Source organism: Muntiacus reevesi, chromosome 18 (assembly GCF_963930625.1).
Source record: "Muntiacus reevesi chromosome 18, mMunRee1.1, whole genome shotgun sequence".
In the NCBI taxonomy this organism is placed as follows: Eukaryota; Metazoa; Chordata; class Mammalia; order Artiodactyla; family Cervidae; genus Muntiacus; species Muntiacus reevesi.
The window spans coordinates 21270683-21342230 of record NC_089266.1 but is presented as its reverse complement, the minus strand read 5'-3'; the positions used below and the strand labels follow the sequence as shown (position 1 = coordinate 21342230).

Below are 71548 nucleotides of genomic sequence, written 5' to 3'. Positions count from 1 at the left end.
AGCAAGTAGTCATTTGGTGCAGATCTTTGCTTTTAGTAGGTCAACCTCAAGTTTCTGAGCTTATTTTTAAACTATTTTTTAAAGAACTCAAGGGATAAAAGACTCAGTTGTGCTCTCAATACATGTCCTACATTTATTCATCCTTTTGGTCACTAAGGACTTCCCTTGTTGCTCAGATGGTAAAGCATCTGCCTACAATGTGGGAGACCCAGGTTCGATCCTTAGGGACCCTCTGGAGAAGGAAATGGCAACTCACTCCAGTACTCTTGCCTGGAAAATCCCATGGATGGAGGAACATGGTAGGCTACAGTCCATCGGGTCGCAAAGAGTCGGACACGACTGAGTGACTTCACTTGGTCACTAAGCCTTTCACCTGTAAAAGGTTTTCATGAATTTTGGGGGGGAGGGGTATTTCTATGGCGTTCAAATTGTTTAACATCTTAATTATTCTTCTTTGTATGACTTCCCAGGTAAAAGACTTGTAATTTTCACATTAAGTTCATCTTTCTGATAACCTGAAATATTGTCTTAAAAGGGAATGGATATTTTGCAGGAGAGGTTGGTGGTGAGTGGATGAATGGGATTGTCCGTGGGTGTATCAGGGATCAGAAGAGAGCCTTGTCAACAGTTACCTGTCATTAACTGGGAGCAGTGTGTTCGTGCCTTTCAAAGATAGCTATTCATCACTGAAGCATTCCCTGGGCACCATCTTCTTTATAGCGAGAGAAGAATGGTCAAAACGATCCCCAAATAGATCTTTACTATGCATCACATTTCAGAACAGATGAGTAGTAGATCTTCAGGCAAAATTGCTATGTCATTATCCTATGATTTAGAGGGTTACATAAAAAAGATAAAACATTTATAGAAATAAAACACAGCTTCTACAGTGATGCCAGAGCAGGGATTTTGTAAGTGCCTAAGTTTATCAAACTGTGGCCAAAAAATAAACTTTTCTTGTATTTTGATTTTTCCTGGAAGAGGGGCTGACAGCTAGAAGGTTTGATTACGAAGTATTCAATGTTGTATTTCAGACTAGGAGAGGAAAGCAAACTAACTTAAAGTTGCTTCCAAATATACCTGTCTAGATTGACTGACAAAACAGGAAAAATAATAAACACACACATAGACAAAAAGAGTTTTAAGATCATAGAAGGAAAGTTTCTCAAATGGAAGATAATGAGACAACTATGTTGGAAACCTTTCTTTCTAAAATTTTTATTTTCTATTTTGAGTATAGTTGATTAACAATGTTGTGTTACTTTCAGGTGTATCTCTAAGTGATTCAGTTGTACATATGTTTAATACATATGTACCTATTCCTTCTCATTCTTTTCCCATTTAGGCCATTACAGAGTCTTGAATAGAGTTTCCTATACTCTACAGTAGGTTCTTGTTGCTTATCTATTTTAAATATGCCCTTCTTAATTTGATTTTTCAAAGCAGGAGAGAATTAGGTAACGAACGATGCAGAGGTGGATAGAGCCTTGTAAGTGACTACAAATGAATAGTATCAGGGACTTTAAGAGAAGAGTTAGGGGGACGTCCCTGGTGCTCCAGTGGTTAAGAATCCACCTTCTAATGCAGGGGTTGTGTGTTCAATCCCTGGTTGGGGAACTAAGATCCCACATGCCTTGGGGCAATGAAGCCTGAGTGCCGCAACTAAGTCTTGACACAGACAAAAATAAATAAGTAAATATTAGAAAAAAGAGAGAAGAGTTAAAAAAAAGGGAAGAGTTAGGAGCTTTGAAGTAGATAAGATATTAGACTACAGAAATAGGAAGGGGATTTTAATTCAATAAGATCTGTATTGTTGGAAATAGAAGTAATTATTTATTTAAGTCCTAATCTTACTAGCATATTTCTGAGCAATTGCAAACACATAAAAAGGTGAAAGACATGTTTGCTGCATAAACTCTATGGTAAAGAATCTGCCTTCAGTGCAGGAGGTGTGGGTTTGATTCCTGGGTTGGGAAGATCCCCTGGAGAAGGGAATGACTCCCCACTCCAGTGTTCTTGCCTGGAGAATTCCATGGACAGAGGGGGCTGGTGGGTTACAGTTCATGGAGTTGCAAAGAATTGGACATGAATAAATGTACTCTTGCCTGGAAAATCCCATGGACAGAGGAGCCTGGTAGGCTGCAGTCCATCGGATCGCTAAGGGTCGGACACGACTGAGTGAATTCACTTTCACTTTTCACTTTCATGCACTGGAGAAGGAAATGGCAACCCACTCCAGTGTTCTTGCCTGGAGAATCCCAGGGACGGGGGAGCCTGGTGGGCTGACGTCTATGGGGTCCCTCAGAGTTGGACACGACTGAAGAGACTTAGCAGCAGCAGCAAGTGATTAATACACACACACTCTATGTCAAGCAACTGTCTAGTTATTCCAGCTCTTAATTTCTTAATCCTTCCAGTTTATAGAGGTTTGTGGCAGGCCATAATGTTTCTTAACTTTGGTCTTGGGAAGAATAGAAAGCAGTGGATTTTGTAGAATAGAGAGAGGGAGAAATGAGAGGAAAAGAAAAATGACTGTGCAGGTGTAGTTAAAAAAAATATAAGCTCTCCAATAGAATGAATATGTAAGGGACTCTCATATTTGGAAAGGAGGAGAAGGCCCCAGGTAATAGAGTCAGAAAGACTGAATGGAAAGGAAGATGAATCCTGTAGAGTTTCCCAAAGGCTGGATTTTGCTGATTGCATCCCTGTGTTTTATTTTTGGCAAAACCAATACAAAGTTGCAAAGTAAAATAAATAAATAATAAAAAAAATAAAGTTACTCTGCCCCCTGTTTTTCTTGTTAGGTGGTAGTTAGATGTAATGACTTTGTTAGATTCAAGTGTGGCATTTTTGGCATGAATAATACTTCATAGAGAGTGTTACATATTTCTATCACACCTAACGAAATGTCTTATAGTGACCTTACTTGACCTTGGATGTTTAAGCTCTTGAAGCATCTGTATGCATGGGGAAGATTTCCCAACTGAAAAACAAGACAGTGCTTCATTTTAAGCTGAGATTTTTAACTCGGAACTCAGTGGATAGACTTCAGGAAGTTAGTAAGGTCTCTAAAGTGATATGCAAGATTTTTTCCACGTGTTCTTATGCTTACATTTTTAAGGGGAGATTATAACTTCCATGAACTTTTCCAAGGAGCATATAAATAAAAAAAGTTAGGATCCAATGATGTAAAACTTTAAAAGCTCCTTCTTTCTGTTGGCCTCTAGTTACCAATAAAATGTTTAGGATTTTCATGTTCTATAGGAACATACTATTAGACTTCGAAATGAGTCCTATTTATCATCTGCCTCATGCCCATCATTTTACAGACAGGAAACTAAAGAAGGGAAGTACCTCTGGCGAGAGCCCATGGCTAGTTAATAAAAGCAAGGACTGGCAGCTGTATTCCATTATATTCTTTTAGATTTCCTTATTCTTTATGGCTTATTATATACAAGTGGCTAGCAGCAGCAGCAGCGGCTATGTTTAAATGTTACTATTCAGTTCAGTTCAGTCACTCTGTTGTGTCTGACTCTGCGACCCTGTGAACCGCAGCACGCCAGGCCTCCCTGTCTATCACCAACTCCCGGAGATTACTCAAACTCAAGTTCATCGAGTCGGTGATGCCGTCCAACCATCTCATCCTCTGTCGTCCCCTTCTCCTCCTGCCTTCAATCTTTCCCAGCATCAGGGTCTTCTCCACTGTGTCAGTTCTTTGTATCAAGAGTCCAAAGTATTGGAGGTTCAGCTTCAGCGTCAGTCCTTCCAATGAATATTCAGGATTGATTTCTTTTAGTATTGACTGGTTTGATCTCCTTGCGGTCCAAGGGCCTCTCAAGGGTCTTCCTCAACACCACAGTTCAAAAGCATCAATTCTTCGGCACTCAGCTTTCTTTATAGTCCAACTCTCACATCCATACACGACTAGTGGAAAAACTATAGCTTTGACTAGACGGACTTTTGTCGGCAAGGTAATGTCTCTGCTTTTTAGTATGCTGTCTATTACTAAGCCTTTTAATTTAATCACTTATTTACTTATTTAAAATTTTTTAATTAATTTTTTTTGTTGTAATTGCTTTACAATGTTGCATTGGTTTCTGCAGTACAGCAACATAAATCAGTCATAATTATATATATATACCCCTCCCTCTTGAGCCTCCCCCCTCCTCCCATCCCATCCCTCTAGGGTCATCACAGAGTGCCAGGCTGAGCTCCCTGTAATTCACCTAATTATTTCATTGGAAATTTACTTTATGTAACCACTTTTTGTTATTGATTTGACTGTGTTGGGCCTTCCTTGCAGCACGTGAGATACTTCGTCTATTCGCTGCAGCACTCAGGCCCTCTAGTTGCAGCTGTGGGCTCAGTAGTTTCGAGTTCGGGTTCAGTTGCCCTGTGGTATTTGGGACACGGCCCCATCACTTCATGGCAAATAGTTGAGGAAAGAATGGAGACAATGGCAGATTTATTTTCTTGGGCTCCAAAATCACTGTGGACAGTGACTGGAATCACAAAGTTAAAAGATGCTTGCTCCTTGTAAGAAAAGCTGTGACAAACCTAGAAAACATACTAAAGTGACGAGACATCACTTTGCCGACAGAAGTCTGTACAGTCAAAGCTGATTTTTCCAGCAGTCACAGATGGATGTGAGAGTTGCACCATGAAGAAGGCTGAGAGCCAAAGAATTGAAGTTTTTGAACTGTGTTGCTGAAGAAGGAAATCCTGAAAGTTGAATTTAGAACTGCTCTGATTCTGAGACTAAGACACAGTCCCTGCCTTCAAGGATCCTTCAGCCTATGGATGTGGGCTTTGTCTTGTTTTTCACAAATTCAGTTCCTCTGCCAAATAGCACAACCTGTTCCGTGAGGGTCTGCTCTGGGTGTTTAGGAACAGCTACTGATCTTTATCTATTTGTACCTTGGACTCAGTTTTAGTTTTCAGGGAGAAAATTTAGCATTATCACCAGCAGAGAAAGCCTCATCTTTCTGTTTGTCAGGATCTTTCTCCCTTTTATCGATGAAGTCATCATCATTGGAGTGACATGTTTGTCGTTAAGTACCTTAGTGTGAAGGCTGGGAAGAAGCAGTCAGCTTCTCCCACGATGCTGGGAGTTGAATCTCATTTATCACCATCAATTTCAAAAAAGGAGGCCCATCTCTGCCCCTTTATTAGCTTCCTTTTTCCAGCTGACATCAAACCTATCAGAGAAGGTAAATGATGTGTCAGCCAGATAACTTCTTTGAAGGGAGTGCTGGGACAATCTGGTTTAAACATGACTTTAGAAAGATCCTTCAGTCCTTTTGAACTCACTTTGGCATGTCACCAGGCCTGTTGGGTGATTTTGTGTGTTTAAGGCTACAGAAGAAAAACAGATCCTCGCTGGTGGGTGGGGAGTGATAGCACAAGACTAAAATGATTTCACTCTTCTTGTTTTCTCCTTATTATCATCTTAATCCAAAGAATAGGATAGATAATCAAATAAATCCCTTGTACAGTGGCTGTTGTCACTGATAATCCTTGAATTAAACCACACATTAGCTTTGGTGCCACTTAGGTATGATTTTCTTTTGCCATTTAAGGAGGCATTTTGAGTAACTGTGGTGTTGGTTTGCTGAGACATCATCTCATGCAATTTGCTGAAATCTTTTTTTTTTTAATTGATGTGTAGCTGACTTATAATATGATATTAGTTTCAGGTGTACAACACAGTGATTGGATATTTTTATAGATTATGCACCACACGAAGTTATTACAACATTGACTATATTGCCTGTGCTCTACATTACATCTCCATGACTTGTTTATGTCTGGTAGTTTGTGTCTCTTATTCCCCTTCAGATATTCTGCCCATTCTCTGATTCCCCACCCCTCTGGCAACCACTAGTTTGTTCTCTGTATCTATGAGTTTGTTTCTGTTTGTTATGCTTGTTTTTTAAGATTCTGCATAGAAGTGAAATATAGAGCATTTATCTTTCTCTAACTTCTCTCACTTTGCATAATATTGTCTGGGTCCATCCATGCTGTAGCAAATAGCAATGTTTCATTTTTTATGGCTGAGTAATCCAACCAGTCCATCCTAAAGGAGATCAGTCCTGGGTGTTCATTGGAAGGACTGATGCTGAAGCTGAAGCTGAAGCTCCAATACTTTGGCCACCTCATGTGAAGAGTTGACTCATTGGAAAAGGCCCTGATGCTGGGAGGGATTGGGGGCAGGAGGAGAAGGGGACAACAGAGGATGAGATGGCTGGATGGCATCACCGACTCGATGGACATGAGTTTGAGTAAACTCCGGGAGTTGGTGATGGACAGGGAGGCCTGGCGTGCTGCGATTCATGGGGTCGCAAAGAGTCGGACACGACTGAGTGACTGAACTGAACTGAACTGAATATTCCATTGTATATTGGGTTGGCCAAAAAGTTTGTTTGAATTTTTCTGTACTATCTTTTGGAAAAACTCAAATGAACTTTTTGGCCAACCCAGTATATACTATATGGCACATCTTATCCATTCTCCTGTGGTGGGCACTTCAGTTTCTTCTATATCTTGGCTATTATAAATAATTCTACAATAAATATTAGGGTTCATATATCTTATCAAATTAGTGTTTTCATTTTCTTTGGATAAATACCCAGGAAAAGAATTGCTAGATCATATGGTGACTCAATTTTTAACTTTTTGGGGAAACTCCATACTCTTACTAGTGGCTGAACCAATTCACATTTCCACAAACAGTGTATGAGGATGCCCTTTTCTCTACATCCTCTCCAACACTTGTTATTTCTTGTCCTTTTCATAATAGCCATCTGAAAAGTCGGAGGTGATATTTCATTGTGGTTTTGATTTGTATTAGTGATGTTGAACATCTTTTCATGTATCCTTTGATCATCTGTATTGTCTTCTTTGGAGAAATGTCTATTCAGGTCCTCTGCTCATTTAATTGGATTCTTTGTTTTCTGATATTGAGTGGCATGAGTTCTTTACATATTTTGGATATTAACCCCTTATCAGACATGTCATTTGCAAATATCTTCTCCCATTCAGTGAGTTGACTTTCTGTTTTGTTGATTGTTTCCTTCACTGTGCAAAAGCTTTTTAGTTTAATGTCTCTTTCTATATTTCTGCTTTTGTTGCTCTTACCCAAGGAGACAGATCCAAAAAAATTGCTTCTTAGACCAATGTTAAAGTGAGTACTGCATATGTTTTCTTCCAAGTGTTTTCAGGTCTTACATTTAAGTCTTTAGTCCATTTTGAGTTTATTTTTGTATGTGGTGTGAGAAAATGTTCTAGTTTCATTGTTTTACATGTAACTGTCCAGTTTTCCCAATATCACTTATTGAAAAGATTTCCCCTCCCCCCATAGCATATTCTTGGCTCCTTTGTTGTAGAATAACTAATCAGAAGTGCATGGGTTTGTTTCTGGGTTCTCTATCCTGGATCTATGCATCTGTTTTTGTGCCAGAACCATGCTGTTTTGTTTATTGTAGCTTTGTAGTAATAGTTTGAAGTCAAGGAGTATGATACCTCCTGCTTTGTTCTTTCTCGAGATTATTTTGGCTGTTTGGGGTCTTTTGTGTTTCCATACAAATTTTGGGATTATTTATTAGAATCTTGTTTAGATAGCTTTTACTTTTAGTTCAGTGTGGTTCATGTTGTAGCAGAATCAGTGCATGGAAGACTATGGGAAAGTCCTTACATGCCAGGATTCTTCCCTGCTTGGCAGTTGTCAGTGCCTGAAATTCAACCATTTGTTGTGCTTGGTTCACCAAAATATTGTTTCTTATTAAAAAAAACCTTAATGTATTGTTTGCTTTTTTATTCACTCACCCACTCATTGAACAAATATTTATTTAATCTAAATGACTGGAGCACAAAAAGCAAGGGAGAAAGTAGAATGAGATGAGTACATATGGGTGCTGGGTTGTTCTGGGATTTCTCAACTCTGCTATTTTGATCTTCAGCATGAGAGTCATGGAAAATGACAGGAAAATTTTAATCAGGGGAGTGCCATGTAGTGGTCATATCTGTGTTTTAAAAAGATAACCCCTTCCTTGTAGAGAATGAATGAGAACAAAAGTAAATTATGGGGATCAGCTGGTAGGCTGTTATAATTGTGCAGAAGAGAGAAACTGGTAGGTTATTATTTATTTTTTGTGGAAGAATGATTTAGAGAAATGTACAGAGATATTAGAGCAGTAGCATAGCATTTGTTAGTTTTCTACCCCGAAGAGGATATTGCAATAAAATTCAGCTTATTACAGACTCTTATGGCATCTATTGTATGTGTAGGCTGTATTCATCTATTCTATAGGATTATATAATAAACAATATTTATTGTGCTATCTTAAACTCTACATGCTCGATAATATTCTAATCAGTATGCTTTTAGATAGGAAGTAGTCATATATCCAAAGAGCTGACTCATTGGAAAAGGCACTGATGCTGGAAAAGATTGAAGGCAAAAGGAGAAGAGGGTGACAGAAGATGAGATGGCTAGATAGAATCACCGACCCAATGGACATGAACTTGAGCAAACTCTCGGAGATGGTGGAGGACAGGGAAGCCTGGAATGCTTCAGTCCATGGGGTTTCAAAGAGTCGGACATGACTTAGTGACTTAACAGCAACAATCACAGTCATATATTTTGGTGAAGTGTTTTTTGTTCAAGGCTCTTGTTTCATGGACAGATTACTATGATGAACTAAATGAAAGAATCAAAGCAGTGAAAAGAGAAAGACCTGCCTAAAGTTGTCCTGTGAGTCAGTGGCGGAGGTGCCATGGAGCCCAATGCCCCGCGTAACCACTGGCTTCATACTTCAGCTGTGTGTTTACAGTCACTTCTGGTGCGTTTATAGTATCTTTGCAGATTTACTTCTAGGTAACTCCTTTCTACATTTGTGGATGATGTTCTCCTTACCTATTTTCCTGCCTATTAGTACGTTCCATGATTTGACTTTTGACAAAATTAAACTTATTATTTTCCCTTTCTCTCTGTTTTTTTTTTTTTTTTTTTTGGTTACAGAGGATTGCTTTTTCTATGCTTCTAGCTTCAAAGATCTCTCCATGGCCTTTAAAAAGTCTTGATGATACTGTACCTCTTCTATATCTCTGTTACAGTGTGGGTTAGTGGAAAAGGCTTTGGGCTGGGGGTTAAGTCTCTGCTCTACTATTAGGTTAAAAGCGCTGGGTGATCTTAACTTCTCTACTCCCAGCTTTTTCTTATCATTAAAATAGTACTAATAATTTCCCTTGTAATTAATAGGGCTGTTATAAGGAGTGAATGTATATGAGGTCTGTGATAAATGTATAAGGTATATACATGAGCCTTGTAATCTGTAAACTGCAGTGTGCAGATGAGGACAGAAGATGGTGATAATTGTAAAATCTTTTGTCTGGCCTGCAGCCATGACCCCACAGGTCTGGGAAGAGGGGTCAATTTTGCCAGGCAGTACAAGAGCCAGATAAAAACTCTAATATGAAAGGCATGGCTAATTCACTTTGCTATAGAGCAAAAACTAACACAACATTGTTAAGCGACTACACCCTGATTTACAAAAGGCATACTTCTGTCTCCAGGTGAATTAAAAATGAAATGTTAGTTGCAAGAGTTTATATTTTATCAATAAAGTTCATGTTAAGGTCAGCCTAAGTTTATGCTAATGTTCTGGTTACCAGCTTTAAGTTTAAACTCTGACTTTGCTATTTGCTACCCAACCCCTTCAGACCTCAGTATCCACAAACGTGAACTTAGATTAATACTCACCTCTGGTTGATGAGGTTATTTTGGAAATTAAATTAGATAATCCATTGCATATAAAAATGCCTAGTGGTCCTGTTTTGTAATATTTGTTCATTTGTTTTGTTTTTTAGATTCCACATATAAGTGGAAACACAGAGTATGTGTCCTTCTTTGACTTATCTCATTAAGTGGGATACTTTCCAGGTCTATCCATGTTGTGGCAAATGGCAAGATTTCATTCTTTTTTATGGCTAAGTAATATTCCATGATATACCACATCTTCTTTAGCCATTCATCAGTTGGTGGGCACTAAGAGATACAAATGACCAGTTATAAAATGAATAAATTGCATGAATGTACAGCATAAAGAATATAATCAATAACTTTGTATAGAGTATACTCTATAAAGTATTGAGTTACTATGTTGTACACCTGAAACTAATACAATATTGTAAGTCAACTATTCTTAAATTTAAAAAAAAGAAAGAAAAGAAAAATATGGACAGAGTAAAAAAGGCTCCATGGTTCTATTATTAAAACACATTTGTAGCGCATGTGTGTGTATGTTTGTGTGTAATAGCATACTCTATTTTGCACAACTCAACAACATAAAAACAAACATCCTGATTAAAAAGAAAGCAGAGGAACTGACTTGAAACTTTTCCAAAGAAGACATACAGTTGGCCAACAACCCCATGAAAAGATGCTCAGGTTTACTAATTATCAGGGAAGTGTAAATCAAAATCACATTGAGATTATCACCTCCCCCCTGTTAGAATGGCAATTATCAAAAAGATAAGAAATAACAAGTGTTGAAGAGTATGTGGAGAAAAGGGAAGCCTCATACATTGTGGGTGGGGATAGAAAATTAAATGGAGATTCCTCAAAAAGCTAAGACTACAGCTGCCATGGGCTCAGTTGCTCAGCTGTGGCCGACTTTTTGCGACCCCATCGATTGTAGTCCTCCAGGCTCCTCTGTCGATTGAATTTTCCAGGCAAGAATACTGGAGTGGGTCAGCATTTCCTTCTCCAGGGGACAGCTGCCATATGATCCAGCTATTCCACTTCTGGGTATTTCTCCAAAGGAAATGATAACACTGATTTGAAAAAGATATACAAGCCCCAATATTCATTCACTACAGTATTGTTTACAACAGTCGAGATGTGGAAAAACAACTTGTGTCTATCAATGGATGAATCAATAAAGATGATGTGATACACACACACACACACAAACAGTAGAATACTGCTCAGCTGCATAAAAAAGAATTCTTGATGCATGTGACAACATGGATGGACCTTGAGTGTATTATGCTAATTGAAATAAGTCAGGTGGAGAAAGACAAATATTGTATGGTTTCACTTATTTGTGAAATCTAAAAAACAAAATGAACAAATGAAATGGAAACAAACTCACAGAGAATAGATTCATGGTTACTGGGAGAAAGCAAGTTGCAGGGAGGACGAAATGGGTGAAGAGGACCAGTTGCATGATGATGAATGGTAAATAGACTTGTGGTGCTAATCACTTTGTAGTGCATACAAACATCCAAATTAGTTATGACGTTGTACACATGAAATTTATATAATATTATGCGTCAATTTTGCCTCCATAGAATATTAAACTACCACATACCAATTTTATCCAAATTTTAGATGTGGTTTTGACAAACATGAATTTGAAGCATAAAAGTAATAATTTCACAACTTGAAGGCAATTTGGAGACTATTGCAGATATTGCTCACTATTTACCAAAATCCAATATTTCTTCAGCCATAGAAATGGAATTTTGGCCAAGCACATGCCTATCTAACCATACTAGTTTTCTTCAGCTCAGTTCAGTTCAGTTATACAGTTGTGTCTGACTCTTTGCGACCCCATGAATCTCAGCACACCAGGCCTCCCTGTCCATCACCAACTCCCGGAGTTCACCCAAACTCACGTGCATCGAGTCGGTGATGCCATCAAGCCGTCTCATCCTCTGTCGTCCCCTTCTTCTCCTGCCCCCAATCCCTCCCAGCATCAGGGTCTTTTCCAATGAGTCAACTCTTCGCATGAGGTGGCCAAAGTATTGGAGTTTCAGCTTCAGCATCAGTCCTCCAATGAACACCCAGGACCGATCTCCTTTAGGATGGACTGATTGGATCTCCTTGCAGTCCAAGGGACTCTCAAGAGTCTTCTCCAACACCACAGTTCAAAAGCATCAATTCTTCAACGCTCAGCTTTCTTTATAGTCCAACTCTCACATCCATCCATACATGACCACTGGAAAAAGCATAGCCTTGACTAGATGGACTTTTGTTGGCAAAGTAACGTCTCTGCTTTTTAATATGCTATCCAGGTTGGTCATGGCTTTCCTTCCAAGGAGTAAGCGTCTTTTAATCTCATGGCTGCTTTGTTTAAATTCAGCCACGGCGGCTTATCTAAGTTCTCTCCAGTGGGGTGCAGTCAGAAGGATGGGCGCCAGCTTGCAGCCTGTGGCTTTGTTCCTGACGGTGTGCCTCCTCCATGTTCTCTTTCTTCTTCCCACCAGCTGGAATCCAAGCGAGCATCTGTGATTTATGCAGACTACATCAATGCCTAGCGCTGGAGTTATGATACAGAAGGATACACGTGGGTCCTTCAATCAACAAGGTAGAGCGGATGTGTCTGCCAACATGGAATGCTCACCTTGGACTATTACAAAGGGAACAATAAACTTCTGTGATTTTGTCTCTTAAAAAAAAATACTCTATTTTGGTCAGGTAAAATGAGTCTAAATCACACTATGTTCTGGCTTTGGATCCAGTTTGCTGGGAAATTACATATTTTTTTAATAGAATGCTCTAAATGTATGGACTTTACTTCGATATTCTGGGTGCCTTTATTTTTTTGGCTGTACCTTGCACCATGCAGGATCTTAGTTCCCCAACCAGAGACCAAACCCATGCTACCTGCAGTGGAAGCACAAAATCTTAACCACTGGACCACCAGGGAAGTCCCAGTCTGAGTGAATTTTAAAGTTTCACTTTTTTTTTTTTTTTTACATAGATTATATCCTAAATATAATTCCCAGTTTCTTTATTTGGTATATTTTATTCTTACTCCTACTGTGTTATCTTTTTAAAATTATTTATACTTTAGGATGGATGCTATTTCCATTCTCATGTTTCCAGAGCATTCCATATGTCACAATGTGTTATAATAACTGGGGTTTAAAAGGTAGGGTGGAGTAGTGTGCCAGTCTTTGCTAGGGAGGCATTGCCTGTGTCCTATTTCTTTGGAGCAGGTGAAAGTCATCCCCAAATGCCTCTTGTGATATCCCACTCCCATTCTTTCCTTACCCTCTCTCTGTCTTCCTCATTTCTTGCATGAACTATGACTCTTTCTCTCCTGCTTTTTCTTTCATTTCTCTCCTAGAATTAGAGGAGAGATCAGGGGAGAGTGGTCAAGTTGGCCAGAGGGACAGAATCTTTCCAGTTAGTTGTCCTTTTTCTTTAATATCGAGATCATAACAAGTCGGGCTTCCCTGGGAGCTCAGCTGGTAAACAATCCACCTGCAATGCTGGAGACCCTGGTTTGATTTCTGGGTTGGGAAGATCCTCTGGAGAAGGGATAGGCTACTGACCCCAACACTCTTGGGCTTCCTTGGTGGCTCAACTGGTAAAGAATCTGCTTTCAACGTGGGAGATTTGGGTTCGATCCCTGGGTTGGGAAGATCCCCTGGAAAGGGGAAAGGCTACCCCCTTCAGTACATGGGATCGCAAAGAGTCAGACATGACTGAGCAACTTTCACTTTCTTTTCACAATAAGTCGATTAGGGAATAAATTCTTGCAAAGTGTATATTTCTTTAGAAAGGAAGAGGTGGTTTTGCATAATGGTTTAAAGTGCAGGATCTGGAATCATGCAGTCCTGGGTTTGAATCCCAACTCTGATACTAGCTATGCATGTGACCCTGCTAAGCGTTGAATGATTCATGCCCCAGGCTCCTCATTTGTAAAGTGAACAGTGTAGTAAAAGCACCTGGAGAAACACTAAACACTTTGTCTCTCACATAGGAAGTTCTCAGTAAATGTTACTTGTTATTATTGTTGCTATAAAAAGATGACCCATAGAAGGTTATGGAGCATGTTTACATCTTCAAATTATTAGTTAAGGTAGAAATCTAAATATATACTATCATTACATCAATTGTGTTCCCTGAGGCTCAAGTACAACAGGGAAACATGATTTCATGTTGAAATGATTTAAACACTCATGACTTTATATGCACCAATCTCCAGTTTTGGCTTTGGTGTTCTTTGGAGATAATACATGAGACTCCCCTCTCCAGGTTTACCTTTGATTCAGTTGTTAGGTAAGTGTAGCAGACAGTAATGCCCCTCTAAAGATGTCCATTAATACCTAGAAGCTGTGAACATGTATGCTGCATGGCAAAGTGGAATTAAGGATGCAGACGGAATTAAGGATGCAGACAGAATTAAGGTTGCAAACAAGACGGCCTTAAAATAGGGAGGTTTTCTAGAATTATTCAGTTTGACTTGATGTAGTCTCATGTGTCTGTAAAAATGGAAGAGGGAGGTAGAAGAGTGAGTCAGAGAAGGGTTCAGAGTGTTGAGATAGCTGACTTTGAAGATGGAAGGGACACACAAGTCAAGGAATGTGGGAAACTGGAAAAGGCAAGGGAACAGATTCTCCTCTGGGACTTCCAGGAAGGAAAATGGTCCTGCCAACACCTTTTTTTTTTTTTTTTTTTTTTTAGCCCAGTGAGATCCATGTCAGACATCAGACTTCTGAAATAGAGAACTGTGAGACAAGCTTATGTTGTTATGAGCCACTAGGTTTGTGGTAATTTGTTACAGAGGCAATAGAATATTAATACAGCATGTGTGTATGTGTATATGATAATACAAACAGGTATTCTAGCAATTGATTTTGGCTGAAGATTAAATTAAGACCAATAGACTATTTTTCCAAGTCACTTATAAAACATATATTTTCAATACACATATATAATATGGATTTTAAAATTATTACCGTGGCAGCAAAGATGATTGCAGTGACTGCTTCATAAACTCTATATTATTCAAATTATAGGCAAAATTTACAAATTAATTTATGTACTATACCTCACAAAATTAGGATTTAAATCACGTTAATTAATGAACATTTCACAAGTGAGTTTATTGAAAAGTATTAACTTGATAAAAATCGAGGTTTTTCTTGAAGATGCGAGGTATACGTGGGTACCGTGATTAGGGTAGATGCAAATATTTTTTTCTTTACACCCAAGTCCATCTCCCTCCTGATCTCATTCTCTGTCGACAGTTTTTTAACTCCTCTGTGGACTTTGCTCTCAGACAAACCTGAACTGTGGGTTTCTTGGTCACTAATTACTGTTTACTGCATAAGCTTCATATCATTAGTATGAAGAGAGGGTTCCCTAACTGGGGCAGTGGACGTAATACCTGCATTCTACTCCCATTGAATATTCAGTTCTGTTTGGGTGCGCTCCAAATGATCTCTTGAATTATCTCACTCTGTGGCCACCAGACCATACATTATTCTTCCTTCTTATTTTTTTCTGTTTCTCCCGATTTCTCTCCTGAAGTCACAAACATAGCATCTTCTACTTTTACTGTCTGAGCCCAATATTACACTTGATTTCTTTTCTGATAACTAATGCCCCCAAATTTGTAGCCTTCATTAAACATGATTTTGGGGATGGATTTTCGATATCCTATCCTATCTCCCCTTTCCCTGTTAATCTTAGGATGGATCAGAACCAGAAAGCCCCCTAGAGCTTCAGCGGCCCCTGATTGCTGATGAAGCCACAGTTATCTGTTGGAAACATGAGTATCTTGTAGCCATTGTTTCAACCCTGTGTTTGTCATGAATATGAAAAGGATTAGAGTGAGATTTAGTTTTGATATGCACTTCTCTAATAATTAGTGATGTTGAGCATCTTTTCATGTGCCTCTCGGCGATCTGTCTACTTTGAAATGTCTATTTAGATCTTCGACTCATTTTTTGATTGAGTTTTTTTTTTTTCTCTTGATATTGGGTTGCATGAGCTGTTTGTATGTTTTGAGATTAATCCCTCATTCGTTGCAAATAGTTTCCTCTTATTCTGAGGGTTGTCTTTTCATCTTGTTTATGGTTGTCTTTGCTGTGCAAAAGCTTTTAAGTTTAATTAGGTCCCATTTGTTTATTTTTGTTTTTATTTTCATTACTCTAGCAGGTGAGTCAAAAAAGATCTTGCAGCTTGGTGCTCTGTGGTCCCCTAGATGGGTGGGATGGAGGAGGGTGGAGGGGGGTCCAAGAGGGAGGAAATATATGTATAATACAAACAGCTGATTCACTTTGTTGCACAGCCGAAACCAGAACAACATTGTAAAGCAACTATACCCCAATTAAAAAAAAAAAAGAAATGAGATTTTCCTGATATTTCTCCAATCGAGACCTCTTGGTTTATGTCTGGTGGAGTTGAACCACTGCATGCCAATCTTCAAACAATAAACTTCACATGAACCCAGCAAACTTAACTGCTGTGACTAGAATGAGATGAGATGAAGATGCTGTTTAGAAAGGCTGTCTGATTACCAAGGCAAAGCATTTCCATGGAGACACTCCTCTGAGCAGTCACAGGGGCCCATCTCTGTTCTCAAGCTGGTGGGTCCAGAAGCATCATTATTATTAGTGTACCAGAACCAGAGGGATGCTTGAGAGCTGATTTGTAGTAACCTAACTATTAAGTGACAGTTGAATGAGCTAGAATGCAAATGTAATTAATTTACCATTGAGAGATGATCCATTCTGCAGCCAGAAAATTCCCATCTACACCTTCTTTATTGTATCTGAGTATTGGAGAAACCAAATTGTGGTATGGAGGTTGTTCAGCAAAATGGACGCAGATGAGAGATGTTGGGTTTTCATAATGAAGCCTCGGGAACCCTCCGACTCTCCATGTGCTGTGATTGTGTTCAGTGTTGGTCTTTTATGGATTGGCCTGGTTGTGAACACCATTGATTTGCTTTTAGGGGTCCCCTTCTTCAGACCTCTATGACACACACACATTATTTCTTTAAACATTTATGCCTTTGATTGGGTCACAGATACTGTATTGTCAAACTTGAGTGATTAAGTTCAGGTCTTTTGGCATATATTAATGGAATACTTGAATTTATTCCAATTTTAACTTGAGTGATTATAACCGTATGATACTGAGTGAGTTGACTTCTGTAAGCCTTGGTTCACTTATCAGTAAGGTGACAATGATAATAATGATAATAGTATTACAGGTTTGTTTTGAGATTGAGAGACAAAATTCATGTAAAGCTCTTAGCACAGTTATGCTAGGTGAATGGTCACCAGTCCTATCTGAACTGCTCTGTCATATCCATTTTCCACAACAATAATCCTATTTACAGGGCTGGCTTCAAACTATTTTCCATCCTCCTCCTGGGCCATCTTCCTCCTATTGACTGCCAAAGACTGTGAAGGCTGACATATTAAGGAGAGGTCCTTTCCATCTGAGTTCCATAACATTCTGGAAAATGAAAGAGTTAGACTTATATGTGGCAATCATTCACTATGTGTGTGTAATATGTCAAAACAACTTAAGTGTATGTAATGTTCATTAAAAAAAATAAAAATTTCATCTTAAGTCTAGAACTTTCATTAGTTATCAGGATGGCTTTCCATGTCTGTACCATTGTCAGATTGACTGAAATACTTCATTAGCTCAAATGTGGGTATTTTGCCCATTGAGTGTACACTTCTCAAAGCAACGCAGTGAAGTCATACTCACAGTGTTACCAGGTACTAGGCATGCTTTCAGAGCTTTGCATGCATTAATTAGTTTCATCATCTCAACCCTATGATGTCGAAGCTATTAATAGGCAGTGGAGATAGAGAAGTTAGGTTAAGTTGCCCAAGATCTCATGGTAGGTGGCAGGGCAGGGCTGGGAATCAGACCTAGCTAGTCTAACTTCAAGTATCTGTTCTTAATCGGCATGTGACTCTGCTTCTTAGCTAGAGATGGCCAGTGTTCCCTTCTGGCTTTTTCTGATGCTTTGGTAGGGGTAATGGGTTCTGAATTTTCATTCTAGTCTCTTTTTCACGATCAAGTTACAGAGTCTTCCTGAATGCTGTAATTTTTATTTGCCTTCTACTGTGAGACTTTACTCTGCACCCACAAAGCTATGCTGAGGGATGGGGAGGGGTGGTCTCTTGGACTGTGGTGGTGAAGGAGGAAGGCATAGTTAGTTTTTTCAGATGGGTCAGTAGAAAATGAGTTGACAAACATTTATTCTGCACCGAGATGCAGAGAGAAGACCTTTCTATTGTTACATACAAGTTAGGAACAGGCAGTTCTCTATAACCAAATTCATGGCTTTGGAGAAATTCAGTCCCAAGTGGGTCTTCTGGGCCTAGAGAGTTAAGTTGCTTCTCCAAGGGCTACACATGTCAAGTTAGTAGGTATAATCCTCTCCAGTGTAACTCACAAGCACCTGCTAGTTCCACTGGGCCACCACGAGGAGGTGTAATACCAGAGATCTTTGCCCCTGGCTTAGAATAAAGGCCTTCTTATTTTTTTCAGGGTACCAGTAGTATGTCCAAGTTGATTGCTAGCATTGTTCTAGGTAGAGAGGGAAGAGAGAGAGAGAAAAAGAGGAAGAAGTGGAAAGGAGAGAAGGAGAAGAAGACAGGTGGAGAGGAAGAGAAGGGGCAAGAGAAGAAGAGGTGGAGGAACAGGAGGAGGAGGAGAATATGAAGAAGAGAACAGTGGGAGGGCCAAGAAAATACGTTCAGAAACTTGGCTATTGGTGACATCACTGTAATTAGAATATTTAGGAACATTGGCATATTACGTATTTTCTTATGTGCATGTAATTGGTGGTGTATGTCTTAAATGCATCACTGAAGAAAGAACTACATATATGATGTCCAGTCCAAAATGATAATTTAATCAAATAAACCTTTTCAATGTTGCCAAATAAGGCTGTTCCCATTTGAACTGGGTGCGTGGGTTGTTCCCATGAAGCTTGTGAATCATGCGTGAACACACTGGCCAGGTATTTCTAGCCAGCCAAATAGCCAAAGGATTTGTTTCCTACAAAGTCATTTGATCACAGTGTCAAAACAATGTATCCCAGACTTGCTTGACTGATACTAACCCATGGCACTGTCTCATGGATGCTGGTTGCCTTGGCCTAGGAACTCTTCCTAGCATGGATGGCATACCCCCTTTCTCTTCTGGGACACTTACCTTTTCTCCTGAATTTTAGTCTCTTTCTCCCTTCCTCTCATTTGGAAAGGGCATTTGCTTTTAAAATGCCATTTATTATCAAAACTTGAATTTAATTTTTTCTTTATTTTATTTTTGTTTTTTTTAAGCTGTTTATTTTGTATTCAGTTATAGCCGATTAACAATATTGTGATAGTTTTATGGGAACAGAGAAAGGACTTAGCCGTACACATACATGTATCCATTCTCCCCCAAACTCCCCTCCCATCCAGGCTGCCACATAACATGGAGCAGAGTTTCATGTGCCAAACAGTAGGTCCTTGTTGATTATCCATTTTAAATATAGCAGTGTGTACATGTCCATCCCAAATTCCCTAACTACCATTTCCCCTTATCGTTCCCCTGGGCAACCATAAGTTTGTTCTTTGAAAACTTCAATTTTAAATCAAAACAAACAGAATTAGAATAAACCTACTCAAGCAATGAGTAAGAGATTTTCCTCCATTGTTTGAGAGATGGAAATTAAGGGAATTAATAATAATAACAACATACAATTATTAGCTTATAAAGAAATTAAAGAGCTTATTGTTAGCATCAAATCGCTTTTATTATTTATTTATTTATTTATTTTCAGTGGGTTTTGTCATACATTGATATGAATTAGCCATTAGTTACACGTATTCCCCATCCCGCAGAGAGAGGAGTTGGAGGACGTTTTTTCAAGTGTCATTTCCTATGTACATATGCAGAGGACTAGATACAAAGAGTAACCTCAGGAATTGTAAGGGAAACTGGAGATGTTAGATCAAGAAGACTCCTGGTGAGGATCCGGAGCACAGGGAAGTCAAATGATGCTCCTAACAACTGGATTCTCTTATTGACTGTGTAGTGATGGGCCAGTCACCTTTCTCTCTGAGTTGTAGTTTCTCCATCCCTAATATGAAAAAGAAACTATTAGATGCCACAGAAATACTTTCCTAATTTTCAAAAGGATATGAGCACTCTCATGTTCATTGTGGCACTATTCTCAATAGCCAAGAGAAAGAAAACCGTCTCTGTTCATTGATGGATCAGTGTGGATGAATGTAAAAAAAAAAAAAAAAATCACACACTCAAACACTCACACTGAGCCTTAAAAAAGGAAATTCTTCAATATGTGGCAACATGCCTGAACATTACACTAAATGAAATAAGCCAAGCACAGAAGGACTACTAATGCGTGATTCTATTTATATGAACCATTTAAAATAAAGTCATCGAAACAAAGGATAGAAGTTGCCAGGGGCTTGGATGAGGGGAAAGGGGGAGGTTACTAAGCAACAAGTATAAAATTTCAGCTATACAAGATAAATAAGTTCTAGAAATCTACTGTACAGTATTGTGTCTAACAAAACTGTATTGTTCACTTAAAAAATCTGTTAAGAGGGTCGATCTCATGTTAAGTGTTCTTAACGCAGCAAAGTAAAATTTAAAATAAACACATTTAGTCTATGAATTTTTGGACAAAAAGAACTATCAGTGCTAATGACATAAAGACTCCTGGGATGGTTTCTCACTAGAAGCAATGACAAGAAAGCTGGAGAAAGGTGCTTTGAATGGTTGAAAAATAATCTCTTGCTGCTGTGAATCATTTCTATTCTTGGATACTAATTATATAAAGTATCAGGTGCCATATTGACTTTCCTAAGGAAAGTACTTAAAATTCAGTCTTATTATTGTGTGCTGGCATTGAGTGAGTCACTTAACTTCTCTATCTGTTGGTTTCTTTATTTTTTTGTATTTTATTTTTTATTTTCTATACAAGTTTGAAAGATTATTTTCCTATTGACAGTTATTACAAAATGCTGGTTTCTTTATCTTTTACATGGGAATGTTAATAGTAAGTGCTTTATGGTAGTGTTTTGATGATTAAATGAGTTAATAACACTTATTAACAGATTTATTATTGATGAACCCCATTGTATAAAAAGGTGGATGGATATGTGGAGAAGGAGCTGTCTACAAGTATGGTCATCTAGCAAGCTCATATCAGAACCTAAAAGAAAGCCCCTGCCAAAGGTACCATGTCATTCAGAACTTTAAACCAAAACGCACTTGTCAGATAGAAAGCAGTGGCTTTTAGTTCAGTGTACATGCTTCAGCTGAGGATATTTGTTTAAATTTGCATTTTTGGGTCCCACACCTGGAGATGCTAATTCACTAGGTCTGGGATAGGGCCCCCAAATTTGAATTTTACAAGCTCTCCCGGGGATCTAGATGTAGATATTTTCTGGGTCAACTAGAGAATTCCTGGTGGAAAGTAATGCAAGAGCTTACCACTAACCCAGTTCTTGGGGAAATTATTTTAGGCTGCTTCTTCTAATTAGAAATTTCTGTTAGTAATGGCAGTGTTGATAATAATACCAACTAACATTTACTGAATACATGCTATTCATCAGCTACTCCTCTAAGCACTTTACATGCTCTAGTTTATTTAATGCTCAGAATGATCTGGTGGTAGGTACTGCTAACACCCCCATTTCGCAGATAGGAAAAGTGAGGTACAGGGTCAATAAACAGTCTGAGGTCTCCCAGTGAGGAATCAGAGGTGGGATTTGAACTCAGACTCCAGAGAACATGCTGTTTCCTGATTTATGATTGACTTTTGAGCTGTGCTAAAGTTATACTTTAAAAATTTTTTATTTAGTTGAAGGATAGTTGGTTTAAAATGTTGTGTCAGTTTCAGGTGTGCAGCAAAGTGATTCAGTTATGCATAGATACCTATTTATTTTTTTCAGATTATTTTTCCTTATAGGTTGTTACAAAATACTGACTGTAGCTCCCTGTGCTATACAGTAGGTCCTTGTTGGTTATTCTATATATAGTAGTATGTATCTAGTAATTAAAAACTCCTAGTTTATCCATCCTCCCTTCTCCTCCTTTGGTAGCCACAAGTTTTTGTTTTTTTTTTTTAATGGAATCCCTCCTTTTCTTCTCCTTTAGACCCTTATATACGGTACTCCTGGCCTACACCTAATAACAAACCCTTTAACTCCCTCCTGTGGCTGTATAGGATATTAATTTAGCTTCCTGGGAAAAGTCCAGACCCGCTTATCACCTTTAAAAGGTTTGGCCACTCATATCCAAAGTCCAGTAGATAGTTTTATCTTCCCTTATATAGAGAAACTCTTAAGAAACCCATTAGCTGTTGAGTGGTCAAACCCCCTCTTCACCACACAGTTTATAATAATTTACTTCGATCATGGAAGGCATGTGGGAGACTTTGCTCTGAGCAGAAGGAAGATGTCCTATTTCTGGGAAAAGTTGACAATGGCATTGCCGTATCAGCCCAAGGTTTCTCTGAATCCAGCAAGGCTCCTAAACCCTGAGTCTTGTTGGAATCGAACCTCAGAGCAGACCGTGCAGCTCTGATCTTTCCTTAGTTGGTTTCCCAGTTAGTGTTGATGTTGTGTACAGGGTTCACTGGGGACTCTCTCTGAACCAGACACAGAGGAAGAAGGTATAGAAGGAAATGACATACGCCTAGATTTCAGTATAAGGAATAAAAGCTCCCTTCTGCACAGCATTTTACAGCTTACAAGACCCTTTCCCCATCATTATCTCCTTTTTAAAAAATTTATGGCACATTTTATTGAATATCAATGTTGCCACTATTTGCATAAGACATAAGTCCCCGTCACCATGGAGTATTTAGTGAGGTCAGAGAGGAGGTAGCTTCCCCTGGATTCTTATAAGATTTCAATTTTAATAAATGTTGGAAAAATCACTGATTATAAGGGTCATAGATCACTTGCATGGACTAAAGTTATGTTGATCACAAGATTGTTAAGGTGATTTTCATTAAAAGGTGATTTTCATCATTATCTCCATTAATCTTCCCAGCTGTGCAACAGACGGGGCCCAACTTATTATGTCCTTTTTGTTCAAGGGCACACACACACACACAAGCCGATTTAAAACTCTGTCCTGGAGTTTTTGAGTCTAAACTGTATGCTCTTCCCATTTCCATCCTTAAGTCTGAGATAGAATGCAAGGAAGTGATGATCAGGGGTAATTTGGGCATTCAGAGTTAAAAGAGTTTATTGATAGAAAAGAGATCCCTCTGGGAGTTCTGCAATCCATTTGCTTAGTGTAATTTGCTACTTGCTTGGAGGAAGTGTAGGGCTAAGCTGTGAGCTAAACCATGCTTTCTTCTTTGATGTGGCCACAGCCATCAACCGATACCTGATACGTGGGCTAAGACTTCAAAAATGTTTTATTGAGTAGAACTGTGGGCTTGATCACAGGAGATCTTATTTTATTCTTTTTATCCTTCAAAGCCAAACACTATTAAAACTTCAAAATCATGACTGGAGAACTAAATTCATTGAGAAAGAATTTTAACATGAGAAAAGAATGATAAATTAGTTCTAGGGCTTATATAAAAATAACACTTGTATAGTACTTATCAGCACACAGAGCAGCATCGCATAGAAACTTCATCTGATCACCACAACACTGTGAAGTAGGCATGAATCTCATTTAACAAACAAGGAAATTAAATTTGATGACGGCTTAAGATTTGCCAGAGTCATGGTTAGGAAGTGGCAAGTACAGGACTTCAGGATTTTTGACTTAACATTCTGTGTGTGGTTGGAATTATTTACTGAAACCTCTGGAAAGGTAAAAAAAAATTTTGTACAGACTGATTTAAACACTCTGAGACCCTACTGTAAGAAGCTCTGATAATGGCTGGTACCTAAATGGTGCTTTCTCACATTGGGACTGCTTGCAAGCAGGAATTATTCTTGATTACTTCTCTGCGAAGTTGGTTGCTATTGAGTCCATTTCTCTATTCTGATAGATTGAAGTAGGCATCTAAGTTATTTTTTCACGGCACCTGTCACAGGGAGATAGAGGAGCAGGGTAATGTCTTGAGATTTCCAGCTACATGTCCTTTGTCAAACAATCAGAACTAAAGCCCATTCCCTAAAGAATAGAAAGAGAAATAGCAAACATTTAATGAAAGGATCCAAGATATTTCTTCAAAATGCTCTGGATTCACTCCTCACAATGATTCCCGATTCTTGATGAAAATATTTGGAGAGCCTGATGATTTACAAAGTTTTGGAGAATGTGTACATCTTTAAAAGTATTTTTGTGCATGGTACTTCCCTGGCAGTCTGGTAGTGAAGACTCGGTGCTTCCAATGCAGAGGGAGTGGGTCCTAGCCTTAGTCCGGGGACTAAGATATTGCATGCCGTGCAGACAGACAAAATACATACAACAAAATACAAACAAAATACAAAATACAAACAAAAATAAAAACGAGGAAAAGCTCCAGTCTTCATATAGAAGGGGTGCAGAGAGAGAACAGAGAAAGGGAGATAAAGGACTTGAATTTCCTCAAACCCATGAGTTGTAAAACTTAAGATTCAAGAAGTCCAAAAAATCTTGAGCATAATAAATAAAATAAGTAAAAAATTAAAAAAAAAATACTTGAGAGCAGGCAGAGTGTGTACGTGTGGATAAACAGTCATTGAGACAACAGAGGTAAATAGGATTCAGACTCATGACTATTCAAGGAAACTAAGTATTAAAGACTTTTCTCTGTTCATGCCATCCCCACATAAGCTTCTTTCTATATACAAGGAAGGAGTTTAGAAGGGAAGATTTTAACTTTTCACCTTCATGTTCTGTGGCCAAAAACAACCCTCAAACTTGTCAGACTGGCTCTGGAGAGGAACGTAAGTAAACAAGGCCTGAATAAACACAGAAGAACCTGCCTATCACCTGTGGAGTCAGGTAATGTAGGTCACCTTGTCACACCTACACATCAGTGCCTGACCTTCAGATCCATGGGAAGTGTGCTTCCAGAGAAATGTCATTTATTGTCGTGTTGGAGGCAATGACTTAGAGCAGAATAAAAGATCTTATATCTAGCAATGGGGACCTGTGTAATAGCAAGAAACCAAGTACCTCAAGGGACTGGGGGTTCTGGCAGAAACAAGGATTGGCCTCTCTTTCGTGAATGAGGGTCATTTTTATCACCTTGGGATGTCAGGCTTTGGCAGTTCTGGTGATGAAGCAAGGCTGCACGTGCTCGTGAGAAGAAATGACTTTCCCATCCTTGATCTCCTCAGTGATGGTGCAAATTTTAACCAGAATTCTGGGCAGGATGCTGCAGGCACTGCGGGACTCATGTATTCCACAGGGGCCCAAGGATGACGTGTGAACTGGGGCTGTGCATTCCATGGTCCTGGCCTTGCTGGATATGCAAGCAGAAGACTCATGCTTGATGGCACACGGGTGACAGGGAAGCCTAGGAAAAAACAGAATTTTGCTTGTGGTGGAGGGAAGGCAGTGGTGGCTATGGAGAAACATCACAGTGGTTGATTTTTCAATATGTGTCGCCCAAAACAAGTACTTCCTAATACTTGTTTATTCATTTTGCACAAGCCCCGGTGGAAGAAAAAGCATCAGACCAGATCCATGGGAAAGCAGCATCCTAGGTTTAGACACGCTAGATTATGTAAGGTGCCATTACAGCCAATGCCACAGTGTTGGATGAACAGGCCAGGCGTCCACCCCCAGGTCTGTCATTTGCCAGCTGGTGACCTCAGATAAGTCAGTTAACCCTCCTGAGCTTTAGTTTTTCATCTGTAGAATGGATATAGCGGGAACTCAACAGTGAGAAGGGACAAGTCAGAGGGCTTACTATCAGAAGAAAGGAAGTTAATCTGGTATTTTTCCTAATGAGAGTGTTAGTCACAGTACTTTTGGTGACCGATCTCCATCTATGGAAGAGTTCTCAATGCTTCATCCAAGATCTCTGAAGTACCTTCTGGGTGTCTATAAGTGACTAATCTTTAGAGAATTAGAGTTAGGAGGAGTTACAAGTGAGAACTCTTTAAGAAAACATCATGTTTCTTTGATGGATGATTCAAGGTACTTTGGTATATTACAGCTCCTAAGAGTGATCACATAGGTGAACATTGTGCTAATATAATGTTGACATGCCAGTGAAAAGATTGCTGTGAACAGAGTTCACTGATTGTTTTGGGGAAGGAAGTCTCCTTAGCAGTTGTAAACTAAGTCTGCATTTGGGGCATTAGTTTGGACGGAGTTGATTCAAAGAGCTCATACTCCTTATCAGTTCTTTATGAGTTGGTTAGCTTCTTCTCATTAACAAAATTACAACTTCTATAAAAGATGCTGATACACACATGTGTACATGCTGCTCTTGGCCATCAAGGGCAAGTGACTGGACAAGGCTAGGAGTTTCATCCTGAGCAGAATGTTTTTCTTCAGGGAACATGGTTGTCCTATTTGATCTCATGACAGTCAGATTTTCATCTCAGTAGGGGAAGAATCTGTAAATCACCAGGAATGTTCATCTTTGGGGAAACTATTTTTTTCCCCTAGTAATTTTTAAGACTTTAAGAAGCTAGCCAGCCTGCAGGGAATCAGTCTGGAGCACTGGCTCTTCAAAAACAATGCAGTTCAGCTCACACCTCAAATTTGGACTAGGTTACGATTGTAGGCCTCCAAATGGCACAGCTTGAGAGAGAGTGGGTGGACTGTTTCAGCTGAAGCTCCCCATCACTGACAAGAAGACCAAGGCAATTGTTCCCCGTTGCTGGTGGCAGCACACACATGTGTGTGTTTGAAACTTTTGCTTGCAAAAACTGCTTTTATTTTACATACTTGCCATCTGAGCTCTCCAGAAGGCTGTGGTATGTGGCAATCTCACACTCCAGTCGGGACTTGACATCTAGCAGAATCTTGTATTCTTGGTTCTGTCTTTCCAGGGCCCCCCGGATCTCTGCCAGCTGAGCCTCTAGGTTATCGATCAGACACTGGATCTGGGCCAGCAAGGCTGCGTAGCGGGCTTCCGTTTCTGTCAGGGCACATTCCTGGGAATCTCTCTATCATAGAGGAGGAAAGGAGAATTTCTAATGATGACTCCTTTAAACCCAAGTCATTTGTGATCAGCATCATTTTAAACAGTAGTTTTTTTTTTTTTAATGACAGGTACTAATGACTCTCCAAGCCCTCTTATTACTTCCTAACCAAACAAATCTAAAAATAAAATTATCAACTATGTTAAAGCTCACTTTTCTTTGTCTTTTTTCTTTGGGCATCTCTTTAAATAATTATCTTCCTCTTCCTTAATCACCTGACAATCTCCTACCACATTCTCCTACCTAAAACAGAAAAAAATTCCAACATATTTTACACTTAGGTGTTAAAAACGCATTACCATGGCACCTCATTTTATGAGGATTTGTACCTTAAAAAGGAGAAAAAGGAAGTGAGCAGCAGTTAGCCATAAACAATTCCTTCACTGGAGCAATTCCTTTGCATGTAAAATATGAGAGTTGAACCTTTGGTAATTAAAGTTCTTTCCTGATCTATCATTCTGTATGACTATATACAATGGGATTTTCATTTTCAATAACATATGACTTGCATGATTGTTCCAATTTTTACAGATGAGAAAACCAAGGCTCAGGAATTTAAATGAGTTGACTAGCTGGTGACAAAACCAGCTTTGGGGCAAGGTCTTCCTAATGCCTTTCATACTAAAGCATTTAAATAATTTCCTACTTCACAGAGGTTGTAGAATGAGGAAGAAGTGGTTCCAGCTTTGGAACCTGCATTCTGGCTCAGACTTGAATTTCTTTTGTGACTTTTGACAAGTTACTTAATGCCTCAGGAGCTCATATCTCCATCTACAAAATGAGTGAGATGAAACTTACCTTGGATTTGACTTGGTAAAGCCACCTTAGCTCTCTGAGCCTCATCTGTAAAATTGGCCACTTCCTTCATAAGATTATTTTAATAAATTTGAAAGTTTGTAAGGGTGTTTTGCATATAATAAAATGCTCTTATAGAGCTTACCAAAGTGTTCTGTTGTACCAAAGAACTTCCCAAAGTTCTTCCAAAAGAACTTCTTCCCAAAGAACTTCCCAAAGAAGCTTCCCAAAGCTTCCAGGGATTATCATTGCTGTGAGATGCTCTTTAAAAAAAAGGAGTCCATGATCAAATGAGTTCTAAAATGCTGAATATTATACATCCCTTTCTTGTTGATTCATGGTGAACATCAGCTTACTGAAGGCCTGTAGGAAGGTACCCTGTTTTACCTTTGTTTAATCCAGGATTTCTCTGGCTTATTTGATCACAAAGTGTTTTTTTTTAGCACGGACCCTTTAGGAAACAGAGGAACTATTGTTCTAAGGGACACACTTTGGGAAACACAGCACCACTCAGATGTCAGGGACTATTGCTATCACTGCTGTGCTAGGTTTGGTCAATGTTTCGGGTACCATTCGGTGCTGGGCCTGCAGTTCAATCTCCAGAGCATTCATGGTGCGTCTCAGTTCAATGATCTCCTTCTGGTAGCACTGCTGTTGCTGAGTGCTGGTCACCACCTGCTGGTTCAGCTCCTCCATCTGAAACACAGTCAAAGGCCATCAAATGATATCATGAAGGGAAAACTTGACTGTGTTTCAAGGGCCCCTGGAAATAGGGTCAACTTTTTGTTTTTGAATTTTCTACCCTCCCTACCTGTGTGTTGAACCACTCTTCCACATCTTTGCGGTTTGTCTCCATGATGGACTCATATTGACATCTCATTTCTTGGAGAACCCAGTTTAGGTCAACAGAAGGGGCACTGGTCACTTCAATGTTGAGTCTGTCCCCAAGCTGGCTCTGTAAGGAACTGATTTCCTATGGAAAGAAAAGAATGTGAAGTCACTTGATGAAGAGATGCCCCTCTTGTGTTCTTGTTTCAGTCTAACAGTGATAATTTAGCTTAATTGCATCTGAAAGAAAGTCCACAATAAAGGAATACATGATACAGGTGCTATTGTATAGCAAAAACCTCTACAATATTGTAATTAGCCTCCAAGTAAAATAAATAAATTAAAAAAACATGTTATGACTTAAGGCTATTTCAGATATGACTGTGTGTTCCAGTATGTGCAATGTTATAAGGAATTAATTAGCAAGATCAGGATTTAAAAGAATTTAGATCATTTCCATGAGTAACAGGTGAAGTGGCATAGAGGTAGAATTTATAATGAGAGATCATAGTCTTTATGATGCCAATATGTCCTTATGCCAATATTGACTTATACCAATTGTGGCAGAAGTCTGTGCAGAGATGCCTATAAAGATGGGAAACCTGTGAGTACAGGAAAATTGGGTTGCTTCCTTTTCCTGGAAAAATTGGAGAGGACAGTGGAGGCTTCAGATATTGTGTTATAGACAACAGATTAGAAACACATTGAAACAATGGAAGTAGTAGCAGGTATAATCAAGGTAGAACAGAGGAGTGGCTAGTGGGGACAACTTTTGTCAAATTCAACTCAAAAAAATTGATGCTATTTTTAAGCCAGGACATGGAAGCAACCTAGATGCCCATCAGCAGACGAATGGATAAGAAAGCTGTGGTACATATACACCATGGAATATTACTCAGCCATTAAAAAGAATTCATTTGAATCAGTTCTAATGAGATGGATGAAACTGGAGCCCATTATACAGAGTGAAGTAAGCCAGAAAGATAAAGACCAATACAGTATACTAACACATATATATGGAATTTAGAAAGATGGTAACGATAACTGTATATGCAAAACAGAAAAAGAGACACAGATGAACAGAACAGACTTTTGGACTCTGTGGGAGAAGGCAAGGGTGGGATGATCTGAGAGAACAGCATTGAAACATGTATATTATCTAGGGTGAAAGAGATCACCAGCCCAGGTTGGATGCATGAGACAAGTGCTTGGGCCTGGTGCGCTGGGAAGACCCAGAGGGATCGGGTGGAGAGGGAGGTGGGAGGGGGGATTGGGATGGGGAATACATGTAAATCCATGGCTGATTCATGTCAGTGTATGACAAAAACCACTGCAATATTGTAAAGTAATTAGCCTCCAACTAATAAAAATAAATGGGGAAAAAATTTATGCCTCTTTTAGAGGCTTAGTTTGTAATAACTCTCTTGGTCTTTCTCTAACCTGTTCATGGTCGTTTTTGAGGCAAAGGAGCTCCTCTTTCAGAGACTGGACTTGTGCCTCCAGGTCAGCCTTGCCCAGCGTCAGTGCATTCAAGATCTGCTGTAGGCCATTGGCATCTGCCTCCACTAGCTGGCGTAGGGACACCTCAGCTTCGTACCTATCAAAATGAGACATGAAAAGATAGGCATTAAAATGTAGATGGTATAAATCAAGCCAAGTTAACTTTCTTCTACATTTTTCACTAGGCTTCTCATTTCTTATGTTTCTATCAGAGGTTTTATTCTCTTTAGAGGTGGAATCATTTGAAAACATTGCTACTTGATTATGCAATCCATGGGTTTGCAAATTATACAGTTATGCAATTATGCAATCCGTGGGGTCGCAAAGAGTTGCAAACAGTTGGACATGACTGAGCAACTGAACTGAACTGAACTGAACTGAACTTAATTATGATTCCTTAGTTGGCCAGTTATGCTCCCTTATTATTTAAGATGAATGACTTTATCGTCCTTCTCCTTCCACTAGAGGTAGTGTAGTGTAAGTGCAAAGAACAAAATTAAGATTTAGTAAGCTTGGGTCCAAGTTTTCACTTTGCCTTGTTCTAGTTGCATGCCTTGGACCCTGTTAAACCTCAGTTTTCTCACCTTAAATAGGGTAGTAATACATTAGCTCTATCTATCTTACTGACTATTGTGCAGGTAATCAGATGTGTTCATATGTTATAAACTGCAGTTACTGGATGCATATGAGTGGTTGTGAATCTCAGTCATTTATATTGAGTTTGGAGGTCTTCTTTGGGCTGGTGCTGACATGGTAAGGGCAGGAGAGTTAGCAGACGTGGAGATATCTTATTGGGACTATGCGGCATCAGACGCAGGGTGAACTCTGTCATAAACGACAGAGTTGGGTGGGCTTACTTGGCTCTCAAGTCATCAGCAGTCAGTTTGGTGTTGTCGATTTGTGAAACCAGTCTGGAATTCTCAGCCTTGGTACACAAGACCTAGAATTAAGAAGTTGCACACACAAATGAGACAAACACCAAGATATCCTCCTTTAAAAGCCTCCAAGGGGCTTATGTGTGTTTCAGGTAACAGGGCGAGGCTTAGTTAGGCTTTTCATAGCTATGCTTAGTATGCTGGGGAACTTTGGGAAGTCAGAGTTTTTTGTTATTTTCCTGAAAGATCAGCAAAAAATTACTTCAACAAAAACTTCTGTAGATGTTTTACTGCTAAAATATAAAGTTCATCCTACATTTGCATAACATACCATGGTCCACTAGAATGTTCATGCTATGAGAGTGAGACATTTAGTTCACCAATATGTTCCCAGAGCCTAGAATAATGTCTGGTACATTGTTGCTGGTGCCCAATAAATATTTTTTGAAAAAATGTAACAGAAAAAAAATCCATGATGTGTAGCAGCAGCATATCATTCGGAATGGGAAATTTAAGCTTGGCATGGGAAGAAACTAGACAATATGGAGATGAAGAAATGAGCATAAAAGGAGAAAATAGTGATGATGATTGAAAAAAAAATGGATAAAAGTTAAATTGTTTAGGAACTTGTTTAAACAAAATTCATTTTCTCAGATCCCTGTTTTCTAATTTTTGTTAAAGAAATGGCAGCAGATATTAATATATTTTGGTCATGTGTTATCTGGTTTTAATAGCAGAGTGTAACTCTGGAAAATGAAAAGCTGTAAAACTAAATATTGCCTCAACAATTTCAGTCAAGAAATTTCCTTATTCTACAAAATATTTTTGAGTATAAAATGAACGAAAATATTCAAGTTTAGCAAATGACTATTGCTTTGAGAACATCAACTCACAATGTGATTATACAAGTTCCTAAGATTCTTACCTTTTGCTGGAGCTCCTCAATGATTGCATAGTAGGATAGGTAGTCAGGACATATGACCGGGAGTTCCTTGTTACCTTCTTCCTGGATTTTACACTCCAGTGTGGCGTTCTCTCGTTCCAGCATTCGTACCTTTTCCAGGTAGTTAGCAAGGCGATCGTTCAAGGTTTTCATGGTCTCTTTCTCATTACTGTTGATGCCACCATCACACCAGCCACAGTCCTCCAGAAAGGGACAGGTGTTGAAGCTGCTGATTAAGCAGAGAGGTGTGAGCGAAAAGCAAGGAGCGGGTTTGTAGTCTTGGGGCTGAAGAGTTCTCAGGACATGGCCGGTTGGTTGACAGCTATTGGCTTTAAGACCACCATGCTGGCAGCTGGTGTTAGGAAGGATGGTTGTTACATTTGTAATCCCAGGACAACTTTGGCATGGTGTTGCAGAAGACATCGTTCCTGTACCGCCCTTGGTATCCAGAATGTGTGCCCAGCTTCGGTTGATTTCAGTTTATGGTCTCCGGGATTCAAAGCTCAAGGCAACCACGACTGAGTCTAAATTCCAAGCCTCTTGGCTTTTTGCTCTTTGAAGTACTTATATAGCCTTTGCTCTAGGTGGTGTCACAGTAGGCAGGAAGTTTTCCTTTCTAATGTTTATATATCAAATCCCACAGGAACATCTCATTAGTCTCCTTTTTACTTGCCTGAGAAGAGCTACTTGTCTCATAAAAATGTGTATTTAGGCTGTTACTAAGTTATTACCCATCACAACTACTACTTATCATTGGATTCAGAGCTTCACCTTATGTCTTCAAAAGGATCTGTCGTCATGGTTCTAACAGCATCCATTATTAAGCAAGTGTGAGTATGTTAAGTTCATTAAGTCCTTGTTGACCTCTTCCCATGGCATTAAGCTTGGTTAGGAATGAGTCCATCCTTCTTTTCCTTTCTTCTCTAAAAAGGGGAAGCTATTGATATCTAATAATTATTGGTGAACATAGAAATCAGTATTTTATTTTGGTATGTCCAACAGAATTTCCCATTTTCATTGTTCAGACATGTTGGTCTTAAGACTCTAAGTAATTGCAGGATTTCTGTTTTAGATTTCCAGGTTGGGTTTGATTGCTAATAAGAAATTCCTTGGAAAACAGGCTGGTTACCTTTTGAGTTTCCAAAACTCACACTTTTAGTACTCAGAGTTTGTTGTATTACATTAGCTAAAAATTTGCCATCATGTTGGTTTATGTTTGCTGTTTAAACATGATCTGCTGTAAGATAAGTGTGCTCCTTTTCAGGAATACTTAGCATTATTCTTAAGAAATACTTTATTAGGATTTCATTCTTGATTCTTTCTGGAGGACCTAGGAGAGAATAGTTTCCTTACCTATTCCAGCTTCTAGAGGCTATCCATGCTCCTTGACTTGCTGGCCCTTCCATCCTCAGACAGCAATAGCCAGTCGCGTTTTTCTCATATCGCATCACTCTAACGCTGACTCTTCTGCTCCCATCTTCCACATTTAAGGAAGAACCCTTGTGATTACATTGGACTGATGTAATCTAGGATAATCTTCCTATTTTAAGGTCAGCTGATTAGTAACCTTTCTTCTCCTTTGTCACGTAGCCTAACATATTTGAAGTATCTGGGATTAGGACATGAACATCCTTAGGGGCTCATTATTCTGCCTAACACACATTGGAAGGAAAAAAATGCAATTTACAGTAGTACCATAAAATGTGAAATATGGAAGAATAAATTTAGACAGGTATAACCACCAGCCCAGGTGGGAGGCATGAGTTCGGGCCTGTTGGGCTGGGAAGATCCAGAGGAATCGGGTGGAGAGGGAGGTGGGATGGGAGACCGGGATGGGGAATTCGTGTAACTCTATGGCTGATTCATATCAATGTATGACAAAACCCACTGTAAAATTAAAAAAAAAAAAAAAAAAAAAGATGATGCTGTTGAAGTGTTGCACTCTTTATACCAGCAAATTTGGAAAACTCATCAGTGGCCACAGAACTGGAAAGGGCCAGTTTTCATTTTAATCCCCAAGAAAAGCAATGCCAAAGAATGTTCAAATTACAGTACAGTTGCACTCATTTCACACGCCAGCAAGATTATGCTCAAAATCCTTCAAGCTAGGTTTCAGCAGTACATGAACCGAGAACTTCCAAATGTACAAGCTGGATTTAGAAAAGGCATAGGAGAAGCACATTCGGTGTTGGAAGAGCTGTGTGGGCTTCTGAGAGGCAGGTCAGAAGAGTGGAGGCTGTGTCCCACAGACACTAGCATCATGAAGATATTTGATTGGAAGATCAATTTTGATGCACTCTTTACATTTTCCCACATACCCCCATGACACAGCAGCACCTGAGGAAGGTCTATGCCCGTTTTGCCCTCTGTATGCTTGTGGTGGCTGCAGGGGCTTATGTCCATGTGGTCACCCATTCCATTCAGGCTGGCCTGCTCTCTTCCTTGGGCTCTCTGCTGTGGTGATTTGGCTGATGGCAACACCTCACAGCCATGAAACTAAGCGAAAAAGACTGGGACTTCTGGCTGGATTTGCTTTCCTTACAGAAGTTGGCCTGGGCCCTGCTCTGGGCTTGTGCGTTGCCATCAACCCCAGCATCCTTCCCACTGCTCTCATGGGCACAGCAATGATCTCTTGCTTCACCCTGAGTACACTCTATGCCAGGCACTGTAGCCACATCTTTCTAGGAAGTATCTTGATGTCAGTCATGAGCCTGATGCTCTTGTCTTCCCTGGGGAACCTTTTCTTTGGATCTATTTGGCTTTTCCAGGCAAACCTGAATGTGGGGCTGGTGGTCATGTGTGGTTTTGTCCTTTCTGATACTCAACTCATTATTGAAAAGGCTGAAAATGGAGATAAATATTAAATCTGGCATTGTGTTGACCTCTTCTTAGATTTCCTCTCTTCAGAAAGCTCATGGTGATCCTGGCTATGAATGGGAAGAATAAGAAAAAGAAGTGAAGCAGCCATCCAGCCTTCCCCAATTTGACTTCCTTTCCCTCCGCCCCTCATTTCCTCTTTGCACACATTACAGTTGGCATGTTCTGTGATAATGTAAAGCATCAGGAAAAAAAAGAAAAGAAAAAGCAGAGGAATCAAAGATCAAATTGTCAATATATGCTGGATCATAGATAAAGCAAGGGAATTCCAAAAAAAATCTACTTCTGCTTCATTGACTATGCTAAAGCCTTTGATTGTGTGGATTACAACAAACTGTGGAAAATTCTTAATGAGATAAGAATACCAGACAACATGACCTACCTCCTGAGAAACCTATATGTAGGATAAAAAGCAGCGTTTAGAACTGGACATGGAACAACAAACTGGTTCAAAATTGGGAAAGGAGTACATCAAGGCTGTATATTTTCACCTTGCTTATCTATCTTATATGCAGAATACATCATGCAAAATGCTGGACTGGATGAAGCACAAGCTGGAATCAAGATTGCCGGGAGAAACATTAACAAACTGAGATATGCAGATGACACCACTTTAATGGCAGAAATTGAAGAGGAACTAAAGAGCCTCTTGATGAAGGTGAAAGAGGAGAGTGAAAAAGCTGGCTTAAAACTCAGCAATCAAAAAATGAAGATCTGGCATCTGGTCCCATCACTTCATGGCAAATAGAAGGGGAAAATGTAAACAGTGTTAGATTTCATTTTCTTGGACTCCAAAATCAGTGCTGATGGTGACTGCTGCCATGAAATTAAAAGATGCTTGCTCCTTGGAAGAATAGCTATGACAAAACTGTACAGTGTATTAAAAAGCAGAGACATCACTTTCATCACTTTGTCAACAAAGGTCTGGATAGTCAAAGCTATGATTTTTCCCATAGTCATGTTTGAATGGAGAGTTGGACCATAAAGAAGGCTGAGTGCTGAAGAATTGATGCTTTTGAACTGTGGTGCTGGAGAAGACTCTTGAGAGTCCCTTGGACAGTGAGGAGATCAAACCAGTCCATCCTAAAGGAGATCAACCCTTAATATTCATTAGAAGGGCTGGTGCTGAAGCTGAAGCACCAATACTTTGGCCACCTGGTGTGAAGAGGTGACTCATCAGAAAATACCTTAATGCTAGGAAAGCTTGAGGGCAAGAGAAGGGAGGTTGAGATGGTTGGATGGCATCACAGACTCAATGGACATGAGTCTGAGCAAACTCAGGGAGACTGTGCAGGACAGGGAAGCCTGCATGCTGCAGTTCATGGGGTTGCAGAGTCAGACACAGCTTAGTGACTGCACAACAACAACAAAGACTTTCAATTAATACCACATAAATACAAGGAATCATAGTGATTACTATGAACAATTACACACCAATAAAATGGACAACTTAGAAGGAATGGATATGCTCCAAGAAATGTACAGTCGTCCAATACTTAATCAGGGAGAAAGAGAAAATATGAACAGATGATTACCAATAATGAAACTGAATCAATAATACAAAAAACTCACAACAAACAAAAGTCCAGGACAAGATGACTTCGTGGGTGAGTTTTACTGTTCTCCTTTTCAAACTTTTCGAAAAATTTGCATAGAAAAGAATGCTTCTGAATTCATTCTACATGGCCAGCATCACTATGATACAAAAACGAGATAAGACACCATAAGAAAAGGAAAATGAAAGGACAATATCACTGATGAACACAGATGTAAAAACTCTCAATGAAATATTAGCAAACTGAATTCAACAATACATGAAAAGGATGATATACTACAATCAAATGGGATCGATCTCAGGCATGCAATCGTTCAATATTTATGGGTTAATCAATGTGACATACCACATTAAGAAATTGAAGAATAAAAACTATATGATCACCCCAATAGACAGAGAAAAAGGTTTTGAAAGAATTCATCATCCATTTATTTAAAAACTCTCAACAAAGTGGGTATAGAGGAAACATACCTCTGCAAAAAAACAGATCATATGTGACAAGCCCACAGTTAACATTATACTTAATGATGAACATTGAGAATATCTCTTTTAAGATCAGGAATAAGATAAAGCCCATTCTCACTACTTTTATTCAACATAGTATTGGAAGTCTTAGCTACAATAATTGGAAAAGGAAAAGAAGGAAAAGGAATCCAAATTGGAAAGGAAGAAGTAAAACTGTCACTGTTTGCAGCTGACATGCTTATATATATATATGTAAGTATGTATGTATGTATAATATCCTAAAGATGCATTCCAAAGCTATTAGAACTATTGAATGAATTCAGTAAAGTTGCAGATACAAAATTAATATGCAGACATCTGTAGCATTTTTATATACTAATAGCAAACTATCAGAAGGCAAAATTAGGAAAACAATCCTTTGAAATTACATCAGAAATAATAGAATACCTGGGAATAAATCAGAAAGTGAAAGAACTGTACTCTGAAAACTATAAAACATTGATGAAAGAGCTGAAGACTATGCAAACAAATGGAAATATATACTGTGCTCAAGGATTGGAAGACATAAAATTATTAAATTAACTGTACTACCCAAGACAAAGTAGAGATTTGATGCAATTGCTGTATAAATACCAAAGAAATTTTTCATAGAGCTGAGCAAGTAGTCGTAAATTTTGTATGGAACCACAAAAGACCCCAAATCCTGAATGCAACCTTGAGAAAGAAGAACAAAGCAGTATCACATTCCCTGATTTTAAACCATACTACAAAGCTACAGCAATCAAAACAGTATGTGAAAGTGAAAGTCGCTCAGTCATGTCCAACTCTTTGTGACCCCATGGACTGTATAGTCCATGGACTTCCAGGTCAGAGTACTGGAGAGGGTAGCCCCTTCCTTCTCCAGGAAAACAGTATAGTACTGAGCTCTCTATTTTGTCCCATGATGTATATGTCTTTTTTTTTTAAACAGTATAGTACTGGCATAAAAGCAGACACATAGATTATGGGACAAAATAGAAAGTTCAGAAATAAACCCACACAGATATGGTCAATTAACTTATGGTAAAGAATATAAGAATGAGGAAAAGAATTTCTTCAATTAGTGGTGTTGGGATAACTGGATAGAGCTATGTAAAAGAATGAAAAGAGACCATTTTTCACCCCATATACAAAAATCAACTCAAAATGGATTAAAGACTTAAATGTAAGACTGCAAATCATAAGATTTCTAGAAGAAAACATAGGTAGTATTCTCTCTTTGAAATTGGTCTTATCAATATTTTTTTGTATGTATCTCCTCAGGCAAGGGAAACAAAATCAAAAATAAGCAAATGAGAACACATCAAACTAAAATCTTTTGTGCAGCAAAGTAAACCATCAGCAAACTGTAAAGGCTGCCTAATGAGTTGGAGAAAAAATTAACAAAAGATATATTTTTAAGAGGTTAATATTCAAAATATAAAAATACTCAGACAAATTGACATTAAAAAACCCAATTAAAAATGGGCAAAGAACCTGAATTGACATTTTTCCAAAGAAGACATACAGATGGTTGACAGACACATGAAAAAAATATTCAACAAAACTAGTCATCAGGGAAATGCAAATCAAAATCATAATCAGATACCATCTTGCACCTATCAGAATGCCTATCATCAAAAAGACACCAAATAATGAGTTTTGGGGAAGATATGGAGAAAAAGGATGTGGACAAGCAATAAACTGGTTCAGCTATTATGGAAAACAGTAGGGAGGTTCCTAAAAAGATTAAAAATAGAATGCCCTGTGATCCAGAAATTTCTTTTCTGCATATTTACCTGAAGGAAACAAAAACAGTAACTCAAAAAGATATAGAGGCACCCACCTTTTCAGTGCAGCATTATTTACAATAACCAAGATAATGGAAGCAACCTAAATGTCCATTGATAGATGAATAGATAAAGAAGATGCATTATTACTCTGCCATAAAAAATGAAATCTTGTCATTTGGAATGACATTACAATGGATGTAATTCAGAAGGCATTATGCTCAGTGAAATGTCTGAGAAAGACAAATACCATATGATCTCACTTTTATGGTGAGTATAAAAAAACAAAAAAGTGCAAAATGAAAATAAACTTACAGATTCAGAGAACAAATAAACTTACCTTAGTTTATGTTGAGTATTTTCATTATTTTTTTGTTATTGTTAAATCAAGAGGATGCTATATAAAACATCTAGTATAAAATTGTAGGTCTCAAACTTGATTTTTCTTTCAATCTGTGTTAACTATTATTATTATTACTGTTATGTGCTTTATTTCTGGGTTTCTAAAAAGGTAGAAATAGAAAATTGAGAAGAACTCTCCAGCTTTCTACTGTGTTTTTTTTTTAAACTCTTAAATTTTGAAACATTAAGAGTCACAAGGATTTGCAAAGATAGTACAAGAGATCCCATATACTCTGGATTTCTGCAATGGTTATATCTTATTCAACTGTAGTACAGTTGCAAAATCAGGAAACTGACATTGATATAATGTTTGTGTTTCTCACTATATAATTTTTTTTCACACATGTAGATTCAGGTAACTACCACTGCAATTAACATATGCAACAATTCAACCAACAAAAATCTCCTTCATGCTACACCTATTTGTTCTCCATCTCTATAATTTTGTCATTTCAAGAATGTCTTGTAAATAGAATCATACAGTATCTGACCCTTCAAGATAACCTTTTTTTCACTCAACATAATGACCTTAAGATTTTGAGAATATTTTGGTTGTTTGCAGTTGTATCAATAAAGCTTCTATGAACAATTGTGTATTTTGTTTTGTTTTCAATCCCATTACTTACAATTTACCTATACTATTGTATTTGAAGTGAACTTCTTGTTGAAAGCATAGAATTGTGTCAGGCTTTTTCTAATCCATTCTGCCAATATCTGTCCTTTAATTGATGTATTTAGACCTTTTCTATTTGTTGTAATTATTGATATGGTAGGCTTAAGTCCACACTTCATTTTTTGTTTTCTGTTTGTTCTCTCTGGGTTTTTTCATTTTTCTTTTCCCTGCCTTCCTTGAACACATTTTAGAATTCCACTTTGATTTACCTACAATGTTTTTAAGTATATTTTTTTGTATAGCTTTTAAAGTAATGCTCTAGGTATTACATTATATATGCATATCATGGTCTACTGGACTTGACATTTTATCAGTTCAAGTGAAGTTTAGAAACCTTACCTCCTTTTACTTCCCTTTATTCTCCTCTTCTTGGAGCTTTTTTTTTGTTTGTTTGTTTGTACCAACTGGTGTTACTGGGTTCTTGGTTTCTCCAGCTACATGAGGCAAAACGAAACCCCAGGGAATTCACCACTCTGTTGTTCCCTGAATAGCAAGGAATTTAGATGGCTTGGCTTCTTCCAACTTTTCAGAGTCTGCTTTTGTTTTATATATGACTTCCAGGGTTTTTAGCCATATTAGGAAGAGAAATAGGAGAAGGCAATGGCAACCCACTTCAGTACTCTTGCCTGGAAAATCCCATGGACGGAGGAGCCTGGTAGGCTGCAGTCCATGGAGTCGCTAAGAGTCGGACGTGACTGAGTGGCTTCACTTTCATGCGTTGGAGAAGGAAATGGCAACCCACTCCAGTGTTCTTGCCTGGAGAATCCCAGGGATGGGGGAGCCTGGTGGGCTGCTGTCTATGGGGTTGCATAGAGTCGGACACAACTGAAGTGATTTAGCAGCAGCAGCAGCAGGGAGAGAAATGGGGAAATATATGTCTACTTTCTTTCTGGAAGTTCTCTACTTTTCCATTTAAGTATGTGAAAATATTCATTCTTATACCCTACATGTCCAATAACAGACCAATGTACCTTAAGGTATTTTATGAAACCACAAAATAATGATCATGAAACAATCTTATATTTTTATTAGGAAAGAAAATGCTTAGATAACATGGTGAAAAAATAGGTTAAAACTATATGCATATGCAACTATGATTACTACCATTATAGGAAAGAAAACTGGAAGTTCCCCAAATACAAACAATGGATATTTGGGGTATGGAATTATGAGTGATTTTTCCCTTTCCTGTGCCAAATTGAAAAAAAGGGAATCTAGTATTTTTATAATTAATATTCTCAAGTGTTTCTTCTCAGAATGATATATACACCTATCTTCTATGTTATATGACATTTTACATGAATTAGCTAATCTATTTGTATTCAAGGAGTTAAAAAATATCTTCCTTCTGGATTTAGGCAAAATCAAACTACTGGAATGGGTTTAGACAATTACATTGGCATCAAATGGTTTTATATTAACAGTAATGAGCTACAAGGCTTTATTTACCATGCTAAGGATGAAAACATTTTATTGGAGAGCAGCAAGAAAGCTTTATAGACTCCTAGAATATCACAAATAAGCAAGCAGGAGAGGAAATGACAAGATAGAGATACTTTGTGCATGCTTAGAGGACAATTTTAGAATACAAAAGCCTTCTTGACTTGAATTTCAAGTTTGGATGTCCCTGATCGAAGCACCATCTCCTTTCAAGGATTCTGCTGGCTTCCCTTCCTCCATCTGCTGTGCTGGGTGTTTAACCTTCAGGGACAGCTGTTTTCCACTGTGCAAATTATATACGCCGAGCATGGCTCACAAGTGTTGTTTGACGTGCTTGTTGCAGAACATGGGTTACAGGGAAGCCTGTGAAAAATCCATTTTTAACTAATCTCAACATGGAGAAGCTGGATAAAATGTCAACTCAGAAAAAAATCATGTCAAAATTTGCCCTTCAAATTATATTTTGAAGAACACTATTTGCAGAATAACATTTGAATGAAGCCTGTTTTATCCCTGGACCCAGAATTGTCACTTCATGTTCACTGTAGCAGAGACAGTTGGAAAAACTTTTATGTATTTTCTTTAGCTGGCAAATGCCATCTTATGTGTGTTACTGAATTTCATTTTTTTCTTCTTCCAGTTTTATTGAGATATACTTGACATACAGTACTGTATAAATTTAAGGTGTACAGCATAATGATTTGATTTATATATGACATGAAATGATTACCACAATAAGTTTATTGAGCATCCATCAGCTCATACAGATTCAAAGTAAAAGAAAAGGAAAAATATTTTTTCCTTGTGATGAGAACTTTTAGGATTTTCTCTGTTAACAGCTTTCATGTTAACATATCACATACAGCAGTGTTATTAATTCCATTGCTTTCTAATGCCTATTTAGGTTCCATTAGCCAAAAGTTATGCCTATCTTGTCATTTGTCTAGTAGTTAAATCATTCAGTACCCTGGAATATTTCTTCTGCGTTTCCTTTAACAGAAGTCAGGAGCAAAGCGAAACTCCCAGCTTGAAATGTTACGTATTATATTTTTTCTGCCTTTGAAATTTAGAACATTTTGAACATTTCTATTGTCATGTGACTAGCCTTGCTGCTTTTCATCACTCTTTAAGAATATCCTTTAACACCTTTAAGGAGGTTTGAACATGGCCGGATCTTTGGGAAACAGGATGGTCCTTCAAGAGCCTCTCTGTGACTCTGGGGGATTTTAAGAGTGATTGTGTGGAACTTGCCTGCCGTCCTCGCTGTCCAGCAGCCCCTGGTACGTGTTGATCTCACACTCCAGCCGGGCCTTGGTGTCCAGCAGCACCTGGTACTCCTCGTTCTGCCGCTCCAGGTCGCAGCGGATCTCGGCCAGCTGGTTCTCCACGTTATCGATCAGACACTGTATCTGGGCCAGCTCCGAGCTGTACTGGGCCTCGGTCTCCGCCACGGTGCATTCCAGAGATTCTGTCTGCAGAAGGAAAGAGAGTGTAAATAAGGTGGTTGTAGAACAACCTCTGGGGCCAGATTGCCCATTTTCCAACCCTGCTCTACTCTTATCTTTCCAGCTATGTGACTTTGGAAAATTACTTAGCTTCTCTGAGCCTCAGTTTCTTTTCTTTTTTTTCAGTTTGGGCATTATTTATTTAGTACAAATACATTTTAAAAGCCCCAAATCTCCTACTATTTTACCACCCTGGAAGCATCATGGTGTCAAAAGTCCTGTTAAGATTGAAGATTAACACCTGCTAGAACCATCAGTCTGAACTCAGTTTTATTGTATAAAAAATGAAGAATGCAAAGTACCAATCTCATAGGATGGTTGGACGGTTAAATGAGTAAATATACATAAAGTGTCTAAAATAGTGCCTGGAAAATTTTAAAGGTCGTAAGAGTTATCATTACCACTATGACCTCTGCGACCTATAACATATTAGTGTAGCCTAAGGAGGATCAAAAGCATTTGAGAGAAAATGTTGTAATGGGCTCCTGGCTCCTGGTGTGGTTAAGAGAAAAGATTCTGAGATTGAACCACTTGGATTCAGCTTCCACTTTTGCCTCTTAAAACTTGCATGAACTCTTGTTACTTAATCTGAGCCTCAGTTTTCCTCATCTATATAATGGGGTCAGTGGAGGGATTTACCCCACAAGGTAACTGTGAGAATTAAATTAGCATTGTGCCTCTCATAAGATGAATGCTCAGCTATTATTCGCTTATATATTCTCTATAGGACCTAATGTGGCTCACACAGTAATGGAAATGCCTAGTGTAGTCTTGAATATATGGTATTCTTGCTGCTTGGGTGAAGTGTGGTACAGAGAAGGGTCCAGCTGAGGTGTGGATCCTGGGAAAGTTTAGGAGAGTTATAAAATGTAAAGTCTGAGTATCTTCATTTTAAATGTGATGGTGAGCTTGGAAAATTGGCCCAAATCAAAAAAAGTTAGTGGGAGAAAATATTTGTGAACCATGAAAAGAACATCTCCAAAATTTGCAAGCAACAATTTAAAAAAAACCAACAACCAAATCAAAAAATGGGCAGAGGACCTAAACAGACATTTCTTCAAAGGAGAGCCTTTGGTTTGTAAGTTCCTCTCTCATTCTTCTCCTTCCTGTTCCCCCTCTCTCTTTGTCTCTGGAGGATGCTGCAGGATCATGCCCAAGCCAAGAAAGGAAGGTCAGGACATCCTAGTGGTTCATTACAAACTGTTGACCTATCACTTCTGCTTCTAGCTGGGTAAACAGCATTCTTGAAAAAGGGAAGGAAATTCAGACCTTCTCCTGCATGAACTGTGGGTTTGTCCTTTGGGTTACAGAATAGGGGATAGTAAGTATCTTAAGCATGATTCTTCAGTGACAAAACAGAGTGGTCTTTCCCTTACACACCAGGCTCTGCTGTGCTTGAAGCTCAATTTCCAGAGTGTTGGCTGTGCGCTTCAGTTCCAAGATCTCCGTCTGGCAACCCTGCAGCTGCTCTGCGCTGGATAGCTGCTGCTGATTCAGTTCCTCTGTCTGAAATACAGGCATGATTAGAATATGCAAATTAGGAAGAAGTCTGGATGCCTGTCATTTTATTGCTCCAAGTGCCAACCTGAACAGCGAACCATTCTTCCACGTCTCTGCGGTTGTTGGCCAGCACAGTTTCATACTGACAACGCATCTCATCCAAGACCCTGTTGAGATCCGTGGTGGGGGCAGTGTTTAGTTCCACACTGAGTCGGTCACCCAGCTGTCCACGAAGCACGTTGACCTCCTAAGTTGGAAATGGAGTAAAGAATGTCCGACTGGTGGGGAAAAAATTCAACGCGACATATCAACAGCACCCCATTTCTGTTTTTTGCAGTAGTGAGTAAAAGTGTGAGATTTAGATTCAGATTGCCTAGCTTGAGTCTCCTTTCATCACTCAGTTTTTCATCTGTGAAATAGGTATGATTTTACCTTTATAAGAGAGTTATTATGAGACATATGAGAGTTCATATTCATAGAAAACACTTAAACAAGTCCTAAGTGCTTCATAAGGTCTCAATGTTAGTTACTATTATCATAAACAAGTGTTCAAAGGGAAGATATGCTCTGTAACATCATTCAGCTTTTCATTTTTCAGCTTCATAAATATAGGATAATTATATAATTCAAAGTTAATGATTTTAAAAAGTTTATAAATGCAGAATATTAAAAAAATTAGTCTAAATATTGCATGAGTCTTTTCTCCTTTATGAAACAATCTTCATACTCTGCAATTATCAGCTTGATTTTCATACTTAATGGGTTACAGATAAGAGTGGCATAAAACACCCAGGAAAGCTATTTGTGGCGCTACCTCCTCCCCCAAAATAATGGCAGGTGAAGTTCCTCCATTTGGCACTGGCCAGTGGTCATTTCATGTTTACATTCAGAGATACACCAGAATGATCAGGCTGAATAGTAACAGTGCCTAGAGTGATTTTCTTCCACATCAATTGACATCTACTCAAGTTCTAGGTATATATACAACATGAGCTTAACTTTGTCACTTTGAGAGCCCTTCAGTGATTTTACCATTTTCCTCACCTCTTCATGGTTTTTCTTCAGGCAAAGGAGATCATCCTTCAGAGACTCCACATGGGCCTCCAGATCAGATCTGCACACAGTCAGCTCACCCAGAATCCCACGCAGGCCACTAATGTCAGTCTCTACCAGCTGGCGAAGAGAGAGTTCAGACTCGTACCTTTTACAGCAAAAGAGATACAGCCAATGCTTACTCTGCTGGACACTGTGAAAAGTACTGAGGCATACAGATGATGGACACATGACATCAAGGAACTCACATGCCATAATTTCTTCTACACCCCAAATCATGAAAAATTCAAGCTTTGTGAGCATTCTTAGCTTGAAAAGATATTACAAAGGGGATACTTGTGATGTGTGCATGTAGGTATGTGAGAGAAGAAGAGAAAGAGCCTATCATCTATTAAGCTCAAATTCAGATCTGATCTTACTCGAGCTTGTACTTGCTGCTAAGTACAAGCAGCAAGTATATATATAAGCAACTCATACAGCTCAATATCAGAGAAACAAACAGTCCAGTCAAAAAAATGGGCAGACCTAAATGGACATTTTTCCAAATAAGAGATACAAATGGCCAATAAACACATGAAAAGATGCTCTACATCTCTCATTACTGGAGACATGTAAATCAAAACTACAGTGAGGTACCACTTCACACCAATCAGAATGGCCATCATCAAAAAAAACTATAAACAATAAATGCTGGAGAGGATGTAGAGAAAAGGGAACCTATTGCACTGTTGGTGGTATGGCTGCTATGGAGAACAGTATGGAGATTTCTTAACAAACGAGGAATAAAACTACCATATGACCCAGCAATCCCACTACTGGGTATATACCCTGAGAAAACCACAATTCAAAAAGACACATGCACTCCAGTGTTCATGCCAGCACTATTTACTGTAACTAGGACACAGAAGCAACCTAGATTTCCATTGACAGATGAATGGATAAAGAAGTTGTTATGATACAAACAATGGAATATTACCCAGCCATAAAAAGGAAAAAAATTGAGTCAGTTATAGTGAGATGGATAAACCAATAGCCTGTTATACAGAGGGAATCATTAATAAGTCAGAAAGAGAAAAACAAATATTGTATATTAATGTATATATATATATATATACATATATATATGGAATCTAAAAAAATAGTACTGATGAGCCTATTTACAGAGAAGAAATGGAGATGCAGATGTAGAGAATGGTCTGGTGGACACAGCAAGGGGAAGGAAAGGGTAGGACAAACTGAGAAAGTAACACTGACATATATACACTCTCAGGGGTAAAATAAATAGCTAATGTGAAGCTGTATAACACAGGGAGCCCAGCCTTGTGCTCTGTGGTGACCTGAAGGGGTGGAGTTGTGGAGCGGGAGGCTCAAGAGAAAATGGATATATATATGCTGCTGCTGCTAAGTCGCTTCAGTCGTGTCCGTCTCTGTGCAACCCCACCAGGCTCCCCCGTCCCTGGGATTCTGCATATAATTATGATTGGTTTATGTTGATATATGGCAGATATTACCACAACATTGTAAAGCAATTTCCTCCAAGAAAAAAAGTTCAAATGAAACTTACTTTGACCTAAAGTCATCAGCAGCCAGTTTGCAGTTGTCAAGCTGTACGGCAAGTCTACAATTCTCTGCCTTCGTACACAAGATCTGGGAAGTAAGTTACTATGTCATGAACGGTTCTTTGAGAGAAACCCACATATCTACTCATTTAATAACCATGCCAGGGTTTATCTTTTAAAAGTCTTTATAAGAAAATATAAAATAGCTTCCAGCATGCTTTTATTGACCATATCATTTCATGAAGGAAAAAGGAAGGCCAATTTATAAACAAAAATAGAGAAATAAAAAGGTTTATTTTTTTAATGACCTAAAACATTTTGCAGTGTTCCTTGGCCACTGAATTTATGTAGATTTCTCTCTAGGAGTTTATATTATGACTACATCCCCAACCATGATAATAAAAATTTATCAGTAAGAAAAGGACATAATTACTAGGTAAAATTATTTGATTAAAAATATGACATTTCCATATCTATGTTAAATAATGTACATGTACAGTGTTACACACAGAAATAATTTTAGATATAGCAGTGCTTTTCCTCATTCTGTAGCTGATAAAGGTAGATTTCGAGATAAGGGAGTTTATTAGGGTCACTTAGTATTTAGTGGCAGCATAGAGGCTAGCGCTGATGTTAACTGACTCCCCCCCACCCTCTTTTCTTTTTGGCCATGCCACATGGCATGTGGGGTCTTAGTCCCCCACCCGGGATGGAACCTGAGCCCTCTGCAGTGGAAGAACAGTGTCTTAACCATCGGACCATCAGTCACCCTGTTTGCTGACTTTTGGTCCTCTGCCCTTTCCTCTGCATCACATTACCTCTGGGGAGTCCCTCCCCTTTCCCTGGTTCCCCTCCATAGAACAGACTCTTGTAATAGGAACATAAAGCACATCACAGGCTGGGAAGGTGGAACATTAGGGCCATGAGATACTAGACCTTTTGTTGGAGATCTTCAATGGTGTCAAAGTAACACTGATAATCAGGGCACACCAACGGGACATCCTCTTCACACTGTTCTCGGATCCTGCTTTCCAACTCGGCATTCAACTCCTCCAGCCCGCGCACCTTCTCCAGATAGCTGGCGAGCCTGTCATTCAGGAATTGCATTGTCTCCTTCTCGTTGCTGTTGAACACACCATCCTCACACCAGGCACAGTTCCCCACCAAGCACGGGATATTACAACTCCCAGCAAAGCAGGACGGCGGGAGGCACCCAGCTGGCAAGCGAGACCCGGATAGAAAGCTGGGGGTCTGGCAGCTGGACGTGGCACAGGCGCTGGGGAGACTAGTGGTTTCAACGGAACAGGTTGAAGTAAGCGCACAATCAGAAGTCCTGGCACTCGATTCAGAAGAGCAGCCCGTGGGGGAGCAGTCAGAAGCCATTCTATCAGAAGTGAAGGACAGAGACTAGCTGCAAACTCCAATGGCCCGCCTCCAAAACTCTCATTCCCTCCCGAGACTTTTATATATACCCCACTTCAGATGGGTATTTACAGACTACACAGGATGTTTTCCGGTGCCAGTTTTCATATGAACATTCATTAGTGTTGTTTATTTGCTGAAGAAGAGTTTTATGCTTCGTAAAAGAGGCATAACTTCAGGTTACTAAATAAGGACACCATCTCCATGTGCCAATAGGATAAAGCACTGGCTTCAGAAAATCTTCATAGGAAGCATTATCCTTTTGACAGAATAAGGAAAGAAAGAGAAAATTTGGCACTCAGTAATTGTAGATACAACTGATTACACATAAGGGAAATAATATTCCTACAGATTTTGATCCTGTGCATTGAAAACTGCTCATGTCTTCTTTTGAAATTAATATTACAACTCATTGAAATGCCATTTGTTTGTGCCACCACCATAAAAGTGTTCTGTGTGATTAGCAATCTTCAATGTTTTTTTGTGGTCTTGCGGTGCTCACATGGTGGAGGAGTGAGTGTGTACTGAGTTCGAAGTGTGTGTGTGTGAGAACCATACATGCCGGTGTGCAAACTGAAAAGTCACTTTACATAACTGATGGGCATCACTTTTGCCCTACATGCCAAAATAGAAATTGGTTATCAAAACATGGAGTTGTGATCTTTGATTTCCTGAAACTTGCCTTCTCCACTATTCCTATGCCTCACTTTTATATCAGAGATACTGATTTTTATCTGTATCTCTAATAAGAATGAAATACAAATTCTGTTATAATTTTTTAGTCTTAGGAAGCTAAACCTTTGTTAACTACACTTCAGTATAGAAGGAAGAAAGTTACAAAAGGCATTTCTTCTGGGACAAGGAAGCTGTTTTCTCTTATTTACTTATTTATTTAATTTTTAAGGCCTCAATTTCATGAAAATTAAAAGTGCTGGAACTTGGAAATAAAATTCTATTGTATGGGTTCCAGCAATTCCATTGGATGAAATCCCTGGGGCAGTACTGAATGGATAAGAATCTGATATGTAAATTTTCTGGGATCTTTCTTAAGTTTTACCTCCAATTTTCAGTTTTCTTGCCTTTGATTGTGGTATTTATTTCATTTTAAAAAGTGTACAGAGCAAATTGTCTGCAGAATGTTCAAGATCTTTATGGGGTGGGCATAGCCCATTACTCTGACAAAGTTAAAATTTTCATGATTCAGAATAATCAATTTTTTTCGAACTCTGAACACTTCTTCATTAAATAGCTGATAATGGAAAAACAACCAATCAACCAAAACCAAACCTGGAGACTTTAGATAGAGGATTAAAACAGTCTCTTAGGATTTATTATTCATTGAGCAAAGTTGGTTTTGATTTTAGTAATTCTCCTTATATTTCAACACTATGCTAAAAGTTCTTAACTGTATAGAAATTAGACATCTTTTTCCTCTTTGATACCCTCTTTTTAATGTAGGTTTCCCCCTCATTTTAAAAAATATATTCTATTGATCTTTGTTAATTCAGCAGTTTGACTATGATATATCTAGATGGTGTGTGTGTGTGTGTTTAGGTTTTATTTACCTGCTTGAGATTCTTGAACTTGTGAGTTACTGAAATATATCACTAAATTTGGGAAATTTTCAGCTTCCCCTCTCCCAGTTTTTCTGCCCAATTTTCACTCGCCTATCATTCTGGAACTCCAATTTCATGCATATTGGACTACTTGATACTGGCCCAGAAGATTTAGTTGGCATTTTCTATTCTGATATTAACGGCAACTATTGACTTTTTTTATTACAATCTTTTGTTCTAGAATTTTTATTTGCCTCTTTTTTAATTTAAATAAATTTAATTTGTTATTAATTTGTCAAGTAGAATTTAAAATTTTTACTTTTTCTGGTGAGATTCCTCATCTTGTCTATTCTTTTCCTTTTACCTCTTGTTCATCCTTCCCTTTAAATCCATGAAAATATTGACAATATCTGTTTTAAGATATTGTCTGCTAATCCTAACATCTATATATCTATGGATCTATTTCTATTGGCAGCTTCTTCTCTTGTTTATATGTGATATTTTCTTGCTTCTTCACGTGTCTGGAAATTTTAAATTATATGCTGTCCATTTTCGATAATACATTTTAGGAAATTTCAATAATGTTGCAGAGTTTTGTGTGTCGGGCTTTGTTCTGACAAGAAGTCAAATCTCTGGAAGATCCTCTTGCTCCTCTCAGGCTAGGTTTTAGATTTTTTTCAGGGCAGGTATAATTTCATGTGTTCTCTTCCCAAGGTTGCCATTCTTACTCTTTTGGTGTGTTCTTCTGGAATATCGTTAGAATCCCCAAGGTACACAAAGAGCTTTGGCCCTCTGGATAGGTTGGGAATTCAAAGTCCATTGGTACAGAATGACTTCTGGTATTTCCAGTCAGCTCTTTATCCCTCAAAAGCCATTCTATGCCAACCTCATAGAATTTCATTCAGTGCGCATGCAAAACAGCCTTCTGTTGACATCATCTTTTACATAGACTTCCTCACCTTCCCTTCTAGAACACAATTACAAATTCCAGTTGCCTAACCTTCATTTCCTTCCCTGGTGGCACAGATGATAAAGAATCCACTGGCAATGCAGGAGACCTGGGTTTGATCCCAGAGTTGGGAAGATCCCCTGGAGGAGGGCATGGCAACCCACTCCAGTATTCTTGCCTGGACAATCCCATGGACAGAGGAGCCTGGTGGGAAGTCCATGGGGTCACAAAGAGTCGGACACAACTGAGCGACTAAGCACAGCACAGCACAAACTTCATTTAAATATGTCACTTGTGTTTTGACATTTCTAGAGCAGAACACAGCATTCCTTTTTATTTATTTATTTATTTTTTATTATTTGGAGGCTAATTACTTCACAACATTTCAGTGGGTTTTGTCATACATTGATATGAATCAGCCATAGAGTTACACGTATTCCCCATCCTGATCCCCCCTCCCACCTCCCTCTCTACCCGATTCCTCTGGGTCCTCCCAGTGCACCAGGCCCGAGCACTTGTCTCATGCATCCCACCTGGGCTGGTGATCTGTTTCACTATAGATAATATTCATGCTGTTCTTTCGAAACATCCCACCCCCACCTTCTCCCACAGAGTTCAAAAGTCTGTTCTGTACATCTGTGTCTCTTTTTCTGTTTTGCATATAGGGTTATCATTACCATCTTTCTAAATTCCATATATATGTGCTAGTATGCTGTAATGGTCTTTATCTTTCTGGCTTACTTCACTCTGTGTAATGGGCTCCAGTTTCATCCATCTCATTAGAACTGATTCAAATGCATTCTTTTTAACAGCTGAGTAATATTCCATGGTGTATATGTATCACAGCATTCCTTTTTAAATTGGTGACCTCACACTACTGCCTAGTATCTCTTGACATCTTTTCCATACTCTTTGGATCTCCAGCTTCAGTCAATTTTTCTTTGGCTGTGTCTTTTCTCCTTTTTATCACTTAAATCTTTAATTTCTTAATTGTTCTCAATTTTTCCATACCACAGCACTTCTCTAATGCACCTTTTTGACTCACATTTTTTTTTAATTGAAGTATAGTTAGTTTACAATGTTGTGTTAATTTCAAGTTTATGGCAGTGATACATACATATATGTGTGTGCGGTAAGTTGCTTCAGTTGTGTTCCTTTCTTTGTGACCCCAGGGATTGTAGCCTGTCAGCTCCCCTGTCCATGAGATTCTCCAGGCAGAATACTGGAGTGGATTGCCATGCCCTTCTCCAGGGGATCTTTCTGACCCAGGGATTGAACCTGTGTCTCCTATGTCTCCTGCATTAGCAGGCAAGTTCTTTACCACTAGCACCACCTGGGAAGCCCCTGCGTATAAACACATTCTTTTTCAAATTCTTTTCCATTATAGCTTATTACAAGATTCTGAGTATAGATCCCTATGCTATACAGCATAATTCATTTATTTTTTATCATAATACAATGCTAGCATTCAATAAGTAATTGTTAACTGTATGAGGGATTGAGTGGATATTGTATATATATCTGCCTTACTTTCCAGACAATCAGTTCATTTTTAGCAGGGATGATAAAACACAGGGTACATAATAGGTACTTAATATATTTATTGAATGAATAATATTGTTATATATTTTTTGCACAAATAGATCTGTTATCTGGATTAGTTGATATATTAGGTCATATTTGGTCTTTGGATCTTATTTGGTGTTTCCCAATCTACCTTAAACCATTTTGGAGGAAGGACAAGTCAGGGAAATTATGCTGATATCCTGGACTATTTTATATGCAACGCCATTTAGTTTTCCTAAAACAGCAAGAACAACAAAAGAAGAAGTATTTGTCTGTACTGCCACCCTTCTCAGTTTTGCAGATGTTCTCAGTTTCTTAAAATGTTGACCTTTGGAGTTAAGAAATACATTTGATGTGTTAACAAAAATAAATGGAAGTAATTATAGACACTTGTGTTATGCTAGAGACATAAACTTTATTAGAATAATCATAAAGAAGCTCCTCAATTTCCAGAAAGATACCATTCAAGATTGGAAAGAGAATTCCCAAAGCACCAAAGAAACATACAGTTTAACTTGAAGGAACTGAACAACGTTGGGAAGCCTATAGGCATCTACCTATTCCAATTGTCCTTGTTCACTGATGTCCACTACATGGCCATCAAAGTCTCTTGGTTTTTTTTGTAAGGGTTGTCAGTGATAATGCCATTCTTGTTCCAACTTAGAAAGCAGAGCCACAGTTAGTTGCAGGGACTGAGACAGGTGAGCACTAAAGCTTCTGGGTTGATTCTTTCTGTGTCAGGCACTGGGTGAGGCAACCGTCGGTCAGCAGCAGCTTGGGATGCAGGGCTCACAGCTGGGCTGAGTGTAGGTTGTGAGGTTGATGGTTTCCAGGCCTGGGGTGGGCTGGGAAGAGTTGAGCAGGAAGCAGGTGGGCACACAGGGCTGAGGAATGTGGCAAGGTGGGGGGCAGTTGTCACAGCAGGTGGGCTCGAGTTGCCAGACTGTGTGTGGGCAGGTGCTGGGCAGGCAGACTCCACACCTGCAGAATTTGTCAGAGGAGCAGATGGTGGTGGCGGGGCTGGTGGGGACGCTGCAGCAGAGGGGAGCACAGCAAGCCATGGTGCTGGGAAGCTGTGTTTTTTATTGATTTGGCTTAAAGAAGATGAGTCTCCTGAAGTGCGAATGTCTCCTTTTGGTCTGGGGCTCTTATATACCCTCTTCAGTGGGTGTTGGTCCAACCAGAAGGCTTCTTTCCTGGTTCTTGTTTATGTTACTGTACCCATTATCCTTTGACTGGTTTGCCATTTAGATGCTTGTAAAGAGTCTTTATTTTCCTAATTAACCTTTGTTTGAGTTCACTGCTAAATCTGAACTGATTACTCTTGCTGTTTGTCACTGGAACACAAGCTTTATGAGGTATCACCAGTGGCTTCTGCTATTACAATTCCAGCACCAGCCCTGATGGGGAATATGCATGACAGTACAACTGTAGGATGTAGGTCTTTTCTCTCATGCTGGTCAGTTTTTATTTTCTTTACCTTTATCTGTTATCAATTGGTTTGATGAACTATTCTTTTTTAAGGAGAACTTATTTTTAGTAACTCTCTTTTAGCTTTGGGGACTTTAGTAAATTAACTGACTCTTAATTGATATATAATATACATATAACATTGTATTAATAGTATTGTAGTGTTGGGACTTTTGAAGATCTAACTTACATTAATATGGAGACACACACTATTATCCCATTTTTATTGTAAACTATTGCATATTCATTAAAAAATTCAGACTATATAGAAATGTGTAAAGAAATTATCCACAACACCTTATCATCAAGAGAAATTCTCTGTCAGTGTTTATATATATCCCTCTAGTCATTTTTCTTTATACTTATTTATCATTTTATGACACCACTGGAATCACACTGTATATACCATTCTATAACTTGCATTTTCACTTAAATATATATATTTTCATGATCTTATATTCTTAAGTATATTTGATAATGCTATTTTAAGTATTTCCTAATGTTCGTCATATAATTGTACTTCTAAGTTGCTTAGAAACCTCATATATTAATCATTTAAACTGTTTGCAACTTTTCTTCTAAGATAATTGTGGCAATAGTAACAACTGTGTAAATAAATCTTTATGTACGTGTCTCATCATTTTGTTAGGTAGTTAGAATAGGGAAAAGGAGTCCAAAATGGCTGTGGCTAAAAGACAGGAAGGGAAAAGCCTGTGAAAATAGAACAGAGGAAGGTCAAAGGAAGGTCTGAGGACCGGAGTGAGGCCTTAAGATAAACAGGGCTCCTGCCTAAGCCCAGTTTGCATAGGACAGGCCCAGGGGGAAGGAAAAAACACGGCACTCTCTCGCTCTCCCCCAAGCGATGGGGCGCTTTTCTCTTCGGTCTTTGGATCGACGTGTCCTCACACCTCGAAGATGGATTTTGCTGCTATTATCTAAATAAAATAGAGCTGTAACACTGAGTTGTAACACTGATTTATTTAAGAGCTATAACACAGTCCATTCGAGACCTGAGAGCTATAACACGGTCTGTCCAAGACCTGAGAGTTGTGACCTGCCAAGGGGGCTTTAATGTCCATCACTCCAAATTTTTGTTGTGACGAGACAAAGAACCGAGGAGCATACACTCGCCTGGCAATTTCAAAAAGAGGACTAATTATTATATAGAATTATTGGAGCAAATGTTAATTAATGATATTTTAAGACCTTTGATATTCATTGTCATACTGTTTTCCAGAATCATTTTATTTAGCTTTTTTTTCCTGTTTACGTGTTCCCAACTGCTATTTGAAAATTCCTGTGTCTGTACACTTTGATGATGAATATTTTATTTTAAAAGTGTTTGTCAATTTGTCAGGCAAAAATGAAATTTCATTGTTATAGTATTTGCACTTCTTTCATGACTGTTAGGTTAAAACATTCTTTCATATACACATTGGCCATGTATATTTCTATCGAAAACTGGCTTATTTTGTTTCTTTCTCTGCTGAGTGTGGGAAAGTTGAATTTTTAGCTTATATCTAAATACTAAGTAGAAGAATAATTTCACTACCAATATTGCTACCAATGGAAAGTGAAGTTAAAGACCTATGTTAATCTAACCACAACTGATTTTGTTCACTGTTTTTTTTTCCCTCCAAAGTAGTACATTTTCTCCCCAAGTGAAATGTAGCTGTGGTAATCGAGATCTGGATTCTAATTCCAATAGGCCATTTAGACTTCAAGCATAGTCCAGCATAAAGAGTGAGCACAGGGCAGACTCCTGTCCAGGGTCATCCTGGCAACTCAAGCCATTTCCTCTCAACTTGGATTCACTCATCCTTCAGCCATGGTTCTCCTCTCTTCCTTTAAGTCTGCCTGTATCTCAGTGCATGATGGTGGGAAAATCCATGTTGTTTTTTCCTGGAGAGGGTGTGAATTCAAGAGGACCCCATTAAGAGTTAGAATAGCTCTTCACTGGTCACTGTACTGCTGGCTACCTTTCTTGCTATGGCAAGCAATTAACTTTTTGGAAGCTCATCTTTCTCCTCTGTAAAATAAGGATAATTATATCTACATTCTTCCACTCTGAAGATTATTGTGAGGCTTGAATGAGATAAAAATGGGTTAAAATCCATAGATGAGGTGTAATGCAAAGGTAAATTATTGTCATTATCCAAGCTAGTTACAGATCAAACTCAGGGGAAGAGGAAGGCAGAGAAAGTAAGTTAAAGAGCAATCTTACAGGAAACAGCAAAATTTACCTAAAAGTTCACACCTACACTTAGAGAAAATGGCTGGCACAGAAATGAATACATTTCAAATTTTAAAAAGTTCTCTATGGCTCTGCTTGAAATAAAGGGTTTACGATCTTTACTGATGTCCCTTGATTTCCCCTAGATGAATCTTTGAGTGAATACCTGCCAAATTGCTCACCCTTTTACTCAGGACAGAGTAATATTCTTTCCAGTGTTTGAAATATAATTCAGTAGACATTTATTGAGCTGTTACCATATGCCAGGAAATGTGATTACACAACAGTGAACAAAATAAATATCATCTGTGCTTTCAGGAAACTTTGGGTCTGGAGAAAGGTTTGTCATATGTATATGTCTCATGTCATAATGTATTATTATAAGTTACTGTTGTTATAATTTATGATGGGAAAAGAAAAGACTGGGTTCCAAGGATAAAAAATAAGCTGAAGGAAATTCTTTTGACATTTTAAAGAAAAGTGTTATAAACGAGTTTTCAGACTCTTGCAGTTAGAATTTCATGGCAGAAAAATATCAGTCTCTTACTTAGAATGCATATTATTTTGAATCAACCTTGTGAGGATAAAGGAATTGTTACTATTCTGTGTGGAATAGTATGTTTCTAGAATGGGAAGGTAATGGCACCCCACCCCAGGGGTGGAAAATCCCATGGATGGAGGAGCCTGGTAGACTGCAGTCCATGTGGTCGCTAAGAGTCGGACACGAATGAGCAACTTCACTTTCACTTTTCACTTTCATGCATTGTAGAAGGCAATGGCAACCCACTCCAGTGTTCTTGCCTGGAGAAACCCAGGGACGGTGGGCTGCCATCTATGGGGTCGCACAGAGTCGGACACGACTGAAGTGACTTAGCAGCAGCAGCAGAACTAGAAATAAAACTTAGCATTACAGATTAGAAAGAGTCATAAAATACAAAGTTTATGAATAAACTCATATCTTTTATTGAAAGGACTTGTACTTCATTAAAATTTATGTTCTCTGCAATTGTCTAAGAGACCTGGGAATAACTCTCCTTTGTTTTGAAATGAGGGTCATGAGTCCTAGAGAAGTAAGATGATTTGCCTTAGGTAGCCTGGTGACCGACTTGTTAAGAACTAAATATAGGACCTACTGGGACTGAGTTACCTTTTATGTGGTTTTAAATGTAAGTTTAAAGTATGTGTCAGGGATATTAAACATATTTTATTTTTAGAAAGAAAGGGTACCCTTTTCCTTCAAGCAAGTGCAGGAGAAACATGGTGATCCTTGATGAATTTCAACAGTTTGAAAACCTACACACACACATACATGCACACCCACACACGAACTTGTCCAGTTTTTCTTTTTTTTTTTTGAAATATAGTTGGTTCACAATGTTTTATCAATCTCTGCTGTATAGCAAAGTGACTCAGTTATACACAGACATTCTTTTTTAATGTTGTTTTATATTATGGTTTATCAAAGGATACTGAACATATTTCCCTGTGCTATGGGAACTTTTTGCTCATCATCCTACAAAAAATCCCACACTCCAAGTCCTTCCCTCCCCACTCCTTCTCCTTGGCAGCCACAAGTCTGTTCTCTATGTCTGTGAGTCTAGAACTTGTCCAGTTTTAATTACACCTTTTTATATTCAGTAGGGATATATGTGACAGTAAAGATACAAAGATTGATCATAAGAAGTAATAAAAATGAGAAGTAAAATATGATTGTTAGTCTTTTGCTTCAAATCTCTCATTACTTCTAGGGTTAAGCCTGAACCTCTCTGCTGGGGACCCACTTCAGGGTCTTTGCATTTCTTCTTTCTCGTTGCTCAGCCTCTCCCATCTTCAATGCATCCATGAGTTAGTAAGCTCCTGTTCTGCTCTTCACCTCTTCCACCTCCTCATCTCTTTTCCTTTTTTATTCTGCCTCATCATCTTTCAATGCTTAGCTTGGATAGCTTGAAACCTTTTCATAACTGCCCCTCAGCCTGATATTGAATCACCAAATAAATCTGGGTCTTCGTTACTCTGTCTGTGCGCTTGCCTGGCATACTGCTCATAGCTCCATCACAGCAGAAACTCCATGGCATTATAATTACATTCATACAACATACATAGAACACATATACTGTGATTGTAATAACTTGTCTGTCTTCTTCAACAGATTTGAGGGAAACTTGAGGGCACTTTAGATAAACATTTCTTTTATCTTAATACTGTTAGTATGGATTTGAAGCCTGGCACAGGGGAGGCATGCAAAAAATGTTGACCAAGTGAATGAGTAAATGGACTAAATCTTTTGTTAACTATATCCTAGATTGTGTCCCATCTACGCCATGGCTTCTAAGTTCTGTTCATTCAAAGTCGAGCTTCTAATAAACCTGTGGGATCCTCTGAGAAATTCTTCTCTGGAGAGAGTGACAGGGACAATGAGGACATTTAAAAACATTTATTTAAAGGCATTTGCTTCTCCTCTTCCTTGCTTATTTCTTTTTTCACATGTATGGCTTTGGTTCTAGCTCAATGCTTTATCAGAGTTTGATGTGCACCTTAATGTATATATTATATGTATAGATATTTTATATAAATATTTAATATATACTTATACATTATCTATTCTAAAATATATTTGTATATATGTAATCTAAGGCTGGGAAAATAATCTGTGCAAGATAAAAAAAGTAGGTTGGTAAAACAAAGTAAAATTAAGTAGTAGATTAAACCATGTTTAATCAGACTTTAGCTCTAGCCCTCAGACAATCACCTGGAAAATACTGTGTTCTGTTCACTACTGGGGTAGTATTGTGGCAGGTAGAAGGATATTCCTATTGCCCTACTACTAGAAATGACCACTCTAAGTTCTCTCCAAAGGAAAATGAAGTCAAATGGTAGGCCCACTAAATGACCCAGCTCTTAGAACTGAATACCTGCCACTTTTAATCTATAAGCCAATATATCCTTGCCCATTACAGTTGGATTGGATGATTTTGTTAAAGGTCTTTATATTTTTATTTCTTTTTCATATTTTAAGTTAATGTCATAACTGTGTTTATTAAGTTTCTGGCTCTGTTAGCACTGGGGGCTCTGTGATGTGATAGAAAGAATTGGGCTTTAAAGTCAAATAGATATACAAGGAGCTGAATCCTGGTATTTTTTAATAACTTTGTGGCTTTGAGAATGTTGAATCACTCTTAAAGCTTCATTTTTCTTTTTATGCTGTTTTAAGGGTTACATGAGTTAATACATGTGATCTACTTGGCAAAGTGTAGGTAAGTAAATGTCTCACCCCCAAATTGTATTTGTCTGAGGAAGAGAAAAGAGGGTGAATATAAAGATAAGCAATTTAAAGTTAGCAAGCTATGTTAGTAAGCTAGTTTTAGTCATTCCTCTGAGATTCTTTTCTTAAAATTATCTCTCTTTTATTTTGTTTAAATGAAAGAAATATACCAAAAGCTGTAACATAAATGAAAAACACATCTTGCCACAGAAACAAAGTTTATTGGAAAACCATCAAAAGTTATTTTTCCTCTATGAAAATGCCCAATACAAGAAATGGGACCGAAGAAGCAACATGACCAAGAAAATACAGTCTGAGGTCTTATAGATTCCACTACTATTTTGATAATAGATGACCTCTATCTATCCAAATGAACTAAAGGGTTACTCAGCCAAATAAGCATATTTTTAAAAATTTTCTTTCCATGAAAATGAAAGTTAGGTTTTCCATATCTATGCCCTCTGATCTACATCATTATCTGATAAACTACCGAGGCAAGTAAATATCAAGTAGATAGCTTCTGTGTTATTGCCAGCACTGGGTGAGGCAGCCGTCGGTCAGCAGCAGCTTGGGATGCAGGGCTCACAGCTGGGCTGAGTGTAGGTTGTGAGGTTGATGGTTTCCAGGCCTGGGGTGGGCTGGGAAGAGTTGAGCAGGAAGCAGGTGGGCACACAGGGCTGAGGAATGTGGCAAGGTGGGGGGCAGTTGTCACAGCAGGTGGGCTCGAGTTGCCAGACTGTGTGTGGGCAGGTGCTGGGCAGGCAGACTCCACACCTGCAGAATTTGTCAGAGGAGCAGATGGTGGTGGCGGGGCTGGTGGGGACGCTGCAGCAGAGGGGAGCACAGCAAGCCATGGTGTTGGGAATCTGGTTTGCTTTTGGTTTCTAGGAAAGAAAGATGAGGTTTCTAGGATGAAATGTCTCTTCTCACTTTGGGACTCTTATATACTCCTCTCGTTGAGTGTTGGTCCAATCAGAAGACTTCCTCTTATTTACATTTATGCCATCCTTTTCCACTAAGATTCTCTAATCAGTTTGGCATTTACTTGTCCATTTAGAATTCCTGAGCTTATTAGGGTAATCATGTTTTTGACTCATTGACTTGTCATTAGATGATCGCTTTTATCTTTACAGGGTTCCAGAATGCCAAATTTTGCATAAATTATGGATAATGAATCCAAGTGACAATTCAGCTATAGTTCCAGAGGCTAAATTCTTCTCTTCATCCCCCCCCATAATTTTAAATAATATGCTTAACATGATATGATTTTTAATGAATAATTTCAGAATATGCAACTTGATTAACTGCATCAAGACATAGCTTCTTACAGATGAATGTTGCATGTGACTATATGCATATATACATCACAGATATATTTGCCTTATTTATTGATGATACAATTCAGTTTCTCTTGAGCAAGCAAGGTGATAGCCAGAATAGACTAAGATGAAACCCTTTTCATTATTTGTAATAAATCTATAGTGAGTTTCCAAAGATTGTGTCACTCTATGGACTTTAAAAAAAAAAAAAACAGTTTATATTCTCAAAGTTGTACCAGTGTTGTAGTGAGTCAAAGTGTGAATCCACTGGAAAAGATTCACCCAGGGCTTTTTTAAAAATCATTGTTAAATATACCACTGTAAGAAAATCACCTCAGTCTTCATTCATTTTCACAGGAATTATATACTTTAAAATGAGATGCAGGAAAGAAGAAATTATAAGATTCACAACATCACAGAGGGTTCTTGAAGGTGATTTGATCCAATGTGATTTAGCACTGTGGCATTCATAGAAATCATTTTTTTCACTGACTTACTTCCTACTTTGTATGTTTATTTGCTTTCATATCTTAGGGCTTCAATTAGATTGTAAATTCCTTTGAGGAATACCTTACACACATTCTTTGCCTCAATTCACCTTGATTTGCCTTACTGTAAGTTGGCAGATAAGGAAGTTGAACCAAGTAATCTCCAATGTGTAATATTCTATGATTCTAACATTTTTACATACATCCCCCATGATCAGCACAAAATTATTCAGAAAGTAGAATCTAAATTACACAATTTGTTAAATAGCACATGTACAGAATCTGTTGTCTAAATTACAGATTTGTTGAATAAACACAATATACAGAATCTGTTGTCTCTGAGGAGACATTAGGGAAGATCAATCTTTTCTGCCTGAAAGAGAAGGAAGTTGGCTAAAATAAAATCAGTGGAAAATACTAAATGTCATTGGTTAGTAAACCTCGTATATTTTGAGAAGAGGAACTTGTTTGTGAAGTTGGTTTGATTTTTACTTAAATATTGATCTTTATCATAAAACACATCAAATAGAAATGAAGGTTGGGGACTCCTAGGTACTTAATAACAATATTTTTTCTTTTGTCCATCCTCTATTTGCTACTTCTCATATCCTACTTGTCCCTCAAATTCCGGCTTGAATATCCTTCATAAAGAAATTTTAGGTGGTTCTTCTAGATGTTTTCATTCTTGTCGCTGCTCTCACATTTTATTCTACTATATATTGTAGTTTTTCATCTATATTTGTCTTCCTTACTCCAAAGTTAACTCCTGGAAAGTGGGAATTGTGTCTTAATCTTCTTTGTCTTGACACCAGCACTTAGGACAATGTCTGGAACACAGGCATTTAATAAATGTCTACTGAATTGAATTAAATAACAGATTAGAATGAAAAATTGTATGTATTTATTTTTAGAATGGCCTCTAATAATAATATAAAATATTACATAGTCAGAGTGGCATTTCATTTGTGAAGGGCTTTACAGTTGTCTGTTTTGATTTACATTAAAAAACTGTTCTGTTTTACATTCAAAGCTTCACCTAAACAAAACAATGAAAAAAAAATGTGGTTCAGCTCAGTGTTTGGGGTCTCTTCTGCAAGTTTGTTGATCTCTAATTGCCAATTTCTTAGCCTCTTTAGGGATGTAAGTGAGTTACAGAGGCAGGGAAAAAAATTAAAATTAAAAATAGATGCTGACCTTGGAATTTAAAGTGATTCTAAGCTTAGAGTTTAATATAATATATTTTATTATCCAGGCAATTTTCTTCACATATTTGCATATCCCTGTGCAACCTCTTTCTGGCTATGAGATTTATGTTGATGTCATCAGAAAGTGTAATTCTGCTGGACATATTTATGGGTTCATGATGCATACATGTGTCAAGAGTCAGGTTATTATGGCATTAGACATTGAGACAGTCCATGGTTTGGGAAAGAGTGGTGTTTATTTAAAGCAAGGAGGTCCATGACAGCATTTTTTCCACTTTTTATTTGAAATCATTGTTCAAAATGTAGAACACTTCTGCAAAACTGAAGGCACAGAATTGGAACATTTTTTCTAGAGCTTCTTATTAAAGGCCATTTGCTGAGCAGCTTTTAATGACAATTGCAGTCCCTTAGGGCAATGCGGGCAAGCTCACTGAGATATCTTTGGCTCCTAGGATTTTGCTCCACCCTCACAGGGCTGGACGCAGGTTGTGACAGAGATTCCGCTCAGGTTTGGAGATGGGTGGCAGCTGTTGAGCAGCCAACAGGTTGGCACGTAGGAGTCGGGTACGCAGGAGTCAGGCACATGGCAGGGTGGGTGGCAGGTGTCACAGCAGCTGGGCTGAAGGAGCCTGATCTTGTGTGGGCAGGTGCTGGGCAGGCAGGCTCCGCATCGACAGGATACATCCGAGGAGCAGATGGTGGTGGTGGGGCCGGGGGGGACGCTGCAGCATCCCTGGAGACGAGACTCACAGCAAGACATTCAAAGGATCAGGTAGACGTTTGTTGCGAAGGAAGGTGTTCTATAAAGTTGTTCTTGGTGAGTCTTTTATAGCTATGCAGCTCAGGGAACGTGGCTCCCGTCGATCAGAATGCTTCCTGTTGTTGTTTGTATAATCCCCTACAAATAACTAACTTATTTATCTGCCACAGGAGGAGTACTCCTTCAGTGTTATTTGCTTGTTGCTACATTTGAACTTGCTTCCTATTGTAGTTTCAAAATGCTGTTGATATAGGTTCTCTACATACTTAACCACGGCAAATACATCAGTATTTATTCCGACTTTCCTCTTTTTTACCAACCAGAATGTGTTCTTACAAATGATCACTACTGGGTGTGAAGAGTTAGAAGTTGATTTCCCTTAGAAGTAAGAAATGATCCCTCTCAAAAGATATGTCCTGGGCTTCCCAGGTGGTGCTAGTGGTAAAGAACCCGCCTGCCAATGCAGGCAACATAAAGAGACGCAGGTTCAATCTCTACGCTGGGAAGATCCCCTGGAGGAGGGCAACCCACTCCAGTATTGTTGCCTGTAGAATCTCATGGCCAGAGGAGCCTGGCAGGCTACAGTCCTGGGTTGAAAAGATCAGACATGACTGAGTGACTTAGGACACAGCACACAGCAGGGATATATTTGGGAAGTCAAAATCTGTGGGATTTTTTTTCCCCAGCAGATTCACCTTGCTATCTTCTCATGGATTTGAGAAAATAAACAAATATCAAATATATGTAATATGATCTTGATTAGAAAGTTCAGAGCCTGCTAGATGATTTTCTGTTGTTTCACTGCATTATCTATACATGAAATTATGCATAAACCTAAACTCTCAGTTTTAGAAAGGATGTCATTTTTTTAGCCGGAAGTCAGAACATATTAAAATATAGGTTCTTGAGACTATATGTGGCCTGAAAAATAAATTTGGCTTTCTTTGCAAAGCGGCATGAAAATTTCTTATTTTATTTTATTTTTTTTAAGGAAAACCAAACTGTGAACCTGTTCATTCCGTTTTCCAAAACCACTGCCTAAGCTGATAATCACCGTCTATCAGACAGGAACCTTTAAAAGTTCCCTTCCATTTTACTTCAGTTACAGTGTTAACAAGTCATAGCTAAAGCTACTATGTAACTAGAGTAAAGGAGACAGATCAGCAAATCCATTTGTTATAAGTCAAGTAGTTATTGATTCTCTAACATATTCTGAAGAGACTGGTAGAGACTTAAAAAAAAAAATAGAAGACATGGTGCCTGCCCTCAAGGAGTATGTGGGCTGATAGAAAAGGCTAGAAATTCCTTTGCAAATGGTTCAAACAACATAATTTAGTACGTGACAATGAAATGAAAGAGACTCAGAGATACTTTTGAATCATGACTAGCACTTACATGCTGTGAGACCTAGATCAAGTTATTAGACATTTTGGGCTTTAGTTTTCTCAACTACAAATTTGGGGAAAATATAACCACCTGTTATAGTCTTATTATTAGTATTAGTATTAAAGACCAAGTGAGAATTAATCAGGCAAATCATTCATCACTGTGCTTATTAGATAAGTCTAATAAATAGCAGTTCCTCCTCCAGGGACTGTGAGAACTCCCACAAGATGAAATGTGATGAAAAAGGATTGAAATGACCAGAAGTCTTCATGGAGGATTTGGAATAAGTTGTTTTGATGAGAAACACTTAGAAAAGAGGTAAGTGCTTTTGGGGCAAGGAAAACAGTGAGTTCTGTGATGCTCTTCTACCCCTACTCTCTGCATGGTCCCAGCAGAACTGTCATGCCATCCTTTTTACCTCTACTGTATCCTATATCCACCCAAAAAACTTTGTTACATTTTTTTGTACACATGTTGATTCTCTTTACTAGGATGTAATCTCCTTCAAAGCAGGAACTATGTCTCATTTTTCCTGGTTTCTCTATGACCTAGCATAGAACCTGAATCACCAGATGGAATATGGTGCCTGGAACACATGGGATAAATATTTAAGGAAGTTTGGAAAATAATCATAACCAGCATTTATGAAGGCTTCTGTATTAAGTGTGGTCAGGAAAACAAGTAAACAAGAACATCCTCACGCAGTAGGTATTTCAACAGAGAGAATTTGAAGATAGGGAACTGGTTTACATAGGTATGGAAGGACTGAGAAAGAAAAAGAAAAAAAAAACAAAAACCAAAGGTAATGAACATAAGAAGCTGCTATCAGCTAGAGAGCTGGGATTGAAGAGAAGACGCTGAGGATGAGTGGACCTAGAAGCTTGGAAGAGGGTCCTGCAGGGCTGGGCTCAGGTCCCAGGTGTTGCACAGCTGGTGCTCTTAACTCAGAAGCTCAGAGGAGAGGTCCTGTGGGGCCAGGGCTTGGACCTCTGTGAAAAAGAGGTGAGGGGCAGGTGTCACTCCCTTGCTGATTCTGGTGTTTCTGAGAAAGTTAAATGATGTTTCTTTCTTTTTTTTTTTTTGAAGAGTGAAAAGAAGCTAGAAAGGAGAACCCGCTGCCGCCGCCAAATGTAGGACTATTGCTGGGGCAACAAGACCTTTCTTTTCTCCTCTCATCTTGCAGTCTCCTTCTAGCACCCTCTATTGGTGTAGTCTAGTACAAAACTAATACTGAGGGGTTTCCCTCCTAGCTGAGTCGGTAGAGTCTCCCTGCAATGTAGGAGACTGGAGTTTGATTTCTGGGTCAGGAAGATCCCCTGGAGAAGGAAATGGCAAACCACTCCATTCTCCAGGCAAGTATTCCCAGGGACAGAGGAGCCTGGCAGGCTACAGTGTTTGGGGTCGCAAGAGTCGGACACGACTGAACGACTAAACACACAGCACACAGTAGAAACCAGCCAAAGGAGAAACCTTCCTCATTCCAGCATCAGAGAGTATTGTTAATAAAAGGTGTACTTAGAGGTTGCCAGTTAGCATGCAGTTTTCTAAGGGCTGGATGTGCTTTAATAAACTTAATCTTCACTACAGTTTTAGGAAGTATATACTTTTTTTTAAGTTAGCTTTTTATTTTTGAATAATTTTAGATTTGCAGAAAGGTTGCAAAGATAGTACTGCATTCCTATGTATCTCTCACTCAACTTCCCTTTAATGATAACATCTTATGATACCATTGTGCTTTTGTCAAAATTAAGGTACATCACTATTAGTCAAACTTCAGACATTATTCACATGTTACTAGTTTTCCCACTAATGTCCTTTGTCCCTGAATCTAGTCGGAGACACCACATTACATTTGGTCATCTTGTCTCCTTGGTTTCCCCTGGTCTGTGATAATTTCTGTCTTTTCTGCTTTTTCATGATATGGGTAGTTTTGTGGTATACTGGTCAGATATTTTTCAGGGTACCTACTGGTTTTAATCTTAACATTTGAGAAACCAGAGGCACAGGGAAATTAAATGGCATGGCCAAGAGCACAGAACTAGTAAGTGACAGAGTCTGTGCTGTGCTCAGTCGTGTCCGACTCTTTGGGACCCCACGGTCTGCAGCCCACCAGGCTCCTCTGTCCACGGGGCTTCTCCAGGCAAGAATACTGGAGTGGGTTGCCATGCCCTCCTCCAGGGGATCTTCCCAACCCAGGGATCGAACCCAGGTCTCTTGCATTGCAGTCAGATTCTTTACCCTCTGAGTCATCGGGAAGCCCAAGAGGTACCATTTAGGACAAGACAGTCTGGTTTCAGTGACCTCTCTCTCAACCACTGAATAGGGAGCATTGCTCTGACTGGAGTACAGGATTCATGTTGCCCAAGACAAGTAGCAAGTAGTATTTGATGAAAATGGTTGTACCAGATTATTGAGGGTCTTAGAGTCACACTGAAGAATTTAGACTTGACTCATTAAAAAACAAAAATCTTGAGTCATCTAAGAGTTATGAGTAACTCAATTTAGCCAATGTTCATAGAGAAATAGAAATCTATCCTGACAAAAGTATAGTTTGTGTGGAGGAAGAAGCATGGGATACTTGACTCAAGGTCAGCGAGGAGACTGGCTGTGATCATAAGTGTGGTGATCAGAGTCTAAATTAGGCTAGAGTCCATCCATAAGGATAGAAAGAAAGGCCTGGAGGCCAGATCTTTGAAAGAAAATGAAATGATTTGATTTTCTATTCTATTCTCAAGGGTAAACAATTTTTAAGGGTAGTTTGTTTTATCTTAAACTAAGTCACTGAAACTCACCAGAAAATTGAAAATCCGTTTGAGTTGCCAAACATTCTACATTTTAATTCAAGGTTAATGAACCAGTCAGTATTTTTCGTGTGCTGATGTTGCTCATCAGTATTTAAAGTCTGACTTAAAAAAACAAGATTTATTTTCATCTTAGAAACATAAACAATTTTTCCTAGACTCATTGTGTATACTCATTTTGTCTTAAGCTATAACAACCACAGAGAAAACTGTTGCCATATACAACCAAATAGACAATCTACAAGCATGTGTTGTCAAGTAGAGCATGTATTGTCAAGTAGCATATACTTTCTCCTGGATAAAGAAAGCTGTGTGCAATCGTATTTCTCTTGGGCGTGTTGCTGTCTGCAGAGGAGGCAGATGCTTTGGTATAGTGGGAAGAGGAAGGACTCTGAATTCAGATAGCTCCTCTGTCATTATTTATGTAGCTTTTGCAAGTAATTTCTCCATCTCAGTTTTCTCACCCATATAGTGGGGAGAATAATGGTAGCTACCCGTTAGGTTTTTTTTGTTAGGGATAAATGGGATAAGGCACATACAGCACATATTAGAATGTGTAGGGTATACTTACCAAACATTAGCTATTATGACTGAAAGAGGTAAAAGTAATAGAGAAAGATAGGGTTGATTAGCAGCATGGAGTATTTGTTACTTAAACTGTTTCTAGGTAATCTAGAATCAAGGAATGTTCAAGCTGAAAGCTATTTTAGAGAGGACTTGGTCAAACAACTCATCTTACTGATGTAGGACCTGAGACCCAAAGAGTTCAAGTGACTTGATCAGGGTTACAGAAGCAGCTTGAGGCAGAGCCAGAACTGGAACACAAATCACCTGCTTTGCATTTGAGGCTTTTTAGCTAGCCAAGGGCCCTTTAATGCTTAAAGGCCCACAGTGGTAATAAAAGGACTCTGAGAGTTATTTTTGATATTAAAAATAAAACCTAAATATTTGTCCCTTATAAGCATGTATGAAAACATCAATCTCCTTTGTTTTTGGCTGAAAAAGAGGTGGGTTGGCTTGTGCCAATGGTTATCTTGTAGTAAAGCCTAAAATTCAGAACATATTACAAAGCAACAGTAATCAAAACAGTATGGTACTGGTAGAAAAACAGGCACATAGGTCAACAGAATAGAATAGAGAGCCCAGAAATAAATCCACACATTTATGGTCAATTAATCTACAACAAAGGAGGCAAGAATACACAGTGGAGAAAAGACAGTCTCTTCAGTAAATGGTGCAAAGAAAGCTAGACAGGTAATATTATTAATAGAACATTCTCCAACACTATATTTAAAAAAATAAACTCAAAATGGATTAGAGACCTAAATGAAAGACCAGAAAACATAAAACTTCTGGCAAAGATCTGAAGAAAAGGGAACACTTGTTCAATGTTGGTGGGAATGTAAATTGATGCAGCCACTCAGGAAAACAATATGAAGGTTCCCCCCAAGACTAAAAATAGAACTACCATATAACCCACCAATTCTACTCCTAAATATATATCCAAAGAAAATGGATTTGAAAAAACATTTTTTTGAAAAAACATTAATTTGAAAAAGCATTAATTTGAAAAAAAATGCACCACAATGTTCATAGGAGCATTATTTACAACAGGCAAGATATGGAAGAAGCTTAGTGTCCATCAACAGATGAATGGATAAAGAAGATATGGTATATACAGAAACAATGAAATACTACTCAACCATAAAAAAGAATGAAATCTTGCCATTTGCAACAACACAGATGGACTTGGAGTGTAATATATTTAGTGAAATAAGTCAGAGAATGGCAAATACTGTTTGATATCACTTACATGTGGAATCTAAAAAGTAAACTGGTGGATATAAGAAAAAAAGAAACAGATTCACAGATAAGGAGAATAAGCTAGTGGTCACCAATGAGAGGGAAGCGGAAAGGAAAAAGATAGGGCAGGAGACTGAGGTATAAACTACTCTGATTAAAATAAATAAGCTTATTGTTGTTCAGTTGCTAAGTAGAGTTTGACTCTTTGGGACCCCATGGACACAGTACACCAGGCTTCCCTGTCCTTCACTATCTCCCAGAGTTTGCTCAGATTCATGTCCATTAGGTCAGTGATGATATCTAACCATCTCATCCTCTGCCACCTCTTTCTCCTTTAGCTCTCCATATTTTCCAGCATCAGGGTCTTTTCCAATGAGTCTGCTCTTCATATAAGGGGGCCAAAGTTTTGGAGATTCATTGCCCATCCTTCTAATGATATTCAGTGTTGATTTTCTTTAGGGTTGACTGGTTTGATCTCCTTGCAGTCCAAGGGGCTCTTAAGAGTCTTCTCTAGCACCATCATTTGAAAGCATCAGTTCTTTAGCACTCAGCCTTCTTTATGTTCAACTCTCAAATCTGTACATGACTATTGGAAAAACCACAGCTTTGACTATGCAAGTCTTTGTCAGCAAAGTGATGTCTTTGCTTTTTCATATGCTGTCTGATTTTGTCATAATTTTCTTTCCAAAAAGCAAGTGTCTTTTAATTTCATGGCTATAGTTACTGTCAGAAGTGGTTTTGGAGTCCAAGGAAATAAAATCTGTCACTGCTGACACTTTTTCCCCTTCTATTTGACCTGAAGTGATGGAACTGGATGCCATGATCTTAGTTTCTTGAGTGTTGAGTTTTAAGCCAGTTTTTTTTCACTCTTCTCTTTTACCCTCAACAAGAGGCTCTTTAGCTCCTCTTCACTTTCTGTCATTAGCGTGGTATCATCTGCATATCTGAGGTTGTTGATGTTTCTCCAGGCAATTGATTCCAGCTTGTAATTCATCCAATCTGGCATTTCACATGATGTACTCTGCATAGAAGTTAAGTAAACAGGGTGACAATATACAGCCTTGTCATACTCCTTTCCCAATTTTAAACCAGTCGTTCCATGTAAGTTTCTAACGTTGCTTCTTGACCCACGTATAGGTTTCTTAGGAAATAGGTAAGGTGGTCTGGTATTCCCATCTCTTTAAGAATATCCCACAGTTTGTTGTGATCCACATAGTCAAAGGCTTTTATGTAGTCAATGAAGCATAAGTAGATGTTTTTCTGGAATTCTCTTGCTTTCTCTATGATCCAAAAAATATTGGCAATTTGATCTCTGGTTCTTCTGCCTTTTTTAAACCAAACTTGTACATCTGGAAGTTCTTGTTTCAAATACTACTGAAGCTTAGCTTGAAGAATTTTGAGCATAACCTTACTAGCATGCGAAATGAGCCTAATTGTATGATAGTTTGAACATTCATTGGCATTGCTGTTTTTTGGGATTGGGATGAAAACCGACCTTTTCCAGTCCGAGTTTTCCAAAGTTGTTGACATATTGAGTGCAGCATTTAAACAGCATCATCTTTTTAGGATTTGAAATAGCTCAGCTGCAATTTCATTACCTCCACTAGCTTTGTTTGTAGTAATGCTTCCTAAGGCCCACTTGACTTCACACTCCAGGATGTCTGGCTCTAGCTGAGTGACCACATGTTTGTGGTTATCTGGGTCATTAAGACCTTTTTTGTATTAGTTCTGTGTACCAAGTGCTATGTATAAAATAAGACTATATTGTACAGCACAGGAAATAAAGCCAATATTTTATCATAACTGTAAGTGAAGTATAACTTATAAAAATTGTGAGTCACTATGTTGTGCACTTAAAACTCATATAATATTGCAAAGCAAGTATATCTCAGTTTTTAAAGAGGATGGGAATCCTAAAAAATAGCCTGTTGAATTTTTCACTTCTCAGCTCATCACAAAGAAGCAGTGTCTAATTTTTCAATGATTCCACCATGAGAGCTCTCATTCTGCTGGGGTAAATCTTGGGCAGTATGATGAGCTGCTGTTCTAGCTTAGGTAGGCATTTCACTTGCCCTAAGAAGAAACACATGAACAAATAATCACAAAACTGTATTTGCTAGGCAAGAATGAAGTTTATTATTGGATAGTCAATAGTTCATTTCCAAAGGACAGTGATATAATCTAAAAGACAGAAAGAAGGTCTCCAACTCTATCCAAAAGAAGAAAGAATCAAGAAGTTGGGCAAATGCATGAAAACACTGCCCAGGCTATTGGGATTGGTTTTGTCTGATGAAGGTAGTAGTGAGTGTTGAAGGCCAGATGATGCATTAAGGCTTGAGCAACACATCACTGAAGCTGAGCAAAGATGTGGCCGCTTAACAGCAGGGCTCGCAGGGATTTTCACAACCAGGCTGGACAAAGGTCGTCAGGTTGATCCCGCTCAGTCCGGGAGTGGGGTGGGAAGAGTTGAGCAGCCAGCAAGTTGGCACGTAGGTGTCCGGCACACAGCAGGGTGGGGGGCAGGTGTCACAGCAGGTGGGCTGGAGGAGGCTGATCTCATGTGGGCAGGTGCTGGGCAGACAGACTCCACACCGACAGAATTTGTCAGAGGAGCAGATGGTGGTGGCAGGGCCGGTGGGG

The 71548-nt window shown here is 38.6% G+C and overlaps 5 protein-coding genes and 1 pseudogene across 6 annotated transcripts in view; 1 reads left to right on the top strand and 5 right to left on the bottom strand.

Moving 5' to 3' along the window:
* Positions 1-19764: 19764 nt before the first annotated feature.
* On the bottom strand, positions 19765-32372 carry KRT39 (keratin 39). 2 transcript variants are annotated; one of them, XM_065909017.1, is made up of 8 exons: positions 31834-32372; positions 30891-30973; positions 29974-30130; positions 28517-28678; positions 28276-28401; positions 26654-26874; positions 24998-25268; positions 19765-19901 (listed from the first exon to the last, which is right to left on the bottom strand). In XM_065909017.1, the coding sequence occupies exons 1-7, from the start codon at positions 32272-32274 to the stop codon at positions 25007-25009; spliced, it is 1452 nt and encodes a 483-aa protein (XP_065765089.1). In that variant the 5' UTR covers positions 32275-32372; the 3' UTR covers positions 19765-19901; positions 24998-25006. The 2 variants fall into 2 exon arrangements, with proteins under 2 accessions (XP_065765089.1, XP_065765088.1); XM_065909016.1 differs by lacking the exon at positions 19765-19901 and having other exon boundaries at positions 23223-25268.
* Positions 32373-34102: 1730 nt separating this feature from the next.
* LOC136149731 (bax inhibitor 1 pseudogene) lies at positions 34103-34825 on the top strand (annotated as a pseudogene).
* A 6410-nt stretch (positions 34826-41235) lies between these two features.
* On the bottom strand, positions 41236-48071 carry KRT40 (keratin 40). Its single transcript, XM_065909324.1, has 7 exons — positions 47625-48071; positions 46694-46776; positions 45121-45277; positions 44162-44323; positions 43957-44082; positions 42323-42543; positions 41236-41434 (listed from the first exon to the last, which is right to left on the bottom strand). The coding sequence occupies exons 1-7, from the start codon at positions 48069-48071 to the stop codon at positions 41335-41337; spliced, it is 1296 nt and encodes a 431-aa protein (XP_065765396.1). The 3' UTR covers positions 41236-41334.
* Positions 48072-52945: 4874 nt separating this feature from the next.
* Positions 52946-53242, bottom strand: LOC136149820 (keratin-associated protein 3-3). The gene has a single exon (XM_065910405.1). It carries the CDS (start codon positions 53240-53242, stop codon positions 52946-52948), a length of 297 nt encoding a protein of 98 aa, XP_065766477.1.
* Positions 53243-59703: 6461 nt separating this feature from the next.
* On the bottom strand, positions 59704-60000 carry LOC136149819 (keratin-associated protein 3-3). Its single transcript, XM_065910404.1, has one exon. It carries the CDS (start codon positions 59998-60000, stop codon positions 59704-59706), a length of 297 nt encoding a protein of 98 aa, XP_065766476.1.
* An 11283-nt stretch (positions 60001-71283) lies between these two features.
* KRTAP3-1 (keratin associated protein 3-1) overlaps positions 71284-71548 on the bottom strand; it is a 297-nt gene continuing 32 nt past the window's right edge. Inside the window, exon 1 of the mRNA XM_065910401.1 lies at positions 71284-71548. This exon is cut by the window's right edge and continues 32 nt beyond it. Coding sequence (XP_065766473.1) covers positions 71284-71548 — 265 coding nt within the window.

Excerpts from the sequence above, each read along its gene's own strand:
- KRT39 (XM_065909017.1), bottom strand. The coding sequence starts at position 32,274 with ATGTCTTCTGCAACACCATGCCAAAGTTGTCCTGGGATTACAAATGTA. Across the intron at positions 30,131-30,890 it reads GCTGATGACTTGAGAGCCAA|GTACGAAGCTGAGGTGTCCC; the intron begins GTAAGCCCACCC and ends TCATTTTGATAG. Across the intron at positions 28,679-29,973 it reads TCAAAAACGACCATGAACAG|GAAATCAGTTCCTTACAGAG; the intron begins GTTAGAGAAAGA and ends TTCTTTCCATAG.
- KRT40 (XM_065909324.1), bottom strand. The coding sequence starts at position 48,071 with ATGGCTTCTGACTGCTCCCCCACGGGCTGCTCTTCTGAATCGAGTGCC. Across the intron at positions 44,324-45,120 it reads TGAAGAAAAACCATGAAGAG|GAGGTCAACGTGCTTCGTGG; the intron begins GTGAGGAAAATG and ends TTTCCAACTTAG. Across the intron at positions 44,083-44,161 it reads AAGAATGGTTCGCTGTTCAG|ACAGAGGAACTGAATCAGCA; the intron begins GTTGGCACTTGG and ends CCTGTATTTCAG.
- LOC136149820 (XM_065910405.1), bottom strand. The coding sequence starts at position 53,242 with ATGGCTTGCTGTGCTCCCCTCTGCTGCAGCGTCCCCACCAGCCCCGCC.
- LOC136149819 (XM_065910404.1), bottom strand. The coding sequence starts at position 60,000 with ATGGCTTGCTGTGCTCCCCTCTGCTGCAGCGTCCCCACCAGCCCCGCC.